Source organism: Pezoporus flaviventris, unplaced genomic scaffold (assembly GCF_033815535.1).
Source record: "Pezoporus flaviventris isolate CSIRO_AGI_PZ_B2104156 unplaced genomic scaffold, CSIRO_AGI_Pfla_v1 ptg000007l, whole genome shotgun sequence".
Taxonomy (NCBI): domain Eukaryota; kingdom Metazoa; phylum Chordata; class Aves; order Psittaciformes; family Psittacidae; genus Pezoporus; species Pezoporus flaviventris.
Window position 1 is genome coordinate 13,723,466 of NW_026892555.1, and position 62,091 is coordinate 13,785,556.

Consider the following 62,091-nt stretch of genomic DNA (forward strand, 5'->3'; position numbering starts at 1 on the left):
TAATTAAAACATAAAAAGCACTTGGAGGTGGAATAGACCTACCAGGTCTTGCTTCTGATCTTTACCTGTGGACTAACACAGGGTGTTTCTCATGCATCTCTTGAGTCTTGTCCTCTCAAACTTTAACTATAGCTTGATTGGCAGCTGAGTGTTGTCACTTGTCATATTTTGGGGAGTTGTTAGGGGCAACAGCAACTACAGGGGGGAACTGCATTTTAGAAACCTGATGGAAATGCTTCTATTTTGGGCTCCAGTAGACGCACTCCCCTAAAGGAGGTAAGGGTTGGCAGTGTTGAAGAACAGTTGTAAAGCTGGAATAAGGTGTTGGAAGATACAGACTTGTACTTATAAAACCTGTCAGTTCAAGAGATTGATGTTCTCTTTCAAAACAAGCTCTAAAAAGGTATGAGTAGTGTCTCTCTTTTATAGCATGCCCATGTGCTCTGAGGAGGAAATCTAAGAACCACAGAATATAGTTAAAGACTTACATACACTCTGACACCATAGCATAGTTTAGCTTTATACAGTCCATTCCTTTTCTTAAAGGGAAGAACTCAAAAAACAAGTCAATCAATCTAAAAGAGCAGACTTTGTACATAGTACTTTAAGAGCTAAATAGTGCAATAGTTTTTCTCCGTGAAGACACTTTTATGGACATGAATGGCACATTCTTAAATCTTAGGATGATCTATTTTGAAGTGACTTATTTTTTGAAATATGAGCACACAATCACACGTCTATTTGCAGCGCATTGCCTTCTCAGATCTAAAGGCACAAGCAGGACCACATAGCAGTGACTCTGCAAGGAACCCAGACCCAGGGCTATGCATGGGCATTTTACAAAATGAGTCCTTGAATTCTCTTGCATATTGTGAGCTGTGGGGCTAAGTAGCTCGTGCATTTTATAGCCAGTCCATGTGCCTCCCTCTGTAACCTCATGCCTGTCTAACAGACTTACTGGTTCTAACACACAGATTTTGTGACAGCAACATGATTAGCACTCAGTGCAGCGCCCGGGTTTACTTCCTGATGTGTGCTGGGTTTCTCATCTGCTAATCAATCAGAAAACACCTCCTGGGGTGCATGAGATGGGAGGAAGGATGTGGCTGGCTTTTTCCCAGAGCATCAAGACCTCACTAAAGCATGCCTGGACATGGAAAGAAAGCTTCATTGCAGTAACATAGCTGTAGCATCAGTCACTAGTTCCTCTGGGCTCTCCAAGTATGTGCTCAGTTTTAGGAATTAAAGTAGAACTACTCTTGTCTCAGATTAAGGATGTGCTGAAAGAGTGCTGTTGGTGCAGAGTATTCAGTTCTCCTTAGTACCGAGAGCGAAAACAAGATACTTTAGCATATAAGTCCAAGGGACCCATTCATATGATTAAAGGTAGGTATATACTGAAGTGTTTTGCTGAATGAGGGCATTTTGAAATACATTTTTGTATTTCTTGCACATCAAAAATTGTAAGCATGGCTGAGAAGATCAAGAAATAAAAAGGAGAAAAAAACAGAGAAAGAAATATGCAGGGATATTTGGGATTCTAGACATAAAGTATCTGCAGCACCTATTTTATGCAGCCGTGCCAATTTGTGTGTCTATAAAATAGGTTTTTTTCACTGTATTTTGTGAAAAGACTATGTAATACAAGCAGAACATAAAATAATAATAAAAAGAACAAGACACAACTGAATAAGTCTTCTAAAAGTTTTCTATGCACTTTGCCAGGAGAAAAACACGCCCATCCCTTACTTTCTAACTGCCATTGCCCTTACATAAAGATGAAACATTAGAGAAATATCTGTTCAGAAAATGCTTTCACTCCATCCCCACAACAAAAGCATTAGAATCACTGACAAATTGAATATGATGGTGCTGGTTACAAGCAACTGCCTGGTCATTTTGATAACTAAAATGGGAAGCTGAAAGGGTAAAAGACTAATTCTTTTCAGTGTCAGATATAAATTCCTGCACCTTGTTAGTATTTTACTGCTCTTTTACTTGGATAATCCTGTAATGATGTGGAAATAAATGATAGGATATGCTGGCTGATGAACATACAGAGCTAATGTTCTGCGAAGTGTACAGCTTGGGGAGAGTTTTGCTCTAAAGCCAATTACCTTATGTGGCATTTGTGTATAAGTCTGGTAGGAAGAAACCCCATCTTCACCAAAAAGCCATTTTAGCTTTTCCAGACACAGGAGCAGTTGAATTATCTGTATGATATAGTCAGAGTACTCTATGATAAAAATGAGGTATTGATTCAAGGAGATTTTAATTTAGATTAGTTCACTTAAAATGAGCAATAAATTGAAACGAGCTCTGCAGAGCTCACGTTCAGGATGAATTAACTTGCCACATCATTGAAACCTTAGACAAGGAATAATTCTAGTTATGGCCCTAACCCAAATCACCAATTTTAAATAAGTACAAAAAAACTGGACAAGAGAATGACAGATGTGATATCTGATTTGTAAATTAATCCTAGGGAAAAGAAAGAAAGAGAAGAAAATATTTTCCTAAAATAAATCAGAAGGAAAAAAGTAATTTCAGTGCTATGCTTTAATATTAACAGCTCCTTATGTGTCAAGTGCTGCATTAATATTTGATAAAATCTTGCATATTGCTACTGGTATTTCTTTCCAAGAATACTTTTTTATTCCTCTTTCCCCCCACCATTTTTATGGATAGGATTTTTAATGATTTATTCCTATACTGAAGCCTTTTACAATAGCTGACAGTTCTGTTTGCTAAGATGTCTTCTGCTGATTTAACCTATTTTGCTTTACATTCTGTTTATCCATGCATGTTTACAATAGGCATACTCACCACCCACACTCAGACTCTTGATATATATAAGCATATATTCGCACACTTCAATCTATGATTTTCTCTTGACTTATTTGTAAAGCTTCCAGTTCTTTTCCCATTCTTTTTGCTATAGTTCTGACTAAGATTTATTTTTTTCATTCATTTTCTTGTATATTACTGAATTTATTTTCTACATGTGTTAAATTGGGAATACAAGCCCTAAAATAAATAACGAAATTGAACAAAAAAATGGATATATTTCACTTCTACTTTTTCTGTAATAGCAGCTTGCTGTTTAATCTCCACCTTATTTAATTTATGAGATATTGGCCTTTCTTTGTTGTCATTTTTAATAAGTTTCTATCTTAGAACTGATGGCTTGTTCAAGGCTTATCTTGCTAGACATTCTGGGGATCCTTTTAGGCATCCAAACTCAATGCTCTTATCCTTTTTGCAGGAGAATATGAGGTGTCAAGAGAAGATGTCTTGCTTACGATGAGTAGGTTTTCTGGATTTATCACACAATAAAGTGGCCATTGAATGGCAGCATTCATGCTCAATATTACAAACAGAGGCATGCAAAGGTTTGTCTCTTAAGTACTACCTAATACAGAAGCACAGAATCATAGAATCATAGAATATTTCACATAACAGGTAGCATCTTTGATAGCCAAGATATCATCTACATCTAGACATAGCATTCTTATTTCAATATGCACAGCTAAGACCAATATACGTATTCCACTGCCCACAGCATGGCTACTAGGGTCTTGCTGCCTGTGCATGGTCACCTTCAGTTCCTGGCTCATCTTCCCTTGTGGAACTGTCCTGCTGTTACTGCTCCCTGAAAATGGGTCTGGAAGGTGATTTACTTTAAAATAATAGTGATTTCAGACATGTGGTCTCACACTCCCACAGACAAGCACCAGGATCTACACACACAGGCAGCATGCCCAACATCAAAGATGCCTGAATTCAGGTGATCTGTCCACAGTTCCTGTTAGAGGACACGACACCATCTATTGAGTCCTCGTCTTGTCTCCTTGTTTGGTACCCATGTGCTGAGTTCTGCATGTGCCTTTCCGTAACCTTTTCAGCCTGATGATAATTATTATCTCCACTCATCCCACCACTGTGAGTTGTCAAGCTTTACTCACTGTCCTTTGTCTCTGACTGGGCTCTCCTGAGAAGCTGCCCTTCACTGCATGCCAGGATTGTAATGAGCTGCCAGTCTCTAGGTGTCTTCAAAACATGGTCAAACATTTCCGCTCATTTCCATTCACACCAGTCACAACATTCCTATTGCTTTTCTCTACACATTGTACACCTGTATCCCTCTCTTTCCAAAGGAATAAATCAAAAGGTACTAGCAAATTTTAGACACTTTAAGAAGAGATACATTTCCAGAAACAGAGATAAAGGGAAAATCAGTAAATTTTCTCAATGTCATAAAATAAATCCAGAAAGTCTAAAACTTAGAATTGATTGTATTTGGCAACAGGAAAAAACCTGTCTTTACTATCAGGTTCAAAGGCTGTTGGGCAGGAAAAAGCAAGGATTCTAGATGGGGAAAAAAACCACTAGCTCTTTGTTAGCAGTTTCTGTGCTGCAAATGTAATTAGCTGTGTAAAACAGCAGTGTTACAAAGAAAGGCACTTGGAAAAATTACATTCACTTTCAACACGATCTAAAATTGGGATCCAGTACAATTCAGTCCTTTCTGTCACCCTAATGTGTCTGTTTGTAGCTTCTGCAATGGGTGAGGAGATCCTGAAATTGCTAACTGCTATCAATAGAAATTACAGTTTGTATTATTTCTAAAGAAACCCAAGGTTCCCTGAGGAGTTTGTGACCATACAGGCAAATTAAATATGACCAGGACTGTTTTCTCCAGCACTGAAGCCAACTGATATGATATAGCCTGCATTCTGCAGTCCCAAAACAGATTAACCAAGTGCAGACCACCTATAAGAATGACTGCTTGGCCATTCCATGTTTTGACCCTTTCCTGGGAAATATTTAAGAGAGCACTAACGGGCTTAGGGCAAAATCATGGCAGAGTTTGTTCTAAGAGTTTAGCACTACAAATGAATGAGTTCTCATTCCCAGGACCTTCAGCACGGTTTAATTTAGCAATAAAGACACAGCCAGTGCAGACTTTATTTTTTGAAAAATACAAAATATCTCAGCAGTTGGAGTCAGAGAAGAGGAAAGATACGCACTGCACTGTGTCCAGATGTATTGTGCCTAGATGTGTTTTCTCTTTTTTTCTCCTCCATTTCTGCTTCAGTTACATTATCTCCAGAGTGGCTATAACAGTGCTTAATCTTTCTTCTAACTTTCTTCCAGGAGATTATGTAGATGTTATTTAGATAATAATTAGATTTCCTCTAATATTAGATCAGATCCAATGATGGTAGATATAACTTTGATTTTAACAAGAAAATATTTCTGCTTCATGGATAGAACCAACAAATTAGTAGAGGGGATCATAAAGTCAATACATCTGGGGCCCTTCCTCAGATTTGATTAAATGCTAATTGCAAGACTGCCATTCGCTCATGACAGCTAATAGGATACTTAACCTTGTATGTTCCCTAGAATATTAAGCTCTTCCTCTATTATTTTTTTTTCTGCTTTTTTTCCTTCCAGCCTCATTCTTGGCTACAGGCAATTTATCTCCATTCCATTGCCTTCACCATTTAAAAGAGAAACGAGTGGATCTGAAATTTTTCTGATCTTTATTTGACAAATAGTTCTTTCTCCCAGTGATAGCCTGAAAAGTGTTTTGGGAGTGATTTGGAGAGAGAGGCAATGCTTTGCTTGGAACTGAGGAAAGAACACCTGTTTTCTTTCTTTTTTCTTTCTTTTGTCAAACAACACATTTTAAACTTCCACCTAAATCACAAACCGGAGACATTTGCTGGCCTTACTCATCCTTCTGTCTCTCAGTGCCTCAAGCAGTTCGTGGATGTGCTTCTTAACAGGACAAATGCTGTTTCGTGTCGTTTTCCTAAATTCACAACTTCAGCAGCAAGGAGTGAATAAAGTTCTTGCCACTGCCAGGTTCCCTTCAGTGATGGGAGCAATAGTCTCCACTTGTGTGGCAATTAGAACAACACTAGAAAATGAGATTGGTTTTAGAAAAGAAAATCTGTTCAATCTCTTCAAGCAGTGTGAGCTGCCAGATATAAAATAACTAATGCAGTTGCCAGGTTACCAGGATCAGGTCACTATTCATACAGCAGACAGCCATATTAGGAAATACCTTAAAAATAAATATAATTTGAAGGAAGCCTATTTTTATTTATACTTTAATAACCAAAAACCTGGGCTGCTTGTTATTTACCCGGAATGATTTGCTAAAAGACTTCATCTTTCCATCAGGATAAAGCAGAATTAATTATAAAGTTATATAGAGAGTCAGTTCACAACAGACGTTTTTGAGTGAAAGTCTGACATCCCACAAGTAGACCCAGGTGTCTGGGTAAATCTAGCAGAATCTAGCACCATCCTATTAATCACCCTGCATCTGGTAAGATTTTTTGCATGCATATGGCCATACAACATCATAGATATTGTTTCTGCAGACTGACATTCATTTGTGCAAGAGGTACAAGAGAAAACTAACAAGCCAGTCTGATCATCCTACAATAAAAGATACATATTGTTGCTCAAGGATTCATAAATAATATGCCAATTCAGTGATCATGTGCTGGGGAGCAGATCCACAGCTGCAGTAAAGATCTTGCAGGAACTTCTTGTGCATTAAAGAACCCATGCTGTGCTGAGTTCAGGCATTAATGGTCTTTTGGGATGGCTTTTTGTGTTGGTTTGCTGCAGGATGGATGGTGGGTATGGTGACTACCCTGCAGGCAATGCAGTGGAAGGGTTTGTGGTACAGTTGCACTTTGAATTAGCTGAATTAATAATCATTGTGACTTTGTAAAAGCAGCTCCTTGGCTGTGTGGATGCTGCCTGGTGGGAAGCTGCTGGGCATGGACAAATATAATCACAATTGACTGACTTTTTAGGCAGCTGTGCTCTTCCCACGGTCAGTGGCAGGAGAGAAGCACTGGAGGAGGCTAAGCTGCTATGCCCTGTCTCTTGGATCTCTGCTGGCTGCAGCATTTGGGTAGTATTGTGGGGAAGTCTGACCACTTCCTAGAGCAGTTCTGGTACTTTCCACTTGGCACCTATGCTGATCACTTTTGGAGACACAGTGCAGAACTAGGTGGTCTTTTTCCTCTTCCTCTTCTTAGATTTTCATTTACTTATGAATTACTGCTGGGATTTTTATCAGTTCCAGTTGATTTTATAAGATGCCGAAGTGACTAGTTTGGGCTCGATGCCTTTATTTTAGATAAAGTCAAATTACATAACTTCTTTCTTAAAGTATTCACATTTCTACTTCAGGAAAAGCAAACATACAAAAGGTTTTCACTTTTTATCCTGTGAGTAAATCCATAACATCACTGGGACTTGGCAGGCGTTCAAAGGTTCATTAGTGCCTTAATAACTAAAATGATACTCAACCATTTGGGCAATTATAACAACTGTGTATGAATAGAACATTTTTCACTGCACTGTGGTTTAAGCTGCAATATGCTTGCAAAGTAAACCTGTAAAATACTTGCTGGTTAGCTTTGCTTGCCTCTGAAACTTGTACATAATTCAATCAGGGACTTTTCTGTTTACTTGAACTGTCTTTGATTTGAACACTAGTAAGATAACATTATGCAAATTCATGACAGATGTGAAGAAAACTATTTTTCAGTTGTTAATAATTTTTTCCAGTCCCTCTCCTCCTAGACAATGATTATACAAAACACCTATTTCCTTTTAAATATTACCTTTCCTTTCCCAGCCCCCTAGATACATATGAAAAGAGTGAGAGGATTTGCTTTTAGGTGTTTCCTCTTCCCTACCCTTCAAAACACCTGAAGTACTGTTCCCCCAGCTCCCTTTAAGAGTTTGCTGAGATGGAGCCCTGCGCCTCAAAATTTTACACAGAAAAGAAGAAACTCCTGCAATCTTGTTGTCAAGAGACTTGTGCTGCTCCTGCGCTTACCACAGGGATGTTGCAGCATGACAAGAAATGACATTTTCTATTTAGAAGTAGAACAAAAAGTCTAAATCCTGAGCTAGTAATCAAAAAGAGTAGGTTAGCAACTTCTCCGTGTGATTAGTGTAGGCAGATAGTCATTATGGATTTATATGCAGTTCATACTTACGTGACTTAGTAAAAAATTTCAGTCACTGGGAATTAATGCTCAACTATTACTATTAATTGGGTACTTTGATTCTTTAGCTATTTTTTACCTCGATTCCCATATGTCTAGGAAATGAAATGTCACACTGCCAACCAAAGCAGTTGTTATACTGCAATGCAGGGGAGGAAAAATATAATGTGCTGGTGTAAGTAAAATTTGTCTGGCTTCACCTTTCCTTTCACTCAAAGTTTTGGAAAGCCTTCACAACAGTTCTAATAAAACTCCAGGGCTATAATCAAACACAACCCCTGCAGAGGTGTTCTTATTCTGGTGTCACAGGTGAAATACATGTGAAATAATTGGAAATCATGGGAAGAGAAAAAACATTGAACATGGATGTGAACTTATTTTGCTTCTGTTGCATCTCTTTTCTATGCAAATATGTATGTGCTCGTCAAGCTGCTTCCTCTTACACTACAAAAACTGTATTTGTGGGATAATCTTTTTCCCTGGCCTATTTTTTCATGAGGATCCTGAAAAAGTTCTTTCAGACATTTCTCCTTTTTTAACAAAAATATCTTACAACGGAAACATTTGTGGAAAACATCTGCTTTCCCTCAAAGCCTGTTTTTTTGTCAGGAAATGAAATCCATACTTAAAACCCTTTAATCCAGAAATCCAAAGTTCATCTGATTTATGCTGGCATATATTTACACGAAGTTCACATACATAGGCTTAAGACATTACATAAACACTCAATATTAACATGTCCCATAGAATTACTAGCCTCATTGCTGTTGATTCATGACACATGGGAATGAGACATCTTCACTTCTGCAGCTTCTGTCATCATAAACCTCGATTGCTGCTTTCTGCCATATCTTCTTGTTATTTTCTTGCTGTCATCTGTAGTCAACAATCCATCCATCACTGTTGCTTTGATGACTGCCAGAGCCCCTGCATCAAGACCACACTGTCAGCCTGACATCCTGTATGTGGAATAACCTTCCCACTGCAGTAGGGATTTTCAGCAGTTTAAGTGCCAAGGGGACATGTTGTTCTCTGGAGCTGATGAGAATACAGACAACAAAACCTGCTATCTTTCCTGTTTTTACCTTTGTTTTTTTTATTGCCTGTTTTGATTTGTCTTTTCCACCATTCTGATTTTTCTCCCATGTTCATGATGCTACTTTGACACAATCTTTAATCAAGGAATACCTTTTGAAAGAACTGAACGTGATTTTTACTCTGGTTGACTGCAGTTAGCAGGAATACACTGTGCCATTTGTATTTAGGTCTGATTTCTCAGTAAATACCAGCAAAATGGTGCTGTGAATGCTAGCTCTGTGTTTGTTTTAGTTCGCATAAAAGCAGTTTTGAACAGTATGTTTTAAACTGGGAAACAGTATGTTTGTTTTCGTCATTCCCATATGTGTAACCCCCACATACCTCACCCACCTGTATGTGTAAAACTATCAAGTTATATACATAAAGCAGGATAAAGCAAATCAGATTCAAGGCACGAATGGACCTGACACAGGCATAATCATGCTATATCCCATGGCATGGTTTAGCTTTTGAAGTGGCCGTGTGTCTTTGCATAGCTGGGAATTCCTCAGTGAAGGAATGCCATGAACACTATCTTTCTACTACATCTATACAGCAAGGGACATGCAAGCAGGCTCAGAGGGTTTCCATTTTAATCAGTCATAGTCAATTAGTACACTTAAGTCTTTCATTACATTCATGATGGGGAAAGAAAACCTACCAAACAAACACTGAGGATTATTTAGTTGTATTTTTGTATGAAATGTGTCCTTTTCTTCTCCCAGTGCACACTTCTGCTCTTGAAAGCTTTATGTTGAGCAGTACTTGAGAGCCTCGTACTATTAAATTGCCTAATTGGTCAGTACCACAGCATGGGAATAAAACTTCCCAGAGCAGAGGATCTTGCAAAAGATCTGTTTTAAGAGCATCTTTCCTTGTTGCGTATTTGTTGTATTTCTTATTGATGTAGTCCAGAACTGCTAAGGCAACAAATTGTTCTTGTTTTGATCTTTGGGGAATGATGTTGCCACAAAGGATTTGTGTATTTCCAGCTGTAGTGAAGGGTTTCCTGATTGCAGTCAGCATGATGTATACACAATAAAGAGGAGACTTACCATAATTTTACTGTAGAGGAATCAGCTAACACATGTAAAAAGCAAGGAAGCTTGAACATCCATGAATCATAGAATGGTTTGAGTTGGAATGGACCTTAAAGATCATCCAGTTCCAACCCCCTGCCATGAGCAGCAACACCTTCCACTAGAGCAGGTTGCTCTGAGCCCCTCCAACCTGGCCTTGAACACTGCCAGGGATGAGGCATCCACAGCTTCTCTCCAATGTCTGACCACCCTATCAGAGCCTAACCAGAACCCTGTTTGCTTGGACAATTTGCGTTCCTCCCAGGCTACACATCCTTGCTTCCATCCTTTGTGTGCATCCTTTGTGTGCTGGAGTTTGTCCAGAAGCTCCTTGCTCACCCATTAAGGTGTCCCGGCATTTTTGCCTGACCCCGTTTTTGCTGGGATGCATTGTTCCTGAGTTTGGAGAAGGCAATCTTTTAATATTATCCAGCTTCCTTGAGCCCTCTTCCCTCCAGGGCTTTATTTCATGATAGTCCCAAGCTCCTGGCAGGTCTCAGCACTCCCCTGGGGTTTCCCTGGCTTAGGGAGCCCCTGTCTTCCCTGCTCTGCTGCAGAACACACCTGAGTCAAAGCTGTTCACTTCAGCAGGAGAACATCTGCTCAGAGATGATGAAAAAAAAAGTTATATTGGGATATGGCTTTGCTTTGTACTTTCTATTACCAAAAATCATTACATTTTTCATAAGAAATCAGGAGCAGTCACTTTCCACAGTTACAACAGTTAATGGGCATCCTCAAACTAGGAGTAGAAATACTTGCTCAGTTGATAGTTTTCCAGGTACAGCTGCAAATGGAAAGGCAAAGTCCTCCAAGTAACGAAGAGTATTAAAGAAACTGATAAGGAGCTTCTATACAATCTTGAAAACAGCATTTGACACAGCGTAAAGATGAAAATGTCTCCAGAACTGGAGAAAAAGTATTTTGGGTAAGGGCTTCAATACAAATGTTGAAAGACACTTAATTATACAAAGTGCTAATGGTTACAATTTGAAGCAACTATCAGAAAAAAAAATTACATTTAATATCTCCGTAGGAGAAATTGCACCAGAAAATAAAGAAAATGCACTTCATTACTGGAATAATGAGCAAGCATCATTTCCTGAAGGCAATCAATTCCTGAAGGCGATCTATTCCTGAACTGCCAGTAAGGGGTCTGCCAGTGTTCATGGTGTTCACGCTTGTCAGGAATTCATCAGTTCCTCTTGGAAAGTTTATGAGTAACTCTGCCATTACTTGGTCAGATAAATTCCCATTCTGGTAAATATGTGTCATTAAACATATGAAATTGACAAAAAATATAAGCAGAAATAAATTTAAACATGAATATCCAGAATCATAGCTGTCAGTTTTCAGTAAAGATAAATGTCAGTCTCTCCCAATGCTAATTTTAAGCTGGCGCACCTGATATTGGTTAAATATCCATTGTTTTCTGAGGAAGATTGCCAAAATAGTTTACACCTTTTTTAGAGGTATGCAAAACACATCCAAAAGGAAAGCAGTACAGCACCCTGGAGCAGGGTGGAGCACATCTATACAGAACCAAAAGGTGGGAGCAAGAATAGAAGTAATGAAATGAGGACAGCCCTCCCCCCACCCCCCACCATAGCAGAACCTGCCACTTACCCTGGTCTAGCTTTGTGTGCAAGCAGACCTGCATGACTACCAGAATAAGAAAACTTCAATAAGAGAGAAGAAACTAAATCGGAAGGAAAATGGGTATCTCCCATGCAATTGCCTGGACATTCCTGATGTTTTTTAATGCAGTTGTTCCATTAAATGCCTCATGGGCCAAGGATAAGCTGCCAGCTTGGAAGAGAAATTGTCCTCAGAAGAACCAAAAGGACAAAAGGGCACCACCTTTTGTCAAAGCAGACAAGAGGACTGTATTATTGCCCATCCCCAAGCACTCAAAGGTCATGCTGAAGCCTCAAATAATATGAGACTGGCTTGAAACTCTCAAGATTGAATTAAAGGTTAGATTTATTGTATTTACTACCTGACTCCTGAGCTTGGTGGCAAGGAGGCTTTTGTGTTACATTGCCAAATTAGGGTTGGACCTTGTGGCTGCCTTTATTTTTTACTTTAGAAAAAGGAGCTGAGATTGGTGCTGAGAAACTTATTTCCAGAGGTAAATTTCCAGAGATAAACCATCAACCATTGCAAGAATCAATGACATACAGACACTTGTCAACGCAGGCTATACTGGAAAGCAGCAGTAATCTGACATTGGCTTTGCAGATATAAATAACACAAAATGCGATTGCAAAGCAAGCAGGACCGGGGGCAAGAAGGGCTTTTCTCAGATTCATGTTCTCATTTCGCCATGACTCCCTCCCACTTCCCAGATGGCTGCATTTCCAAATGCCTGTCTTAGACTGTTCTACTGGTTATGGGATTTTTAGGGTAGTTGGAAGAAGAATATTCTCCTTTATCAGCAAGTTTTTCTTGCCAGATGTCTTTTGCTGAGGAATTTTGCAATCTAAAAGTTTCTCTGTGTCCACGGAAGTTATCTCATGGAGGAAGATGTTTTGTTTAATATAAATGCTACCTCAGACTTCTCAGTTTAGACTTACTTAGATATCTAGTGATGCAATAATGCCATTTCACAGCCTTTAGGACAGAAGGCTGCACTGATAGAGTAACACCTTTTTCCATTCCCATTATTTGCCAGATGTGGGCCAAGATCTGTTTTCAGTGATGGTGGTCTGAGCCCAAAACAGTGTTACTGAAGTGGAATGCAGTGATGCAGTGGTGTAAAGAAAGGTATTTAATGTCACTTCCTATTCATCTACAAATACCTTATTTTAATTTTCTTTGTTTTATTCTTTATTTATCCTTTCAGCATGACTGCAGCCCTCAGAGTCCTGCTCATGTGCCGCAGCAGGAGTTTTACCTGAGCAGAAGCCCTGCATGGCAAACCCCCATGAGATGCCAAAGTTCACTTGCATTAAGCAGCAACACTGGCTGCGCTCCCCTCTGTCTGTGGATGCTGTTGGTCGAAAGGCAGGGCTGAGACAAAAGGTTTATTAACATTTAAATGACCAGGTTACTGTGAAGATATCTTTCATTAGTTCTGACATCTCCACTGCCAGCAGGAATAACAAAGTGTTCATCACTCACCTGCTTCCCCTAGGGCTGAGGGAAATGGAAACCTGGAAGGGTTTACCTGGGGCTTCCAGTCAAGAAGAGCCACAGGGTTGATGGTGTTATGGCATATGTTAATGAACAGGCAGGGCAAGGCTGCTGCAAGGAAGCTTAAAGGACACCAAGACATCTTCATTACTGATGTCCCCAGAGTACCTTTGTTAGGGGAACTTTGCGGGATGTGGTGAGAGCCTCCAAACAAGAATCCATTTTGGACCTGCCAGGAGAGAACAAGCTCTCCAAAAGGCAAGCAGATCCCTAATTCTCACTGAAACACATGGCTCTGAGAATCAAGACCTGAATTCTCAGTGCTAGGAGAACTTGTAAAAGACTGAGTGCAACTGCGACAGTATAAAACAACATCATTTTATTCACATCCTTTTTATGCTTCCCAAATTCTTTGTTATCCTACTATTACCTCATTCTCATCCAGTTCTTCACCAGAAGTTTTCTTGTGGTGGTCAAACACATCCCTCGAGCTTTCAGAGGTAGAAATATAAAACTGAGTGTCATCAGGGTGACGTTTAGGCCATGTATCCCCTGAACTAAATTGAGCGTTTAGAATAGAGAACTTAACCTGCCCTTCTGTTAAGGTTCAGGGCCTGAAGAAGAGTTGTCCTGCCTTACACCCAGACTTTCTTCAAGAGTTTTCAAGTCAGTAAGTACTGCATCACTTCTAGTTCCAAAGTTTTTGTTAGATCGAAGAAAGGACATCTAAGGACTAATAGGAGTTTCCTTGTCTTTAGCAAGAGATACTTCTTGCTCTCAGTCACATAAAGCAGCTGACAAAAACATGTAGCTTCAGTAGATGGCCATCCAAATGCAGACATCAGAATGGGATTTGTAAGGAAGATATCTTCATTATGGGCTGCTTTTCTCTTGTTTCTCACTAAGTACCAGGAGTGAAACTGCAGCTTTAAATTGATCGATATTTTGCCATCACCTTGAGGAAAGTAAAGATTTCACCTGCAGAGTTTGAGACTTCTCTTGTCTGCTAATGTGTGCAGAGAGCGCAAGGGCAGGCTTCCTGGGGAACCAAAGTGAAGAAAGGCTTTCCATTTAAAAAAAAACCTTCATTTTATAAAGCTAATTTAATCTGCTATTTGATACCCTCTGAAGAAAAGGGCACAGCAGTGACTACTGCCTGTTTGATGTTGCTAGTTTAGAATGAAATAACTTTTTTATAGAAGTGACTTCAGGCAAGGATTTTTATAGTGATAACAGACCATGTACTACTTACTTGGGATGTCTTACAAGTAGATCAGATAAAGTTGGGGTAGTCTGGGATCTTGACCTTAGTTATTTGGTATCGTAAGAGTTAAAACTTTAATACTTTTCAAATTCTGTTTCAATAAATGACTAATGTTTTGTACTGCATCGCAGTTACTGTGTGAGCATTATAGATGACCTTTTATTTTTCTTCATTAAGACACTGATCATATTTAACTGTAACTTATTGAGATCAATAGATGCTTAATGTGTTAACTTCCCAGTCTAATTTTATGTGACACCTAGCTGAGTCAGCAAAAGGAATGAAAGATTGGGATACGCAGTGGTATCTGAGAGGTATTGATATACAACAACTATGGATTTGTGGCAGTTTTGCAGGGATTACTAAACTATTTTCGCATTGGTAGATCCTCTAACTACCTGTCCATAAAATGAAGAAAGGGTCATCTTGCAGTTCAGATGCAGAGCTTGGTTTTAATAGATCAGGTTTTAGTTCCTACCCATGCCATAGATTTTGATTGTGACCTTGAGCAAATTGTTTATTCTCCCTGTCTCTCACTTGTCTGTAATCCGAAACAAGGATAATAACTCCTTAAAGGTAAGAATGAATATGTTGGAGTTCATGTGGCACTCACACATGTTATTCAGCTCAGAGTCCTACCACTGCCTCGAGCTAAGATGGAGTTGATAACTTGTATTTCACCAACAGTTTTGTTCCAAAGTAAATTTCTTAGTCTTTCAATGTTTAGACACAGTCATAGAGGATGACTGGGCTGAGACTCTTCCAATGATGGTCAGTCTGTACCCTGGTTGATTTGAAGACTTTTGTTCACCCTGTCTTTGGTGTGGAATCCCTTCTCCTTTCTGAAACATTCAGCCAGATTCTGACTTGATCTAACTCATTTCAGAATCTGAAGGCTTTCTAGGTACCCAGCATTGACATATAGCCAGTAGCAGGACTTCATTTCATCAGTGTAGAAAGGCACAGTTGAAAGGGAAAGAAGATTCTGGATAAAGAATTTGTTGATTTTTCTGTGAAGTAAATTATACATTGATAAAGATTTACACAATTCAGTCTGGTCTGGTCTACAGCATGCAAGAGGGCCTGAGTATCTACTTATCCACACTGCGGTTAGCCAAGTGTCCTGGGTTCAGCAGTAGCAGTCATGTTTCTCCTTCTTGGTAGCTGGTGCGGTGCAGTTCAGTGTTTTGACTTTCAGCTGGGGAACAGAGCTGATAACAAGGATGTTTTGGTTTGGCCAAGGACTTTGTGAGCCTCATGCTCTGCCAGGGAGGAGGGGAAGCCGGGAGGAAGCAGAGACAGGACACCTGACCCAAACTGACCAAAGAGGTATTCCATACCACAGCACGTCATGCCCAGGATGTAACTGGGAGTTAGCCGGAAGGGCTGGGAGACTGCAGGGTTGGAGGAGGTATCAGTCGGAGCTTGGTCGGGCTGAGGGGGGCAAGTTATCGGTTGGCTGGTGCTGAGGTGTTGTATTCTCTTCCCTTGTTATTTCCTTTATCATTATTATCACTGGTGGTAGCAGTAGTGATCTGTGTTATACCTTAGTTACTAAACTGTTCTTATCTCAACCTGTGGGAGTTGCATTCTTTTTGATTCTCCTCTCTGTCCCTCCTGGAGCAGGGGGAGGGCAAGAAGGGGGGGAGTGAGTGAACGAATTACCTGACTGGGTTTAAACCACGACAGTTCTTTTTGGCACCCAACGTGGGGCACGAAGGGTTGAGATAACGACAGATCTGACCGGATTAATAGTCACTCGTCACAATGCTGATTTATTGGCTCTCAGAGTTGTTCTTGTTGATCTCACAGCTTCAGAATGTTGTAACTTACTTAGAGCCGGTATTTGCTGTGTTAGTGTTTATCAAGTGCGGGGCCTGGGCTAAGGTTCTTGTCTCACTGTGCTTTATGGCAATGGCTTGTAATACGGGCGGGCTCCAGCAGCAGGGCGGGACGGACGTGGCCGTGGACTTGTACCTGGCCGTCCGGCTGCTCTTCACCGTCCTGGCCCTCACCCTACTCTCCATCTTCGTGAGGCTGCGGGGAGCCGAGGGGGAGCGGCCCCGGGAGCCGGCGGCTGATGAAGCGGCTCAGGAGAGCGGCCCCGGGGACCAAGCGGCGGCGGGAGCGGGGCCGGAGGCCGCGAGGGGACGGCTGCCGGTGGAGGAGGTCGGGGCGGTCGAGGAGAGGAAGGAGGCGGCTGCCGAGCAGCGGGAGAAGGCGGCGGAGGAGCCGAGCCCCGCGGAGGAGCCGAGCCCCGCGGCCGAGCCCCGCGACGGCCGAGAGCATCCCCCGGAAGCCGCCCGCCGAGCCCCAGGAGGATGCAGGAGACCACGCAGCATTTCCCAGCAAGGCAGAGGAGGAAGAGCTGGACTCCGGAAAAGAGAAGCTGGTGGTGGGAGAGCCGGCAAGCACAGCAGCTACATCAGCCCCAGTGACAAGTACAGCAGCATCGTGTGAGAGTTCTGAAGGTTTTGAATGGCCTTTGGGTATCCTTGGGACCTGCCTGCTGATCGTGATGGGGATCAGCATGTTGGCACACACACAGACTGTGTTCTACCCACAACCATTTTGTCTGATCTCAGAAGTTAAGCAGAGTCAGGTTTGGGTCTTTTCTGGGGTTAGATGACGATGCAGGGGGACCAAGAGATTTTCCCCAAGGCTGGACAGTCATGAGTGGCAGGGTGTGTGGGACAGTATGGGCAAGTATCTAGTCCACTGGGCCCCTCCAGTGCTTTGGAAGCACTGGAGATGAAAGGCAGCTGCGTGGAGTCCCCAGCAACAAGCCACAGAAACTGCTGAAGGGGACAGTGAATTATTTTGAGCCTGGTGGGCCCATGGCACTTCAGGCCATCAGAGCAGAGATGCAACATAGAGATGGACTCATGATCGAGGGGTGGACTTAACAATGGACACTATTGCCCAGGTTATTCACGAGTGTGAACACTGCACACAGTCTCTCCTGCTCTGACTGTTACAAGAGATGGAGCCTACCATCATGGACCAGATGGACTCAGCAGCTTTATAGGGACTGGTCCATGCACTAAGATAAGAGTACATTGAAAATGTGGGATCTGAGCATGACGTGAATGGTATGGAATAAGGGGTGGATAATGTCCTGGGTTCAGCAGTAGCAGTCATTTTTCTCCTTCTTGGTAGCTGGTGCAGTTCAATGTTTTGACTTTCAGCGTGGGAACAGAGCTGATAACAATGATGGTTTGGTTTGGCCAAGGACTTTGTGAGCCTCATGTTCTGCCAGGGAGGAGGGGAAGCCAGGAGGAAGCAGAGACAGGACACCTGACCCAAACTGACCAAAGAGGTATTCCATACCACAGCACGTCATGCCCAGGATGTAACTGGGAGTTAGCCGGAAGGGCTGGGAGACTGCAGGGTTGGAGGAGGTATCAGTCGGAGCTTGGTCGGGCTGAGGGGGGCAAGTTATCGGTCGGCTGGTGTTGAGGTGTTGTATTCTCTTCCCTTGTTATTTCCTTTATCATTATTATCACTGGTGGTAGCAGTAGTGATCTGTGTTATACCTTAGTTACTAAACTGTTCTTATCTCAACCTGTGGGAGTTGCATTCTTTTTGATTCTCCTCTCTGTCCCTCCTGGAGCAGGGGGAGGGCAAGAAGGGGGGGAGTGAGTGAACGAATTACCTGACTGGGTTTAAACCACGACACCAAGGTATCCAGCAAACACATAACTCAATTATGTGTTGTCAACAATGAAGATTTAATCATCTTCCAGAACATTCTAGAGGCCTAAGTTTGCTGTTGAAAAGATTATCTGAAGGCCTCTGTATAACTGTGGTGTGCCATACGTAATCACTAGGATGCATTCAGTGCTGTGGTGCGGTTTCTTTCCATTTACAGCTGTTGCAGGCTCATCTGACAAAGTCATCTTCCTGACCTTATGAAACTGGCACAGGACTTGTTTAGTGTCATTACACTATAGGGCACGGAAGAGACCTAGGAAGGTCATAGCAGTCCCCTTGCCTCCTTCTTTCTGCCTGTACTTGACAAATGGCTCATATGGATTGCTACTTTTTTCCTTCCCTAATGGACATGTTCCAAGAGACTTTTGGGTAAATAAGTGCCAGGGTTCTAAGTCCCCATCACATGATGGCTACATGGGAGAAGCCACAGCAAAACCCTGGGTTTGCCGTGTGCAGTAGCCCATCAGTGATGGTTAGATGCAGTGATAAAACAAATAATATTAAGTGTTCTGCATTTAGAATCCCAGAAAGGATCCAGGACAGCAGGAAACACCCTGCTCTGATCCTGTGGACAAAGTAATTGCCTTCTGGTCTCCATCACAAATGCCAAACCACTCTGGTTACCCATTGGGTCAGCCCTCATGCTACCTGAGGTGCTAACAATTAAAATCACCACACTCTGAAGTGTGTTGCAATCTGAAGTTGCCTTTCTCTTAATGTCAGTGAAAGAAGAAGAAAGGGAAAAAACACAGAAGTCATACTGACTCTGCAAGCCTTTGAATACAAGTACACAGAAAATTCCCTGTAGACAAGGGATCAGTGCAGAGAGCAGCACTGGAATTACTGAATATAGCTGACAAACTACAAAAAAGAGAAAAAGGAATCAGTTCTGTCTGTGTTATCTCAGATGAAGCCATCTTTTCTATTGGAGAAACAAACAATCTTAAAATGAAAATAAACATCAAAAAAGATATATTGAGCAAGAAATGGGCATCATTCTATTAACTTGTGTCAAGCATACTTCCTCCTGAAATGCAAACTATGTTAGATAATTGTCACTGGCAGTTTAAGTTTTAAAATTAGAATCAAAACCCCATTTTGTTGGATTCATAATTTATTTTTTTGGAACTAGATGATCTTAAGGTCCTTTCCAACCCTAACTATTCTATTCTATGGTAAAGGGAAACTTTATCCGAGAGAGTTTAGAGATGTCCTGAAGAGCTGCTGTGGTTTGGAGTGCCTCATGGGAAGTCATGAAAAGTGCCCTTATAATTAAAGAGCAAAATATTTCTGTGGAGAGGTTTTTTGCAGCAAAGAGGACAAAGAGCATGTTGAAAGTGTTCAGGTTTACAGAATGCAATGTAAAAGAAAAGGTAATGAAAAAAAAATATGAGCTATCAAGCACAGTTTACTGAGAGTGAACTAGACATTTTGTCGGCTCCAACCTGACCAAACCTCAGGACCCTCAGAGAGGCAATCCCTACATCCTTTTCTGTTTAGAAAGCAACAAAAGAAGGGCTAAAGAGAAGGGCAACTTTATTTGTTGCAGGAGGAAGCGCAGTGGCAAAGGATGAGGAAAAGACTGAGGTACTATATGCCTTCTTTGACTTAATCTTTAATAGTAAACCCAGTTGTTCTCCAGATACCCGGTCCCCTGAGCTGGAAGACAGGGACAGAGAGCAGAATGAACCCCCCATAAGCCAAGGGGAAATGATCAGTGACCTGCTACACCACTTAGATACACACAAGCCTATGGGGCTGGACAGGATCTATCCAAGGTTACTGAAGGAGCTGGTAGAAGTACTGGCAGTGATTATTCCCCTGTACTGGGCACTGGTGAGGCTGCACCTCAAATCCTGTGTTCAGTTCTGGGCCCCTCACTACAAAAGAGACATTGAGGTGCTGCAGCAGACTGAGAGAAGGGCAACGGAGCTGATGAAGAGTATGGAGAACAAGTGATGAAGAACAGCTGAGGGACCTGGAGGGGCTTAGTCTGGAGAAGAGAAGGCTCAGGCAGGACCTTATTGCTCTCTGTAACTGCCTGAAAGGAGGATGTAGTGAGGTGGGGTCTGTCTTTTCTCCTAAGTAGCAAGTGATAGGATGAAACAGCCTCAAGCTGCACCAGGGGAGGTTTAGATTGCATATTAGGAAAAATTTCTTCCCTGTTCAAGCATTGGAACAGGCTGCCCAGGGCAGTGATGAAGTCACCATCCTGCAGGTATTTAAATGATATAGCTGACATGGCTTAGTGGTGGACTTGGCAGTGCTGGGTTAACGTTTGGATTCGAAGATCTTAAAGCTCTTTTCCAACCTAAATGATTCTTTGATTCTTAAGATGTAACACACAACACTGACCTTGCTGCTTGCATGTAAGATGTACATTGATGAAATTGATAATGATATTAGTGAAAAAATCAAATCAGCATCATCCGAACAAGTACCTGTCAAAATCAACCTCTGCCTTACAAAAGCAGGCACAGCATGCATGCTGCATTAGGCCCCCTCTAGTCCTTTCAGCAAATTTGCACCTGGAAAAGACTCTGCCCTCATCTGTGAATAGGTTACTTCATTTAAGCTTGGAAGAATAGAGATAATGAAGCATGGAGTGCATGTTGTGTCCCCTAAGGGAGAAGGGCTGATGAACATAAGAGGATTAAAGAGACAACTTCAGTGAACTGATGTGGGTTACATTCATCTTTATATTAAATTTATAGTAAGTCCCTAATTTCAGCTTTCAATGAGAATTCATGTTTCTTGAAAGCCTGTGCTCCACAATGACAAATACTCTTTTTAACCTGTTAAGATCTTTGTTCTAGGGTAGGTATGTCCTGATTTAAGACTAAAGAAAATATTGATACAGGTCCCAAAGTTCCTTTTGAGATTTCATTATTCTTTAATGGTTGATTCCTTTGGTCAAGGTCTTGTTTGCAATTATGGCTTCAGACTCTGCAGTACAAGAAAGGTATTTATGGACTGGAGTGAGTTAATGGACAGGCCATCATGATGGTCAGGGATTTGAACACAAAGCATAGGAAAAGAGGCAGATGGCTGGGTTTACTCAGCCTGGAGAAGAGGTGGCTCAGGGAGATCTTACTGCTATCTGCAACTGCCTAATGGGAGGGTATAGAGAAGACAGAGACAGGCTTTCCTTAGAAGTGTGCAGGCTATATACCCTATATGAAATTTGGGAAATTCCTCTTTGATATAGGGAAAACTTTTGTTGTAACTGTGATCAAACTGGAATAAGTTGCCTGGAGAGGCTGTGGAATATCCATCCTTGGAGAGATCTAAAACTGAGCCAGAGCTGAGCAGCCTACTCTAATTAGTCCTGCACTGGGCAGTAGGTTGGACCAGGTGACATCCACAAGTTCCATCCAAACTAAATTATTCTGTGAGCTTATGAGTCATGTCAATAAGATGTTTTCATTGGTTGATTCCATGACTTGTGGTTTCCACAATTTGAGATGCTATCTTTCTGAAGTGTCAGCAGAGGGGAAACCAGAGGGGGACAAGGAATCCTTGCTCCCACATTCTGCTACAGTGGGTACCACCATCCCCTGCTTGGATCTTCATAGTCCTAATCAATACCCAGACCACATTAAGGCACAAGAAATGGACTGAATGACAGCACCATTGGTGGTAGCTGAATTCAGCATTTGGAGCATAAAAGCTTAGCTTCTGTGCTGTGTTCCTTGAAGTGTTTTTTCAAGTGAAGGGATAAGGTCTTTGGTGGTCCTGTAAAATGCTGTGTTTCAGCTGCAGCTGCTTGTTCAGTCCCTTAGGAGGAGCAGAGAAACTGATTAAGGCCACTTGGCACAACCATAATAAAATACAAAATTATAAAAGTCTGCTGTGACCAAGCCTACTTCTGAAGTCTGAAGAAAATACAGCAAGTGAGGTACATGTGAGTAGATAAAGGCTAAGAGCATTTCACATGGGTTTTCCTTTAAGAACTAAGCTCTACCCTGTTTTTCAGTTAATCTTAGTGCTTCATCTCATTCCACACTGGTATGCTTGCAGCTCAAGGAAATATTTATATAGCAGAATAATTCACAGCACTCTTTTCCCTCCTATATGAATCTTCTTCTTATTTTGTTCCTTTTCTCCACACTCCCCATACAGATTTGCCAGTCCAAATTCTGTTTGTTGCATAAGCTGTCACGTTATCTGTGTAAGTTGTGTTAGGGATTTAGTGAGAGAGACGAATTCCATGGTGTGTGAGTCAGATTAGAACAGCATGTGTATGTGATGGATTTGTGGACTGAAAACTCATTCAATTTTAGTCTGATTATCAAAACAAGGTTAAATGTGAACAATATTAGCAGAATTATAGGCCTGACACTTCAAAAACCATGAACTTTACAATCTCTACAAAACTGGGTTTGGTGCAACATCCCATTAAAATTAGCGTGTCCTTCCTGTCTAATTTCTATTTCTTCCATAAGCAACCAAAATTGCTAAATACTTTGGTAATCAGCGCTCCTAGCCCCATCTATTTTTCTCAAAGCCAGATCTTGTGGATGCCCTTACAAGAAGAGTACTCCCAGGTTCATGTGTACTTCTTGGAAGTCTAGAGAGCAAAACAAAACTCACTGATGCCACAACTTCGTGTTGGTGATATCATTGCCACAGAAACACACTGAAACATCCCCAGGAGGGCCCCATGCTCTGCTGTCTAGTCTGAACATGGCAAAAACATAGACTGATGGAAGAGGCTATGCAGTAGCAGGGAGTCTGAAGCTCACTGAATATATCCTTGAGCCCCTGGGTCCTCTTTTTGTCTTTGGGGTAGTGAGGAACCACAAGTCACGGTAGTGATAGGACAAGGGGTAAAGGGTTAAAACTTAAATACAGAAGGTTTAGATTGGATATAAGGAGGAAGTTCTTTACTGTGAGGGTGGTGAGGCACTGGAAAGGCTTGCCCAAGGAAGCTGTGAATGCTCCATCCCTGGCAATGTTCAAGACCAGGTTGGACAGAGTCTTGGGTGACATGGTTTAGTGTGAGGTGTCCCTGCCCATGGCAGGGGGGTTCGAACTAGATGATCTTAAGGTCCTTTCCAACCCTAACTATTCTATCATTCTATGATTCTAAGTCAGACAAGAAAGGCCTCATGTCCTATTTCTGATGTAAGATTTGTTACCCACAGGCATCCCCAAACTAAGGGCATCCAAAGCATTGAAAGGCTACTTAGACCAGCTGTGAATGAGGTATGTGCAACTGGGTGAAACATGCTTCCCATACAAATGTCATGTCTATAAAGTACATCAGTGTAATCACTGAGGGTCCCACTCTGCATTTCATTGTATTTTCAGACTTAGAAACAAGTCAACAGGGGTGGTCTCCTAAGCCTAAATTTCCCATGAGTCAGGTGATGAACTGACTAAACTTAGAGGAAAGTCTGGATTTGATTTCACTGTAGAAAGAAGTGGCTATGGATAAGTCACTTTAAAGAGACTCTTTCATATAACCAGCATCAATGAATGCAGTCTGATGGCTGTTGCTACTTAAATTATGTTCTGTTAGGTGTTTACCTCTAGATAGCAGTATGCATTTCTCTGTTAGAAAACAATATGACCGCTGAAATGGTCTTCAAGCAAATGTCTTTCACATATTCTGCTACAAGAAAAGTAAGTGAATAAATCAGTGCTTATGACCTGATGATGGCCCATTGCCTTTTCCTGTGTGTACTCTTTTTAATGGTCTACGGAATGATGGAAAAACAATTAGCAAACAAACTGAGACTTGAAGTCTTCTCCCTGCAGACCTTCTTCCCTAATTTTCTGTGGGAACTAGGCACACAATGCTGCAGCGAGCTCTCTGGCTGTTGGAATAAAAGCCAGCATCATTTGCAGTTATTCTTCCAACCACACCAATCAGAGGAGTCAACAAAGTTGGCAAGATTACAGTGAAAGGATAGATCTGTAGAAGTCTTTCTGTCTCCTGCTGTTGTGGTTCAAGGATTGTTCCAGTGTAAACTGGAATTGGACACTGGCAACTCCAAATGAGTATGAGAATTTAAGAACTCATCAGCAGAGCCTTTCAAGAGCACACCGGGGTTGTTGAATACCCATAGTTTTGAGTAGTATGACAGAATTCAGAGACACAGGTTATTTTTTGTTTAAGAAAAAGGAACAAAGTTAGTTTGTGCTTTCTCTTCTTATCAGAGGCTTTCTAACCCCGGAGAATTAAAGGCAGGAGTGGTGCTGGAGTGGAGCAGACTTTTCCCCTTATCCTTTAATATTACAAAGCAAATCCACAATTTAAGTTAAAACTGCAAGTAAAAAATATCTCCCCCTTATTTAACCAAAGGTAGCTCTTCTGGTACTTGTAACGTTATAATCCTGTTTATCCTCCATTGAGTTTAGTTTGCAGATTCTTTCAGGGAAAAAGACTTTCTTAAAACCAGAGGGAAAAATCCACCTTTTTATTCCCTAAACAAAAAAGATAAAACCACAGGTTTCTCCCCATTGGCAAATCCTCTTTTAAAAAACTCAAAGAATCCAAATAGTTTAATGGTTCAAACTGAGAACAAACATACAACCAGTCACTCTTTTGAACCAATGTGTAAGACACAGAGCTACAGTGATAAGGTAAGGTTACTGAGGCACTTTGTGCTTAACCAGAGCTCTAGCCCCTATTACTTGATGGAGTCCTAATCAGTTTTGACTTTTCATTGACTTTCCTCACCTTTAATTTAAGACTGCATTGACTTTTCCTGTCACCTTAATCCATTTCTTGCATTAAATTGTGCACAGCTAGCTTTAATGCTACGCAGTATTGATTATATTCTTTCTTTTCAATAATGTTTTGTTACATAAATTGAAAAATAGTCAAAGCAGCTTCCTGGTGTTTTGCTGCTTTTTTACTAGTTAATAAAAATTCCACTGATTTAAAAAAAATATGTTTTCTTCAGTGTTTCATTGCTCACTTAACCCAGGTCAGTGTTTTCGAAAAGGGAAAGCTGTAAATGAGATGTGGTGCAGTGGCTAAGCAGAACATATTTGACCCCTGGGGTTTGCTGTAAATGACAGCTGCTTGAGAAGAAATCCTTACCATGTCCCAGTGGTGGCTTTTCAACAAGCTGTAATCTTGTTCCATGACTGATGCCCAAGTTGTTTCCAAGCAGGGTCACCACAAAAGGAGGAGGTGAAAAGGAGGAATGAAAGCTGTCTCAGTCTTGGGACTTCCTGACTATAAAATACCAACAGCGAAACCCAACACCCCCAGAGATTTGGGGTTCATACTTAAGACAGTCTGAGCACCCTCCACTAATTACCACTTACAGATGAGCTCTTCTGGGATGCAGTGATGCTGGAGAAGGGAGACCTGTCCGTGTGTAAGGTGTGCACAGACAGTGCCTGGAAAGCCAACACTGATTTCCTCCCTTTCCTTGCCCTAAAATGATGGTAAACAGCAGAGATGCAGCTCTCCCTTGCAGAAGTTTTTTATTACAAGGTGTTCAGTAGGAGGTCACCTCCGTTACAATAACCCAGGCCTGATTAAAAGGTATTTCTATGTTACAGAAGAATTGGAATTACAGAAGTGAAAAAATGCAACAAAAAGCACTGTTCTGAGGCAAATACTGTGTGGAATAACACTGTGTTAGCTGAGGCTTAAAATACTCCGGGGAAATTTAAAAGTTGCTTGAAGAATTAAACAAGGAAAGATAAAATATTTTTTTCCAACCTCAGGATTTAAGCTTGAATTTATTGTTCCATGACAGGGTGTCTCCTCTCACCATTTAGTGAATCATAAAAAGAAAAATTCATTTTTCTTATTTCTACTAAAAAAAAGGTGACTTATGCTTGCAGCTCAAGCTCAGTGATGTGCCTGTCTGGGTAGGTCTGCAATACTTCTTTTTGCTAGAGAATGGAAGGGACATATCCATGAAATATATAAATGGTTTTTGTAATTTTTGGATGGCGATAAGTATATTGTTCATTCCTGTCTATCTCCTTGACTAACTGTGCAGGCTCACTCCCTTGCTTGCATGTTATATGGGAGACATAACACAAGGCTCATGGAAAGCAAATCTCTTCTCCTGTAAGACTGCCTTCTCTCCCAAGGCAAAAAGGCACACCTTTTGGTTCTCCTCTAAGTCAACGTGTTCAGCATCAATAAAATATGAACAATAGAGTTTAAAGAAAATTAAGGCAATGTGTTACAATACACACTAGTAGCAGCTGTAAAAGAAACTTTTGGTTTGCTTTTTTCTTCCTTGTGTCTTGTGTTTGGTGGTTTTTACTAAGGATGGGTCCTCTCTGATTTTCCTTTCTTCTTTCCCATAATTAATGTTAAAGCAGCTGCTTAATGCAACCCCGTCCACACTGGTAAGTGCTAACAGGTATGTCTGTATATATATGTCTGTTCCTGGGCAGGGCAATAAAGCATGCAAAAAAAGCTGGTTTGTATAACAGCCTCCACCACAGACCTCAGGAAAATCACACTGATTTTCCCCATTGTGTTCTCTCCCTTGTCCTTAGACTATCCACTCCTGGTAGAGCAGAGCCTTCTGAGCGTCAAGACCATCTCTTTTCACAGGAACCTGAGCTGTGCCTGTCACAAACTCTACAAGTTACAAGAATACAAACTGACATTAAACTGCAGTTGAAAAGCTCTATTGACTCACATCTTTTATACAATACTGAAGTCTATATGGCTCTTAAACCTCTCTGTCACAGTTAATACCAGCTTTCAGTCATATATTTGCAATTGAAACTCAGCAGGGGACTAATGGATGACCAACTATTTTCTATACCCTACAGAAATGAGTGTGCCTGATCAGTTACTAAAAACACTCACAGTGAAGAAAGTACTCAGGGAAAGTCAAGACCCTGTTCTTTTTAAGAGAACCCTTTATTTTTTTTAATGATCCCCAATTCTGCATGTAATTCTGTAAATGTAATATGAAGACAGAGGGAGTTGTTAAAATTCACTTCACATTCACACTCTTCTCGTGTTGGCACTCCTGTGGAATTGTTACTGCTCTTCAGGCATATCGATCGAGGGGGAATGCACCCCTTTGTGCTGGAGCTCATTCCCAGCCATATCCCAGATGCTTGGTACTGTGGTAGCATTGAAGCCCACAGGATTTCCCATTTATCCCTTTGTCATTTATTCTTGGTTCCTACTTTTGCAAAAAACTACTCTGGCAGAGGAGGGATGGACGCGACATCCTCACAAGCTCACCAGCAGTTTCTTCTGCTCCTCCAAAGCACACCACATCCTTCAAAGCACAGAACATCCTTCAAAGCACTGCTAATACTTGCCTGTCAGCAAAGCAGAAAGCAGGGCAGGAGGCAGAATTTTAGGATCTGGGTTGCACACTGCTGCTGGGAAGCACACAGGTTCCAAGCGTTTTGAACTTGGAATTACTGCCTAGACACCAGGATCTAGCACGGAGCGCCTTTTGCCTCTTTGTGGATTAGCAGGTTGGGCCATGATTAATGGATTACTGCTCTTTCTCATTTAGACAGAAGATATATGAACTGTTCCAGTCAGCTTCAGTCTCCAAGAGGAAAATTAGTGCAGAGTATAACTACACAGCAGGTAAAAAGAAGTCAGTGCTTCACCAAAGCCTGAGTAATTCTTCTGTCCATGCAATTCAGGAGGAGTCTGGATAGCTGAGAAGCTCATAGCTGTATCAGGCAAGGAATCATATGACATGTGTCACAGCAGAACACCTTTCATTGCATGCCATGGCAGCTTCTATGGTGTGTGGTAAGGAGACACAGCACATCATGGCAGAGCATGCGGCAGTGCAGTCTGGGAGACAAAGCTACAGAGTCCTGCTGTTAGGGAAGAGTGCAAGCAGTGGGGTAAAATGCCTCTGATGCCACCAGGAATGTTTCACAACATTCTATCTTCTGTTCATTCATTTATCTTCATTGTTTATTTGTTTGTTTGTTTTAACTCCAAAACTGCAGTGAAAAGCAGAAAGTTTCTCATCATCCTATCACCTGGGATAAAAAATTCTGAGTGTGCCCTAGTAACCATGTGAAACAACTCTCTGCTGTGCTTCCATTCCAGCCACTGTTCTCAATGGGCTGCTCCAAAGCTTCCCCTGCAGCAGTGCATTCTTGCTAGAAGACAGAAAGTCCAAGCAGAGAGAAGTCAAAGGAGGCAGCTAAGCAACTGGATGTCTCTAATTCTTTCTTGCTTAAACTGTGTGTACTCAGGTGGGAAAGGATTTTACTTTTCTTAGCTGAAAGAGATTATCAGCAGGCTTGAGAACATGAAAGAGTACCTTAAGCTGGAGCCAGCTCAGATAATTTTTTGGCTGTGAAAGTTCTAAATAACTTTAATACAAAGTAAATATACAGTGGTGTTTGGCATGGGTCAATATGTGATGTTGCTCTTTGACTTTAAGTCCTTGTTATTATTGTGCTCACAATAGGTTCAAATGAAAAAAGATGGTTCATTGTATCATGTTTTCAACAAACACAGAGCAAAACGCAGTTTATTTCTGAGGAGCTTTTATCTAACCACACAGGTTGAAGGGGAATGGGAAGGGCTGTAAGCAGAAAGGATATGTAATAGATTTCATGCTGGCATTGAAATTTGAATAGACAGCCAGTTGAGGCATTGCTGATAAAAGACAAATGGGGAAAAACAGAAGAGCAGAGATAGAAGGGTGCAACAGTCAAAGGGGATGAAAAAGAAAGGGGTACATCTGCTGTAGCTGAGAGGAAGGCACTGAGGAAAACATGTTGGAACATGCTAGCTTTTACAATAGAGCCAAAATTGTTTGATATAAAACCTCTTGACATTGTTAAGAGTGATATTGCAGACCTACACAGTACTCATTGCTTAGGTCACCATTTGCTGCCATTGGCAACACTGGGACATCTTGTTTGGCCTTCCCGTCTAGATGATGAATTACTCCTTTGATGTCTCATATTAAGTGAGCAATATAATCCTTAATTGCGTATCCAGTTCTCGTAAGTTCACATAATATTTCAGACAGGATAATGCAGAACAAAGTCTACAGCTATAGTTACAGTAAAGGACTATTCCATTGATGCTAATGACAGATTTGTGCCTTAACTGTTTCCAGTTTGAATAATTATAAATAATTATAATGAATAATTATAAATACTTCTTTCATTCTTTTCCAGATACCTGGTGATCTCAGGATAATATTGGCACTTCAGCCCTTTGTCAGTCCTGGATAGGAAAGTTTAGCTTTGCATTTGCCCATTTCATGGTTTCTGCTCAAAAAAGTCTTGAGCTTCTACAAAGTCCATATCCTCAGGCTCTCCTCAGCATGTTAGATTTTGGTTGTTCTAAGTGAGAAAGTGCTTTCAGTGGGAAAGAAGAACTATATAATTTACAAGCTTTAAAATGACTACTTCAAAAATCAGAGGAAATATATTATATATATGACCTAAAATTTCAGTGCTAGTCAATAAAGCCATGTACTTGCCCATGTGAACTGAACTTCACCAAAAAAACCCAGTCAGACATGGAAAACAGACCACTTATGTAACAAATACTCTTCTGTTTCACACTAGTTCCAAGAATGATTTAGAGATAGCAAATTTTGCGAATTTTCTTATAGTTATTTTGCAGACAATCAAAAGGGTATAAAGTTAATAAAAACAGAGAAGCCTAGAAATTGTCTCTGAACCTCTCAGCCCTGACCTCTGTGTATGGCAGAAGCATTTCTGCAGATATCCTTCCCAGCCAGTCAGACAGTATTCTGCAACCTTGTACTAAGGTAAAATCCCTGAAGATCAAACTAAATGGGGATGAAAAACAAATCTGCATTTTACATTTATATACACAGTGGGAGCATTAAAGATTCAGATTCTGTAACAGTATTCATAACTACAGGTAAATATTTGCTCTAAATTAATCTTCAGTCTGTCCTAGTATTTAGGTAAAATTCCCTTAGGTTTTCATAAGCCATTGCATTACTTTTGCTACGGTGGTCTGATAGAGCAAATTCCACATCAGAAAGTAAAGGCAATTGCACTGTCTCTAGTTTTTGCTAAAAATACATGGTTGAATTATTTTGCATGAAATACAAGGTTTACTGCTGCTAACAAACACAAACTTCTCCTTTCCCTCCCCGTTTCTGCCCTGCCCTTTACTACTCGTATACACTCAGGCTACCATTCTGAGGGTTCGGTAGACCACTGGGATTACTGAGGATGGCAGCTGCTACCCCACATCCTTCTTAAACCTTCTATTTTACAATGTTCCCCCACCCCCTGTAATTAAGGACCATTAGTTTGGATTAACTCCTTCTTTCCTCATGCCTCTATATTTCAGTGCTCCTTTTTCCAAAACTTAATGAAAGACTTCCACATCCTTTCAATTAATTTGGACAACAGCCTCATCAGTCCTTGTCCTGGCTGATGAATCTTCTTCCAGCCCCCCTTGTGTTGCTTCCACCCAGCTTTTCCTCAGCTCTGCTGCTCAGCACAGCTTTCTTGGTAGACCATGTCATTTGTTTGTTTAATTTTTTTCCAAAATCAAGACTTGCTCTTAAACTCATGGTCTTTATCTCCACCTCAGCCTAAATCTCAGATCCGAATCTGGGTCCTATAAGGATGCTTCTGTCACCTACTCAGTATCTTTTACATTGTCCTTGACCATAAATCTGTTCCCCAGAATTCCCTATTACATCTGATACTGTGCCCTCATCTTATTCAAAACATTTTGAGATACTTTTTTTAATCCATACAAAGGCAACACTTTTAACTTATCCTCCCCAACCAGAGAAAAGAATGCTCAGGTTACTTAACAAGCGCAGCTGATTTGCCTTTGGTAGGAGGCAACTATGCTAAAAAATACCAGCAGAGAAACTGCCCAAAATACAAGTTAATTTCTTCATTTAATGTTTCTTGCTGTGCTTTGATTTATCTGTGTCTTATCATCTGGAGTTTCAGTTGTAAAGGGCAAGAACTGTCTTTATCACTGTACCAATACCACTGCTATGGTCTGAGTTCTTTCAAGACAGTAAATAATGAGATACTCATGAAATTCTTAGTGGGTTTTGTGTTTTAATACCTTTATCTGATTTCAGTGGGAGTTTTATCTGACTACAATCTTCTGGGATGCCTCCACAAAGCAGAATAATTTCTGTTTCCCTACCAGGTAACAAATGCTTGCTTAATACATCAATCTATCATCACGTAGTTACTTATTATCCATAACCAAAAGCCCTAATAATAAACTCTAATCTCCTTAGGATGATAAAGTAGAAAACCAATGTAAACCTATTGCAAATAAAACTGAATTCCCTCAAAAGCAAGGCCTCTTTATACCTTAATAACACAATGCTTTTTCCAGCTGTCAGCCTAGAAACTCAGTACCACTCAGTACCACACTCTTTATTCTGTTCTAACAAACCTGCTAGTTAATATGAGCCCTTCAGCTGTAGGAGTGAGGACTGTGGAGTAGGAAAATATTACCTCTAGTTCTGCATGGAAAGTGAAGCTACACTGTTATGGTGAAGGGCAGAAGTGAAGTTGTTTTGTGAAGAAGCACTTGAGCATGCATTTTGTAGTGCAACCCTTGGTTTTGCTAACAAGTGAGAATTTAATTCAGTTGGTTGGACACAAATAGAAGCGCTGCAGGAAGATCTGAGTCTTTGCTCATAGTTCCCCAGTAACCATTATCAGGTATGCTGAAGAGAAAGACAACACGTCCTGTTAGGAAATGTGGGTATCAGCTGCCTGAAGGAGCATGATACAGTGGATAGCTGTGTGATACACCAAAGGATTTTTTAATTGTCTGATATGACTTCAGGGATGCAGCATTAGTGACGCCCCACAGGCCATGCTTATGGAAGACACTAGACATGATGTTCACAATTGCCCCCAGTCTTTTCTTTTCCTAATTATTTTTTCTTTTTTCTGCTTTATTTTATTGTCATGACCCAGAGGTATCTTGTGACACAAACAACCCAAAATCATAGAATCACAGAATCATAGAAAGGTTTGGGTTAGAAAGCCCCTTAAGATCATCCAGTTCCAACCCTTGTCTTGATAGTAGAGAATGCTGCCCATGTCTGGCTGATGGTAGCTGCAAAATAGATAGGGGTAGCTACAAACTAGAGTTTTTATTTGCCAATAATTTATTTGCCAATAAGAGTAATATTTGCCAAATGAGAATGGAGTTAATTCTTTTGTGATCTGCACTGCAGAGTATGGTGCACAACTGATACTCACCTTAGTATGCAGGAGGAGGGGTGTCTGCCAAAAGGCAGGGAAAGCACATGCCACCATCTTTTTCTTTCCCAGATCTTTTCATCCCTCCTGCTAATTTAAATTTTCTTTTACCCTGAGTAAGTATTGATCTTTGGTGACACCAAGCTTATGTTTCATTACATTTTTGCTAATTGGTCTGCTGGTAATTTGAAGGTTGATTAGTTTTTTGTTACCTGTGATTACAAACAGGCACACTTGATGTTGCTTTAGTGCCAATCTGCTGCTCTAGTCAAGAATAATTTAGATACTTTCTCTTGTAATTGAAAGTAACCCCTGATGGACAGGTAAATTAGCTGATGGATGGACCTATATACATGTTCTCTGCTGCTAGGTGGTGTTAACAAATAAAGGTCCATCCACTGTTTGCAGTAGCAAGGCTTTTTAGTTCAGTTAATTACCATTTGTTGTTAATCAATTATGTACAACCAACACATACATTCTCCATTGACCTGTAAGAGGGATGCATAGCACACTGCTCCCTTTAATCCCTGGGATCTTGGCAGAAGATGCAGTCATGTTTCTGATCCTCTCCCGACTCAATCTGAATGGTAATGGAGTGGAAGCTGTAGTGCTCAAACAGTGCTTGGGTAATATCTCTCAAAATCTCCTGGCTGTCCTCTGTGTCTGCTACAGATAGCAAGAAGAAAATAATCAAAATGCATAGAATATAATACTTTAAAGAAGAGTAAGTGTTTACTGACAGAAACTATCAGCAAACTCCTAATAAGAAGTTTGTTTCTTGTCCTTTTTATCCTCCTTTCAGGAACCCGCACATCAGCAGAAGTTTGTTCTTTCAAATGTGGTCAGAACATGCAATTTTGGCAAGAGCTGAGCTAAGAGTAATCACCAAAAACAATCAGTTTGGCAGAAGGCTGGAGGAAAGCAGGACTACTTAATAAAGATTAGTTCAGCCAGTCAGGGAGTAGCAGCAGTGCCAAGTGATACACACAGATACAAGTGGCTGATAGACCCAGTCTTTTGGGGAAGTGGAAACTCCATAAAGGATTGAATTTCTGACCCCATTGTTGGCCAAACAGAGGTGGAATTTTTTTCTTAAATAAACTTTACCATGTGCAAGCAAACAGATAAATAAGAAAATTGATGCAGATATTGGAGAGTTCGTCAACAGGGATAAGGTCTACATTTTAAAAAATGCATTTAAAGACGAACTGTTTCCCTGGAGTTACAGCTGCACTCCAAGCTATGTTTAAAGGTCATTTTACAGTTAGAGATGAATCAGGAATGCAGATTTGCCCTGTAAATTCTTCTTACAGGGATCAACAGTTTTCAAGTTTGACAAATCCACTCCAAACCCTGTCTGATATCATGAAAAAAAAATCAGCCTGGGTCTAGTTCTTATTTATTTAAAATATCTTGTAGCTTGCTTCCTTGCTCCACAATCTCTGCAGTTTTCAGGTTCTGGGCTAAGTAGCTGCCCCTGGTGTTTTGGCAAGATTTCTGTGAGAAAGATTTGAGAGTTTTTGTTGTTGATGCTGTTGTTATTTTGCCAACAAAATGATGACATTTGTTTTAAAAAGCAACAGTGATAGAGTCAGTTGTATCCCAGTCAGGAGAGACTGACCTTTACTAGGCAGCAGCTGAATACTTACTCCCTGTTCAGAGAAATTTACTGACCTGTGGCGACATGAGCAGATAAAATAGTTTGATTCATTGTCAAAGACCAAAGATGAAGGTTGTGAACAGATTCCACTTTCTCAACTGCTAAAATTCTTGCCTTCACTTCATCATAAGCAAATCCTTTTGATGTTCCTTAAAGGAGAAATTGGTGGGGAAAAAAAGTAAGTGAGAGATAAGAATAATGATCATTAGACTAAAGTGCGTCATGAACCTTTATTCACTTGGATGTATAATTTTAATAAAAATATTCAATGCTTTTTCATTTCAGAGTTCAATGTGAAATTTAATCGTATCTCTTGTTTTATACTTCCCCGTGGAAGAATGAGACTCATGCATATCTTAGGAGATGATACTCTGAGGGCTCAGTTTACATAGGGAAGTAAGATGTTTAGCCCGATACTGTCTTAGTTTTGCACCAACATCTTTTGTGAGTGCAGATTTTATGGCATCACGTTAACATGTCTTGGGGATTCTACCCTCAATACATTTACACAATAGAAAAGCATCTGCTTAGCATAGAGGGAAAGATAAACATAAAGATTAAAATGGTTTGACTGGGGAATCTTAGATGAGATTAGATCCCAGGTCTAGTTATTCAGTAGATCAGTGATTGTTTTCCTAGATCAGCCTTCTTACAAAAGAGGATGACGGTGGTGGCCCTCATTCAGAGTGAGGACAATTGTGATAGGGTGAGTTGCCACATGAGAGTCAGAATTTAATCTAAATCCAAATTTGACCAAGGAATTTAACTACAGATTTTCCTGGAGTACGAGCTGGCAGAGGGGAAATGCACCTCTATACCCTCATGAACAGTTATGCTCATCACTCATCATGTTTCACTTACATCAGCAAAGTGAAAAATATTTTTAATGCCAGCAGTTATGAAATATAATAATGACAAGCACAATATTGCTTAACTTCGTCATGCCATAAATGAAAATGACTTCAGTGTTTTATGCTTTGTCCTATCAATTTATGACAACAATGGTATGCTATGTGGAGTACTGACTTAGAAGAATTTGATGCTGACATGAACATGCTACATGCTTTTTGGAGAAAACCACAGGCAGTCAGCGCCTGCAAGACACAGTCAGTTGCAGGGGCTGTGTGGCTGACACCCCAGGACAGACTGGATGCCTGTGGTAAGGGCCACCTCCAATACCAACTCCAGCATCCAATTTATCTTTAGAAAATTCTGGGCAGAATATGCTCTGTAGGAGGTAGGAGACTGGCTTCAGGGACCTCCTCAGAAGCATAGCGTGCAAGGGCTTGCTGCAGAGGGAAACTGAGCATGGCCAGTCTTGGCACAAAAGCACTTCTGGGAATCAGTGCCCTGAGAAAGAGACCCCTGAGTGTCAGTGGAGCTTTGATTTTTATTTGCAGTAATCAAGGGATCTTCTGATTGTTTTGGCAACCAAGATGCTGGCAGTTGCTGCACTCTGTCTAAGTACACAGCTATATATATACACATATATATATAAATATATCTCTATCTCACAGTCACTGAAAGCAAGCCAACCCTAGAATAAAGACACAATATTGGAAATTTTCTGTCTTAAAACAAAAGACAGAAGTGAAAGAGAGAAATAAAAAAACAGTAAAAAAGAAGTGAGAGAAGTAAAAAAACAGGCAGACAGTCACTGAGTAACTCACATCCATTCTAAACCTACTCTATTACAATTACTTTTCCCTTTGATCCTTATGTCTTCCTAGCTGAGAAAGAGGTTACATTATGTTATTCACTGTAAGGAAGGCAAAAACATGCATCTATGACTGCTCAAGTCATTTAGCCTTGCAAACCAAGTGATCAGGCCCATATCTGATAGAATTAAATACTGCTCAGCATAGTTCTTGCTGTGATGTGCTGAGAATTGTCTATTTCCTTGTACCTGTACATGACTGGAAAGCTCCATTGGCTTGTTTTTCTGGACTGGCATAACTAAAATCTTTTAAACTTCTGCATCTTGCACTCAGCCTATTTCACAGACACAGTTAAAAGCACAGCCTGGGTCAAGGAAATGAACAAAGAGAGTAGATCTCTCATATTCCAAAAAATATGAGAGGTGGTAAAACGCAGTGTCACACAAAAAACAAACAAAACCAGCTCACCTTTAGGAACACATTGGGAGTTCGTTAACAGAACACCAGTACATAGGTTGTTATGAAAACTGTCATATGTATAAATCTTCTAGTGTAATTGTAGAAAACAGTTTTGATTAAAATTGTAATTAGGTTCAAAGTATGATCAGAATTACAAGAATATTGGAAACCAATACAGAAGTGTGCTATTATGCTTTTGTCAGTGAGTATAAACATTATGTAGAAAGAGAGAGGAAAAAAAACCCTCAAAATATAACTGTATTGATTCTGGAATGAGGTCCTACCTTCCATTAACACAATCAAAATATCCCTTAAAATGGTGATGGTCGTTGCCAAAACAAAGATGGAAAACACAAATGTGCAGATTGGATCAGCTATTTTGTATTCTGGCTAGAAAAACACGAACACATCATTTTGTTAATTACATTACTGTTGGTTATTGCCATTTTAAATTAGTTAATCTCAAAGAATAATACATTCCATTCATCTAGTCCAGAATGAGTGTTGACATCCTTTGCCAGTTAGGGAGCCTCAGCACAGAGAATGAAGGCACTACAGATGAAGAAAGGGAGAGACTCCAAAGTATCCTCTGTGCAGTTGAAACACCAAGAAGCAACTGTTATACTCTCGGCAGCCATTTCAATTACCAAGAATAAGTGTAATTGTCTTTGACTAAATTACGATGTATATCATTAAGACAGAGAAAATATTTCCATAGTACCCCGTGTCACAATTCTATGAATACAAATTGTCCTTAATAGCAAAGAAGGCAAGTGAACTAATGAAACTAACCTTAAAGAAGACAATAAGTGCACTAATTAGCACACTAAGACTCTGGAACAGATCTCCGATGGCGTGCACAAAGGCTGCTCGCAGGCTGGCATTGCTCAGAGCTGGCTTTTCCAGAGGGGCTGACACATGTTCCTTGGCTTGTGCCCCATGGCTGTGCCCATGTCCAGTCTGGTGCAGAATCAGGCTTAGTCTGCAAGAGATGTAAAGCTGAAAATATCAATGGGGTTACTGCACCTCTGAAAGCAGCGATGTCACACACATCATCACCCCTCTCACTTCTGATTTCTGAACAGCAAAATCAAACACATTAGGTAAAAATGCAGAGTGGCTAAGCAGAAAATTCCTAGGTGTTTCAGTGCTTTGCATGCAAACCAGAAAGTCTGTGAATGGGGTAATTAATGAGGCCTCATTTTCTATAAATTTCTTGAATGCTCTGGCATCTAATAAAAAGTGAGATGGAGATTAATTTTTTCCTGCATTCATAATCTCCCTTCTAAGTGTCACAGCTAACAGGAAGGAAGAGAGCAACTTCATCCTTCAATGAGAAGCAAGATGTCTCTTCTCTACCCTTTTCCGTATCTTCATGAAGCTCATAAACAATATTTTTGAGATTAATATCTCTCTGTTGTTTTTTATTGAAATGCAGCAGCAGGTTCAAGGTTCAAAAGTTATACTGGAGAGGAAAACTAACTTACAGGATGTTGGCGATCACGGCACAAGCAGAGGTAATGAGCATCACTGTAGCATCAATATTGTAATCAGGGTGTAGCAGCCTCAAGCTAGCCAAATATATCAACACACCAGTCACCATCCAAATGATTATCATAGACAGCAAAGCTCCCAGAATTTCTAGGAATTAAAACAATCTGATATTAGCAGGAATCATGGCAGAAATGCAAAAAATGGTAAAGAGTCTGATGGTAATAGTTCCAAGTTTGTGAGCTTTATAGCCAAGAGAGTTCTTGTATATTTGCAGCCTTGATGCTCACAAGGAATGGGCCAAAACCTCTTCTGATCATAGGAAATCCAGTGACTGCCAAGGGCAGCCCTATCCATGTGATGGCCTAACCCTGTTCTATCTGCTATTACTTTTGTCCTCTTCCCAGTGTTGATTTCATGTGGCATTTGGAGAGGTAGATGAAAAAGGTCGTTTGTGGAGTTTTTGAGCTCCTCTCAAAAGAAGCTGTAATAGGAAGAAAGAATGAAAGAGCAGTTCTTTTACATCTGATGTAGTTGCCTGGCCCTGCTGGTTTGGTGTGAAGACCCCAGGAACCAGCCCTCCTTCTCAAACAAGATTGTCTTGGTCGTGGGGTAGGAGATTGGAGGGAAAGAGAGAGGCTTGGCCCACCCAAACCTGCTGTCAGACATGAGCCCTTTTCAATTGCCTCCCTTGTTTCTGCACACCTCTTGTCTCTTCACACCTCAGAAAGCCAGTGACAGCCCCCAGTGAGGTCCTGCCAGCAAAACCTCTTCTTCCTCTCTCCTGGGACTCATCCTGCCAGCAGCACAAAATCATTCTTGTGCCGCCAGCATGAAAGGACAAAGAATTTATTTTTTTCCCTGGGGCAGTGAAATTTAATTTTGTCTCTATTGGCTCTGAGTTGGGCTCAAATAAATCCAGTCCCCAAGGCCACCTCTTATTGAACTGCCAGAGGAGAGGTCCAAGGATGCTCATACGAATGCGCAGCATGTTTTTAATAGAATGTGGGACTAGTAATTGCCATGTGACTTGAATGGGTAAATGTGTCACGTTATGAGTGCAGCTGAGACAATACGTAGGTAAATGAAAGCTCACAGTAAAGTGAAAGGCAGTAGATGAGCCATAAACAGCAAACCACTTGCACAAACTTGCACTGGCACAGCCCATGGAAGCAGCTGAAACTCACCTTATGGCTTTGAATATATTTTTATGAGGGACACACCTTTTGCAGCAGGCCAGGCTTCAGACGCTTATCAAAATAACTATTTTGTTTAAAATTGACAAATAATAAATGAAAGCACACTCTTAGGGCAATATAGTCTTGCTTAAAGGAAGGCTAACATAAAGCACAGCTGGTATTTATATTTTCTGCAAGTTACAGGTTGAAACCTTGCAGATTTGGCCCAGCTGAAGGTGTTGATGGTTATGCTATCATTGGCATGAAAGGAGTCAACAGCTTTTGGGAACACCCGAGTGAATCTGTGTGCATGTGTGCATATACTCCACAACTGAATGTGTTAGAGGTCGTCTGTATTACATAGGTAAAAAATACTTTTCAATGTAGTGTATTAGCAAATGTTTAGTTAAGCTTACAAACCAGTTCGGTAGTACTAATTGCTTTACTCAAGATGTTCTCTGTTACATTTCTTCATCACTACTGGCACTGACAGAGCAAACAATAGTGCGGGATTGTTTGGGAATCTCTGAATCATGCCAGAAATAAAGAAATTGAGCTTGAAGAGAGCTTTCCTACCTGGAGGTAGGTCTGGCTCACACTATCAGTCTTATTCAATATTGTGCTTCTAGGCATGTTTCTGAAGGATTTCATTGAATTTGAACCACTTGACTGGTTCTGCTGCCTGACTCTGGCTTAGAGCATAGGAGGCATTCAAGTGGTTTCTGCAAACCTGAGCCCTGTCATACACAGTCTTTGCTTGACAAACCCTACCTATCAGCCTGAGAAAAGAAGTGAAAAAACAGCTCCCAGTGTCACGGAGGGCTGCAGCTGCAAAGCCTTGGTAGTCATTGCACAGTGACTTTGCCAGCTCCCTGACTGCCCTCTGCTACTCTATTAAGGTATGCACCTGCATATTAAACTGGAAATATAGGGAGGAAAATAAACAAGAAACAGGATAACTATCATGGAATGCAATTAACTAGCCACTAACATTTGATGCAAGGCTCTCTTTGCTACTGGGATAAAAAGACAGTAAAAGTTTGGGTCTGAAGTTCTGCATTGCAACTACAAAAACCAAAAAAATCTAACACAGACTGAGGGTGAAGCTGCATGGGGTGGCTGAACCTCAGGTAGCCTCATGAACATCATGAACCTCATGAATGTCAGCAAGAGAGAAGTTTTCCTTTCTTCCCAGGCCAAGAGAACATAAACACAAAAAGTAATTTTAGGTCAGCTGATGGCAAGTAGTAGTTTACTAAGGCTGCAAAATTCAGCTCTATGTTGTCTATATAATGCCAGCCGTGCTTCAGTCATATTAAGCCCCTGCTTCACCCAGCAGTTTGTTTCCAGCAAAGTTGGTAAATATACTTATGTAGAAATATAAAGACATGATTCTTATGGCATATGTCTTCCCTTGTACATTCTGCAGCTACAAGCAACCTTGGCCTACAGGCATCTTGCATCAGAAGCTGCTTCTGGACCTTCAGAGTGTATAGCCTTGAAGCATTTATAGTCTGAGTCCTCAGTTCAGGTGCATAGGTATCTAGAGCCATTTGAGAAATGGTAAATATTAAAGGATAGCACTTTTCTACAAGTAGAACATTTTTGTCTAAAGAATAATGTAATAATAATAATAATAATCATTCTATAAATGGAGTAGACCCTCATGTTAATGGGTATTACTACTTTTATAGAAACTTGTGTTTCATAGTAGGCTGAGGACTCAGCCCTCCTCACACTCAAGTCCCTGAGGGAAGTTGCTGTTATCTCAGCCAAAGCTAGCACCACCCCAAAACTACATAAATGAACTGAAAGATATGTTTGTAGGTAAGACATGACTGTGCTCTTCACTTCTTTGAAGCTTACTGGCTTGGTCTGTTTGCCATGTGTCCTGGAGGCTTTAAGAGCAGTAGTGCACTATCTCTATCTGCAGAGCTGTGGGACATCAGCACGTTCTCCAGTCTTTGGCTATGATGACTTCCCTTTCCCATTCCACACGTTCATACTGTGACACATTTTCTACCTGCTCGGTGCCACCCGAAAGTCAGCTGTTTGGTGGGAGGTTTGGAAGCAAGCCACAGTGAGAAGAGGCTGATGAGGAAGCTTGTCAGGTCCACCAGGATGTGTGCCGCATCGGTGATCACGGCCAGGCTCCCAGCAATATGCCCACCTGTGTGAAATACGCATCCGTATCATGGCTCTGGTCAGGCATTTGAGTTGATCAGATCAAACTCAAGACCTGCTTTGCTGTGAATCAAAGGGAGCATTCCATTTTCAACACGACTCAAAACTCTTCAATGGTAGTTTCATTTCGTACCTTGCTCATGTGGTGAAAGGTATGAAGAAATAAGCCAAACTTCTTTGTTTGAGAAGGACTATAAGAATAGTGATACATTAGTGATGTTACTATTGGACAGTTTTAATGTATCTATTTTAATACCAGATTTCTTCAGGAAAGTATTAGTGATCACATTTCCAGTATCCTCCCACTATCTTTTCACAGATCACTGATATTTTTATTTATATACAGAAACTCAGAGACTTAGCTTATGGGATTAATTTCCTATTTGTCATAGGAAAATATGAGTGTTCTTCCCGAGTTTTGGATGGATGGATGCCCAACTGTTTATTTGTCACAGGCAACACTAAAACAGGAATAAAAGCAAAGGTCCCAGTAGAAAGCTGTGATAAACAACCAGCCATTTTGGTGAAGGCGTAGAGAAAAATGTTCTGTTCATAGGACTAATCTATCATTTTGCATCTGTAATGCATGATTTAATTCTCCTGCTAGAGCTCAAAAAATGTGGCTGAATGTCATTTTACTTTGGGGGGTTTTGGTTTCATGTGAATTCTGTGAGAAATACAAAAACCCATAAATATATCAGGCTGAAACCACATTTATTTTACCCAGTAAGCCAAATAGCATTATTTTGCCAAACTTTTCTAACCATGTCTCAGGGCTAAAGGCAAATCCAAAGGAACTAAAAGATTGCTCTAAAGTACTTCAGCTGCTGATGGCTGCAGGACATGACAAGAATCACAGGCAGGAAGCTGTCCTGTGAGCTTGTTATAGCAGGGGAATCTTTTTGTCAGAGTAGCAATGTAGAAAAAGGGGAACGTGAAATATCATAGCCAAAACATCGGGTTTCTGCTTTTGGCAATATATTTCCATACTTCAGTCATTTAATTAATTTCAGCTCACCTGTTCCTCCTGACTACAACCCATATGAGAATCAATGAATCCTGAAAAACATCATAAAATGCCTCATTCAAACCATTAGCAAGATACCTCTGCCAAAGGGACATGTAGACATCTCTCATTTCCTTATATATTGAAAGTCTTCATGCCAGCAGGATGGACTATCTGTTTAATTTCCTCCCATATACAGATTTTAGATTAGAATACCTAACACTACGATTTGTCACCACAGGAGAATGTATATTGCACATACAGGACATATATTATTTTTCTCTGCTGCCTCAATATTCATCCCATTTACAGCTGAAAGTTACTTTCCAAAAGGGGGCAAGCAAGACTGCAGAATTTGGGGGCATCTCATTTCTCGCAGTGAAATTAAAAGTTCATCAGAATAGGGATTTCCCAGAGCAGGCAGCTGTAAATGCACGTGTATTTTTTGCCCACAACACAGCTCTTTGGCTTTCACTGTTTACAGGGTAGCTGTTTCTCAAGTGGGAAGCAATTTTGCATGGCAGAAGGAAGCAGGCTTATCTGACAGCGCACAGATGTTAACAACCAAGGCATCAGCTATCTTTGAGCAAACAAATATATAGAGCACAAGCTGCCTGAAAAACCCTATTGCATTTTTGACACTGTATTTCCGTGTTCTGTGGGGCAGTATTACAAAGGCTTGCTTCCAGCCTGCCATCTTTCAAAAACATTATGCAATCATTGTTTTATGTATTGTTGGCATAATTAATGCTTTGGGTGAGTTTCTGAGATCTTGGTCTGCTTATCTTTGCAACGTGGTCAAGTCTTTATATTCCTTTTAGATATGAGGACACATGTCTCTCTTTCTAGTGCCCAAATGGAAATAAACTACTTTGAAATCCACATTTAGTCCTTAGCCACTAAAAATCCTTCGAAAGCACTTTTATGTCAGGGCTGTACATAGGGTGTAATCAGTTTGAGTAGTATTTCCAGATCTATGGAGACTGTGATGGATCTGCACTAGAAAAACAGAAGATAATAGTCTTTGGGCAACAGTTGGTGTATCAGGCTCAGCCAACTGTGCCCCTTTTGGGAGAACAGTGAGGACAAGCACAGATGGCTTGAGAAGAAAAATCATGGAAAGATCTAGGGTTTCAAGGAAGCACAACTGTTCAACCTCTTTGGGAGTGATGCAGCTTTGTTTCTTCTGTTTAGCATAATAAAGCCCACAGAAGCTGTTTGCCCTTAAGAGGAGCAGAAAGGGGAACATATTCTTCATTTTCAAGAGTAAAGGCTGTCTAACAGTTACAGGCTTTTATTGCTGTGTATCAATGATCCCAACAAGTGGCCTTTATGACTTACTATTGCCTACAGTGGATGTTTATAGCTTTGTATACCACAAAGCAGCAGAAATTGTCAGTCACTCAATGGTCAGTCATCAGGCAGAGCCAGTCTAGCCTAACAATTACAAAAATTAAATGTATGGCTCATAATTACAAAAATCTCTATAGACCGCTGTCTGTAACAGCAGTTAATAACTGGTTTGTCAAAGTTTAATGGTCTGAAGCAAAATGGTCTTCAAGCCTGTTACTTAAACTGTCACTGCAAAAAAGCTGTGTGATTCATTAAGCAAAATGAAACATTTAGTTAACGTATCATCTGTCCTTCCAATTATCCTCTAGCATTGCTGCATTCGCCAAACTTAAGCCTACTGATTATATGGTTTTGTTAATAATGCATCACTTCTAACACTGGAAATGACTGCATGGATATTCATGGTATGCACCAGTTTTCATGGGGGAAATGCAGATGACCTACAAACAGGGCTTCATGCAGAGGAAGCACCTGGGAGAGAAGAGTGGGAGAAGCCCCTGATGTGTTTGAAAGCCAGGGGAGGAGACAGAAATGCATTGGCTCTCTCAGAGTCTCACTTCTTGCCTCTGGGGAAGAGAAAGCCTTCCTATTTTATTTTCATAGGGCTTCCAGAGCTGTTGAAGCTGTGAAAGCATGGGTTTCAGAGGCCTTCCTACCTGATTTTTGCTACATCTCCAGGGGCAGGAGTGGCAAAAGTGTGTGGGATTCCTCATGCCTTACCCTGCCTCACCTCACTGCAAAGAAGGGGAAATTAAAGAGCCAGGAGCTATCAGGTGGGTATAAGTACCACAGAAGCCATGCAGGGAGCACATTGGTGGGAGAAAATGAAAGCTAATGCTCTATGAATAAGCCAAATACTTATATTGGATAGTATAGGATGGGTCCAGAAGTGAAAGCTAATTAGACAGGGGAATAATCTTCAATTGATCCAGAGACACGCCAGCAGGCCAATTCAAAGACAAACATGCCCTGGTATAAACACATTGACTTAACTGAAGAGAAACAGATGGTGAATCTGGCCCTGAATTTCCATGGATTTTGCAAAGACTGTTGCATTTAGCATCAGACCCCGCTGCTAGCAACCTTCATCAGTGCTGAGGTCTCATTGGCCTGGATAAATATGTGAAATCTTTTAATCTCTTCCAAAAAAATATAGCCTAATTTATGAGAAACCTTTTCTGACATGATGCTCAGACATGCAAGCCACTTTTAACTCAGCTTAAAGACCTGGGAGAGCAGTTCAGACCGTTAAGTGATCTTTGTGTTCCTATGCAGATGCAATCATTAGAAAATGCTTTGATAATTTCACATTAAAAAAATCATGCATTTTTTTTTAACTGGGGAGAAAGGAGTTGTTTTAGCCCATATGGGCTGACCTGTGTGCATCAGGGGTCCCTGCAGTCAGAGTGCATATGAAAGGGCATGAATACAGCTGTGCTGGGCACCAAACTGAGCTCTCTTTGGGCAACATACTCCCCTGTAATCTCAGCAATCATGAAGAAGATGCAAATTACTGATGCTACACAGAGCTTCCTCCTGGCTTGATGCTGCTCCCTTTTTCTGTTCTCATAGGCCTGTGAGTAGAAATGACAGTGACACACTGGATTAGCTTCAGTAACTTCTGCTTCTTGCTGCTGCCTCTCTTCATTTAAATTCTTCTGATGCCAGCTCATCCTTTGGGATTGAAAGAAAGAGAAGGTTAAAACAGAAAAACCCTGATGATTTGGGCATCTAGACCTGCAGCCCCAGAAACTATGTAATTAATGCTTTCAAAAGGTAAAAGCAGCGTTGGGAACAGCAGAGCAGAGCATAGAAGAGGCTTGCTTGCACAGGCAGAGCTCTGCAGGAGTGAGCTGCTCATGAAATGACTGCTCTGGCTATAGGTCCCAGATCTTCAGGCTTTCCTACATCCTTTAGCAGTTTATGAAGCATGGGGTGTCTTTCTTAGGCTGTGTATTTTATGCACACTGTGTGATAAAGTCATACCTCATGCAAACAGTAGCAAGATTCAGCATAGCATGAAGACAATTCTACAGAAATTTTCATTCTTTTATTCCCAAGAGATTTGTTGGGAAGACAATTAAAAAAAAAAAAAAGAAATGTCTTATTTTTCTCAAATATAAGTGACTAAAGATATTTCTTTCCTTTCTTTGCTAGTGGAACTATTTTATCTTAAATTTCCCCATATGTACAAAAACTGTCAATCTCCCAGAGGGGCCTGGCATAGATAATATTAGACAAAAAGGTTAAAGAGACTTGAAAAAATCAAATAAATCAGTTCTCCATAGTATGCTGACCCCTTTGTGCCACTGATACCATTGAAAGTCAAGAAGTTCCTGAGAAGTGGCTCTTTGAGCATTACTCCATCACAAGGTGATTTCCCATCCACATGTGCTCTGCAACAAAATCTCAGTGCTGTCCTTCTGAGGGATCATGTGCAGGAAATGTGGGATTGCAATAGAGAAGCCCAGGACGGAGTACATTGCATTGCAACAAAGGGAGCTCTTGGATGATTATGATGTAGTGCTTTCACTACAGCAGCACAGAGGCTCCCCCAGGGTGGTTTGTACAAGGACATTCCCTCCTCCTCATCTCTCAACTGAGGAGACCCCAAATAGGAACAAATAAAACAAAACAAACCCCTGAACCCTGACGCAGGATGCTCAACTGAAAACCATTATGCCTCTCCAGATACAACACTTACTGCCACAGCTGCTCCTAACGTGATAGCTCCATTGGTAAAACATGTACTGCCATGTACTGAGACTTGTGGGATGCACTGTGGCATCAAAAGGTGAATCCTGCCCAGATGCACATGCGTAACATCCATATATCCACCTGCTACAGCTGTGTGTGCAGGGACAGAGCCCACATGCATCACCCAGGAATGAAGCAAACTCTGCTGCTGTTTCCAAGTCTGAAATCAGCATAGAGGCATGATGTGGGGCTGGGTTTAGCTGCCCCAGCAATTATAGCCTCTTTTCCTTATTCTGACTAAGGACTTTCCTATGGGACCAGTAAGAATTGTTTCTTCAGGTGTGTGAAGACCTGTGCTCCAGGAAGTACATGGATACTGGCAACTTTCTGTGGCATTTCTGCATTGTTTATGGAAGTGTCAAGATGCCTGAAATCTCAATGGAAAGAAATCATGCCAGTGGCTGCCAATCTTCATGTCAAGATAAAAACTGCATTGAAATCACAAGATTTTTCCAGCTGCCATTTTGGGCAGCTTGAGGGGGCTGCAGCTGCTCTGTGAGTCCAATGTCCCACCAGAACTTTGAGGCATCTGCAGATGCCTCAGCCCCTCGTGCTCATCAGTACCACAGAGGTATTGGCAAAAGGAGAAGAGCTGACCCACATCAGCAGCCAAGCCCTGTAATTGTAGATAATCAGCGTGGATTTAGCTTTGTAAATATTATTGAGATGTTCCAAGGATACAGCATGTCCCCCTGAGTCAGCCTGTTTCCCAGCTAGGATAGCATGTGGTCTCTGTTTGCTCAGTAGAGGAGACTGGTTCCCTCTGTACATATATGAAGAGCTTACATGAAAGAGCAACTGGTCAGATTTAATGCCTGATGCTTGGAGACTGAGTTTTCTTAGTTCTTTTGTAAGTGTTTTCCTTTATTTTCCCCATAACAACAAACAAATGGAGCTGGGCCGCCTGGGGAATGGACTGCCCATCTGGCAACTGAGGTCCCCAACAGCCAGTCCTTCTCTCGTCCTTTTTTTTACATTCATCAGGCTCCTCAGAAGGTACCACAAATCGATTCCTTTGAGATGGGTGGATAAAATACTGTAGTTCTCCCACTCCCTCCTGAAAATCAGGGCATGCAAGTTTTCCTTTCTTGTGATCCCTCTCTGGAGTTAACTTTCCTATAGTTTGAATGTAAAATTAATTTCCCTTTAACTCAATTTTCATCAGCTGGCATTGAACGTTAAAATCGCCTTAACAACGTGAGTCATGATCAGCTCAACAGCCTGTCAGGGCAGGGATGCCAAAATTACCCCTGCGTATTTCTGAGCCACCAAATCCTTTCCTTGCTGTTATCAAAATAGGTCGCTTTGTGATCCCCCTCCCTGTTTTAATCTTCAAGTCCCTCCATCAACTATCAAAACCTCAGAGTACCATGAGGGGTAGGAAACCACTATCCACAGATCTTGCTGAGCATGTGCAAAAGCAAACAGAGACAGCATAAACCCACAAATGTCACTTTTTTCTGTCTAAAGGGTACCTAAACAGAAGTGGCCCTGCTGTCAGAGGTGGTGAGCATTTGCTGCTCCCTTTGAACTTACAGAGCTGCATCTGGCCTGATGAGTTAGGAAGACTCCTGCCAGCTCCCATGCGTAACCATTACCTTTCTCTTCCAAGAGCAGCCTGCCACTAATTAAAAGAATCTAAGAGGCAGTTTTATAAATGTGTGAATCAAAAGCTCAAGGTGCAGAGATCAGCTCTGTCAAACCATAAACCCCTTCTGAATGTGTTAGAGCAACATGTAGCCTTTGAGCGTCAGATCTCTGCACAAGCACACTGCAAGCAGAGTCCCAGATTAAAAAATAATCTTTCCTCCATTTCAAATTCTCTTTCCTTTGTAACAGAGATAGTCAGGGGAATGTCACAGAAAGGCTCCCACTGAGTTGTGCCTGGAAGGGGGGAAGTAGGAAATATTAATACATATTGCAGATTCCACACAAATCATTAGCAAGAGCTTTTGATTACAACTTCCTTTTGTTTGTTTTCACTTGATCAGTTGGGTGCCTTGATCTGCAGGCTGATGGGAATAATTGCCATCCTCCCAGACCATTATGAGATCCCCAGTCAAAAGAACAAAATGCAAAATCACTGCACTTCCCACAGGAGATCATCTCCTTCACAAGGGGACATAGTAATTTTTTTTGGTGCCTGAAAGGATAATAAAACTGCCTTCAGAGGAAAATTTATCAAATCCATAGTCACCTCCCTTATGCTGGCACCACTCTGATTCCAACTGGTGTACCAGTCTTGAATATTTCCAAGTTTATAGCCTGGCTGTCCAGATTCTCCTTTTCCTTATTGTGGGCACAAAACAAAGGTTAACATTCATATATCTTAACATTTAGATGACTAATAGATGGGAATTTGTCCTATGGTTTTTATTTAGTTGCATTTTGAGACCCTGGCCATCTATGCATAAATGTATTGTCAATAAATATCCTTTTTCATAACAGTAAAACAACTGCATGGAGTTAGACCAAAATGCATGTAGCCAAATATCCGAACTCCATCCTGAGCATGAGGGAATATGCAAGGACAAAGTACCATAAAGGAACACATCCAAAGCAGTACTGCTCCCTGGTTGCCCAAATCTGGAGGCTGGGAGGCGGCTGAACCAGAGCTTGTGTCTAATAGCCTTCTACACTTCTTTCTTCCACAAACCTGGCTGACTTGAAGGTGTTGAGTTCCACAGTTTAATTATGATTTGTGTAAAAATAATGCATCCTTTGTTACTCTTAAGCTGCCTGCCTGCTCTTTTAATTAGTTCTGGTACTATCAGAAATAATGAATAGCTATTCCCTGTTTACCTTCATCACATCATTCATGATGCTGTGCATCATTGTTATACCCCTGTTATTTAATTTCTCTTTCATACGTCTTACTATCTTGGTTCTAATGTTTTTTCTGAGGTGAAGTGGCTATAACTGAAGTGGGCATAATGGAGACGATTCACGGCCAGTACTGGGTAGACACTGTCCTTTCTACAGGGTTCTAATGTCACCTGAGGACAAAAGCAATGGGATGGGCTTTGCTGAGTCCCCTAAGATACTGTATGCTCCTGGGACAGGCTGGCAAGCCAGTACAAAGGAGAATAACCACAGAGCCCACAGCTAAAACCCATCAAAAGTCACAAGAAACGCCTAATGTTTTCCTGAGCACTGACTTCTGCAAAGCACAAGGAGTGGTGGAAAGTCTTTATTTGATGAGGACTCTTGATCTCATAAGAGTTTTCATATTGCCTGCAGGAAGGCAGAAGAAGAAGAAGAAAATATTCCCTAAGTGCTTGTTATAGAAGATCAATCTCCACCTGAAGAAATCATCCCCCAGGCTCACTTCAAACTTTTTGTCTACTGGAATGAACCTTGGAGACAAGAATCAATTACAAGCCTAAGGCGTCACTGATAGATAGGAATAACTACAAGTCACATTAATGTCCTCTATTGAAAATTTTTACATGAAGACAAGCCCTGAGGTTTTACACATCTTTCCTGCTTTCAGCACTGCTCTCCTTTATTAATTTTTTTCTTGTCTCTTGTCTCAGAGACAAAATAAAGATCTTGAAACCAGAAGTCTTGAGCTTCTCTTGTGTGAGGTATTCAAATCACACTATACTGTTATATAAAGAACATAATCAGAGATCCAGAAATCCATGCTGGATCAAGCCAAAATCTAGTTCACAGTGCAGTTGGTACAATCTAATGCAAATCCATTGATCTATGCAGTGGGATATTGAATATTTCTGTCCAATATTACACTGATCTATTGTCAGGAAGAAGTAAAGTCATGTGGCCTGTCTTCATTAATGGAAACGTCAGGAATATGGTCAAGATATTCCCTAGACTTTGATAAGTGGATATCTTGCTCACTAGATATGCTCTCCCACCACCAGCACTGACTGTAAAAAGACCATAGAAAACTGTCTCAGGCACCTTATTCCGACATTTTATTCAAACCTACTTTAAAGAGATATTATACGAATCTTTCCTGACATGACTTACAGGCAACATGTTTTGCATTAAGAAGGAGGTTCTGAGCGCCCGGCTTCAGACCCTGATGCCATTACATGCAAGTTCATACCCTTCCTGGAGGCGGGTGAGAAGTGATGTCCTATCCCGGGACCAGACCCATGTAATACCTTTCTCTGTTACCTGGAGGAGGAGTTGGAGTGCACTCTGATCAAGTTGGCAGATGATGCCAGCTCAGGGCTGCAAGTGATACATTGAAGGGAAATGCTTCCGTAACAAAGCTGGAGAATGGGATCAGCGGGAGCCATCTGAGATTTGGCAGGAACAAATGCAAAGTCCTACACCTGGGACAGATTTTTGAGACACATCCAGAATATTGTGCCCAGTTTTTGAGTGCCCAGTACAGGAAAGATCAATAAACTGGCACAGGTTCAGCAGAGGGTGACCAGGGATGGAGCACTTCTGTGGGAACTGGGCTTGCCCAGCCTAGCAAAAAAAGTGGGTTCTTGAGCACTTGGAAGCATCCTACCAGTATTTTTGATGAGGAAGATGAAGCTTTATTGCTGTGCATGGAGGAAGAATGCTCACAATGGCCATAAATTGAAACAAGAGGGGTTTAGACTGACTATAAGTAAAATAATTGACTGTGAGGATAATTCAGTATTGGAGCAGATTGGCTGGAGATGTGCAGTCTCCATCCTGAGAGCTAGAACTAGATAAAGGCCTGAGCAACCTTGTTCAATCTCTTGGCTGACCCTGCTTTGAGTAGGAAGTTGGACCAGAAATCTCCTGAGGTCCTTTACAACATGAATGAACCTGCAAGCCTACAGCTGACAGGATTCTTCAGAGGGGTTAGTTAAAACTCACACTCTTGCAAGCATTTCAAGTCTGGCACGGCAAACCTCAATGCATCCAAACCCACTAGTGAATACAGGCAGGTCCGGAATGTACAGAGCATTCTCCCCCATACAGCCTTGTGTGCAGGGAAAGGGGTCTGTTTTCAGACTTCCTACTCACATGGTTAAGATAAAAACAGTTTTGTTCCCTGTGTATTGTAATAATAGCATTTATTAAAAAGAAGGAGGCTGGGGGATGGCAAAGAAATTGGCAATTTGCTTGCAAAATAAATTCTGTTGAAAGCATTAGAGCTGTTCATTAAGCCTACATACAGGGAACGGAAAAATGTGGTAATTATACCAAAGGCTAAGATGAGCTTATTTCTACTGATCAGCTTAAGGCACCTGAAGCTGTGCACACAGCCAGTCTGCGCAAGCTGGAGCCCAGCAGGTTGCATCCCCCTTGTCACACTCCGGCCCCAAGGCTGGCATCCTCAGGCACTCGGCTGCAAGGAGCAGCAGGACGAGGGCTTGCCATGAGCTGCCAGCTCTTCAAACAGGAGGGACACCCCAGTTCTCAGCCCCTGTTTCTGGTTATTGCTGGGACAGAGTAATGAGATTGTGTAGTTAACCAAATTCCACCTGGTAAGAAAAGCCAAGAGGAGGTGCAGCACAAAAGCCACATACCTGGACAAGAAGTCCTTCTCCTGGAGAGCTGTGTTACCACTGCAGTAACTCACCCATCTCATGACCTCTGCTATGGAGCCCACCTGGGACTAGCCCTTGAGCTGAGGGGCTGTTGGGTGTATGTGCAGCAACCAGCCCAACAATTGCAATTGCTGCAGCTATTCACCCCAAATAACTTCAATCCTAAATGGAAATATAATTATCAGAAAGAAATTGACTCCTCCGGAAGGTGAGTCAGCTCTCAGATGGGACGATGAGCTGCCAGGGATTCTTGTTCCCAGTGTGCATCATACCCCTCTTCTCACTGGGGATATTCTCCGTTCTTGGTGAAATAGGGAAAATGTGAGCATCCCCACAAGTCAGCCTAGCAACTGTCCCTGTCTCAGGACACCCTACCCCGCACCATGTAAAGGGTTTGTCCAGAGATGTCCTTGCATCTAGAGGTGGAAAAGAGCCAAAGGACCTCAAGCATTGAAGCTATGCCCACAAAACTGCAAACTATCAAAAAAGCTCTGAGAGCTTTCACTAACCAGAACGAATTGCAGAATCATATGGGATCTTTTGAAGATATAAATATTACCACAAAAGTCATTCTGGACAGTGCCATGTATATTTATGGAGCCATGTAATAATATTTAAATAGCAACTCAGACACTCAAATGACTAACATACGATGGCAGTGACCCCAGTATAAGAACATGGAGAGACAGATTTCCATTTGAACTGACAGTGTTTATGCCAAGTTTCTGTCCCATGCATTTTAAGAGAGCCAAGCAATAAATAACCTGAAAACCAATGAGATAATGGAAATGTCAAGAGGTGCTAAGTTGTAACTGAGCAGCTATTTTCTTTTAAATATACTTTCTGGTCTGAGTCAAGAGGAAGAATGAAAAGAAGTTCAACTGCAAAACTAGTTTGTGATTGACATTTATACTCATTTTTTAACCCAAGCTATGTTATATGTTTTCAGAGGGTCCTTCCTCACTCAGGCGAGCATTTACTCACAGGACCTCTCTGGCAAATGAGAAGTACACTAGCTCCAAGTCTGGTAGACCTGTCTACATGAATAAAGTTTTGCAGGATCAAGTCCTTAACACCATCACATTTCTTTCAGACCAAATAGATAATTTAGACGTTCAAGCTTAAAGGAGCCTTGAATCAAATGTGGTGTCAACAGCGCTATTATAATTCAGCCTAAAGTTGCAGCATAATCCATGAGGTTTTGCATCTTACAATAAATCTGCTAAGCTTATAAAATACATAGCAGGAGATGCTTGTCAACAGTAGATTGCTTCAATCCATCACAGATGCAGACACATCAGGCTGCTGTCTAGTAAATGCATCACACATTTAGTAAGAAAGTTTGGGAAGATAAAAATCAAACAAAACATTTTGAAAGTACTGAAAGATGTTCCCAGTATGCACCGTGAAACACCCCATACTTTGACTTCTACAGTCCATCAGCATACTGGTGATCTCATATTGCTCTCAAAGACAAAGCAATGGCAGTGAAGAAAACAGTTGTGTTACCTGTCTAGGGCCAAGGAGTACTTCTTGGTGTCCCTCTCACTCACAAGACAAGTTCTTTCAAGACCCTTTTTGGCAGCCATGAGGAAAGTTGGTGGAGTTTTGCTTGTTTTTTTCCCCCCCTTAAACTCTCTTTTCTCTGTTGGAAACGGATGTGGGCAAAAAATGTCCTCTTGACTCACGCAGAAGCCTCTGCCAATGTTTTTAAATGAAAAGGCTTTAATAATCTTCTCAATAAACCCACTGCGAGAGAAAGCTGCTTTCCTAGCGCTGGTGGCGTCACTAACATTCCAACCAGCAACCTGTTGAGCCTGTCAGATTGGACGTGTCAGGCCTCCCTCCCTGTTTCCCCTTTTTTCTCATCCATGTTTGATGCTGTTATACGCACTCCAGTCATGCGGGGGGTGAGTGCTCTCCCAGCCTCTGGCTTGAGGTCAAGGGAGAGGGAAGGTAAGGTAATTAAAACAGCCCAATTTGCCTGGAAACATTCAAGCCACTGTTTGCCTTTCTGCTTCCTCGGCCTGGGAGGAAAGTACACCTCTCTCATCCGGCTTGGTGCAAGCCTTTTAATCTAAGCCATCTCTCTGAAGATTTATTTCTACCCCTGGCAGGTTTGCTCCTAGGTTTGAAACAGAGGAGCCTGCTTATTATTGCCGTTTGTGACACAGGTTATTGAAATCTCCATTTTGGCAGGAAGGACGGCAGTTGTTATTTCTGCTTTATTCTGTTTGTTAGTTCTGTGGGCAGCCAAGGTCCCTGGAGGGGAGGAGAAGACCTCCAGCCTCACCTCTCTCACAGCCTGCCCCGAGACATGCTCTTCAGCTCTAATAGGAAATTTTGCTCTGGTGCTGTCTGTTTTACTGTACTCATGGCAGAAGCAGACTGTGATTGAGGTCCCTATCCGTGTCCCGTCTTTGCAGGGGAGATTAGAAATAGGCAGAGAGCAAACACTGGGTGCTACATTTAAATACTGCAGTCTTTTTTTACCATGGGTAGCCTAATATGTGTATGATGAGTTCCCCTAACTTGCAGAACATGTGCTCTGAGATTTATGTGGGTAGGGGTGCAGGTTTGTATGTGATATGAATGCAAAAATAATGGGTTTATGCCATTAGAGGTCCACATGCTGCCTCCACATGTCAGCTGTACAAACACTTCCCTGGAAGCTGTGAGCCAAGGAGCGGGTGGTGTCTCGAACACCTTCCTGAACAGCCGCTGACAGGTGGCAGAAATACATGTTTTTTCCACAATGTGCTGACACCTCTGCCTCTCTAATGTCATTTTCTCAAGAGCCTTTTCCCAGGTGCTTATATTCAACTGTGCACCTTTATAAGACCCTTTGGTGGAGAAGATCGGTTTTCTAGCTCATTCCTAAGACTTCCTAACTTTCTCTGGACATCAAATACTTGCTCTTTAATGTTGCAGCCACTTACTGGACCTGACAATGTGGATGACTGTCAGGGCTGGTTTGAGAAGAGACTCAGGTCCAAGGATGAATAGTAAGGGTCAGGGCATTTGCAGAAGTTTCCAAGACAGAAGTACCACATTGTTTACCATCCCAGAAATGCCATGAAGTAGCAATTTTAATCTGCTGCAAGGAGGGATGAAGGAAGGAAGGGGAAGGAAGGTAGTCTTTCCAGGTCTGCACCTTGGAACTTAACACAGGCTTATAATTCATACCCAACAATGGCTTCTGCTGGCTCCCCATCCCATAAATACCACCATTATCACAGTGTTCCTCTGTGCTTCTCAACTCATCTTGTTGATTAGAAAGCGCCAACATCTCTGCCCCTCTACTCTGCTCTTGTGAGACCTCACCTGGAGTACTGTGCGCAGTTCTGGTGTCCTCAACATAAAAAGGACATGGAACTGTTGGAACAAGTCCAGAGGAGGGCCACGAGGATGATCAGGGGACTGGAGCACCTCCCGTATGAAGACAGGCTGAGAAAGTTGGGGCTGTTCAGCCTGGAGAAGAGAAGGCTGCGTGGAGACCTCATAGCAGCCTTCCAGTATCTGAAGGGGACCTATAGGGATGCTGGGGATGGACTCTTCATTAGGGACTGTAGTGATAGGAAGAGGGGTAACGGGTTCAAACTTAAACAGGGGAAGTTTAGATTGGATATAAGGAAGAATTTCTTTCCTGTTAGGGAGGTGAGGCACTGGAATGGGCTGTCAAGGGAGTTTGTGAATGCTCCATCCCTGGCGGTGTTTAAGGCTAGGTTAGATGAGGCCTTGGGTGACATGGTTTAGTGTGAGGTGTCCCTGCCCATTGCAGGGGGCTTGGAACTTGATGATCTTACCATCCTTTCCAACCCTAACTATTCTATGATTCTATGATGCTATCTTAAGGTCCTTTCCAACACCAACTATTCTATGATTCTATGATTGATTCTATGAGCATCCTATCACAGACTAGAGATGCCTGAAAAATAAACCTGGCCTGGGACCTGATTTGCAATAGATCTCAGTCTTCCTAAGGTGATAAGCAAAAGTATCAGGTCTAAGCACCCTCAATTTAAGGAAAATTTAAAACCCATCCCAGAAGATTACGGTTAAAGCCTGCTTCTGTTTCAAATCACTGGAAGCATGTAACTTTTTTTTACAGTTTCCACCATTTTGCAAAAAGGTCATGAGCCTCAGGTGCATACCAGCAGAACAACACCATAGATCATTCAAGCATTCAATCTAGACCTTTGTTTTTTGTTTATTGTTGTCAGCGCTGTTGGTTGTGCTTCTCAGGAGACAGGCTGTGAGGCAGGATAGACAGAAATCTCTTCAGAGCTTTCTGCAAAGACTTGGGTTTCCTCTTTATGCAGACTCTGAAACTCATTAAGAGAGAGACAGCAGCTGTCTGTGGAATTTCTGCTTCAGAGAAATTATTCAGACCATCTCAATAAATTCATCTTCAGCTTTCAATAATAATGAAGCTTGTTTCTGAGCCTACATTAAAAACGTCACATATCCAATCTCACCAGTTCTGATGACCCTCGTCAAGGACAGTTCTCAAGATTTGCGTCCAATGCAGATGTGTGAGGCATCACACTTTGCAAATGAAAGCTCTTCGTCACTATTATCCAAAATCTCCATTAGTGAAAAAAGCATATCCTTGATCCCATTTCAACCTTAATCAGCCACACTTTAAACGCGAAAAGAAACCCAGCCCATCACAAAAACCTTCTCATCTTGTCATTATGGGAGTAGATATTGACAGCTTAAATGTACAGAGTGAAATTTGGTGCATCTATTAATTGAAAATGCCAGTGAAGTCAGTCAATTTTATTAGGCATGACACATCTTAGAGATCATCTGCAAAGTTCTTCACCTTTCTCTGGCATCAACTTGATCAGCTCTGTACTGCATTGTCTTCAACCTAGGGATTCAGGCATTTGTGATTCCTGGTTCTTGAAGACTACAGTTTTTGCATTTAAGTGGGAATGGGCTTTTTCACCCAAAAAAGCTCCAGTGCCTACAACTGGAACCTTTCCAGTGATCTGTCGTTTTGGGATCCAAGTCTGGAGGCAAGACAAATCGAGAGAAAAAGCACTTCCCTCTTCTTGTGAAACTAGCAATGCAGTAACCTTTTATAAGTGACTGTCAGAGGAAAATATCTACCCTGATTTAGAGCAAATTTAAAAATCATTACAAGGATGTTAATGTTCAATATTTTAAAATACTGAATTTTTAAACAACAAATATATTTATCTTGGTTTTGATGCCAATATTTCAGAAGAATGGAGACTTTTGATAGCCACTGATTATGTCTCTACTGAGCGGTAGAATTTCAAACTACACAAAGTAGTTGGGGAGAAAAAGACTTTACTTTTCAGGGCCTTGTCAAAGAACTTGGAGTTTGCACTGGGAGTAGGGATTTAGCAGGAACATAGCATGGTACCATTTTGTGGTGCACAACATTACCTCCAACGGTAAGTCTGTGCTGCTACTGAATCAAGTGAGAATTCTCCTACGGAGGCCAGACCCTTAAGTCAGGAATATCAGTCACCCACTCCCCATGTGGGGAAGTGTCCAAGCTCGTTCACAGTTTCCCTCAGTGAAGTCAATTGTCTGAGGCATCCCTTCCCAGGACAGACATCTCTGGAGGAGCTCAAGTCCTTTCTAAGGATAGTGGGAGAGCACAGGGTGCCCAGGCTGATCAGGGAGCACACTAGTAAGTACACAAGGAGATGTGGGATGAATCTAGACCACAGCATGGGGGTCCTGAAAAATACCAAAGATACGAGCCTTGCACAGCTACAAACTTCATATGGCCCTTACTAGGCCTCTTGAAGGTTTTGTTTCTCCAAGGTGTGGAAGAATGGGATCTAATCAGCATGGTCACAGAAAAAGTGAGGTTTAGCACTTTTTGTCCTTCTTTTATCTTATTTATTCAACTCTTTCTTAATCTCAGTTCCTTAGTGCCCACATTTCAGAAGTACTCTGAATCAGCTTTCCAGTGTCTCGTCTCTCACAGTTGATTTCACATTGTCCAAATAATTCAGCTCTTATTTAGTTCCTTGGAGGGACCAGAGCTTCCGAAGTACGTAATGCCAAAAAATATTGTTTGGATACAGCTGCTTTGCTTTTCTGAGTGTCTGGCAAGCTACTTTGGTGTCTGAGTGTCCCAAAAGTCCTGTCCAGGAGTAGCATGGGGTGTTCTCTTAGAAGAAGTTTTTCATTCTAGGCTGTAGCTTAAAAGAAAAAGACAATACAGTTGAAAAACAAATGCTAATGACTCCTCAGATGTTCTTGTCAAAGAGTGTGTCAGCTGTTGTTGTAAAAATATATTATTATCTTTCTCTGAACACTTTGTGGTTTTCAGTCTCTTTTCCATTGCTGTTGCAAAAGGCTTCAGCTTGGTTTTGTTTTTATGATGTCTGAAGTTGGTTGGGGAATTAAGCCTGTAATTGCATTGCTAACAAGTATTTCTTAGATACATTTATTTTTCCTTCGGGACAGAGACCGTTAGGAAGAGAGTACACATATTTTGGCAGCAGAAGAGGCAGCTATGACATTTGGTTCCTAAGTTACTACCTGGATATAATTTTAATTGTTTTCTTCTACTAATAAAATGTGGTAACTTTACTGCATTAGTTCCTTTATTACATTTCCAGCATACATTTCATTGTCATGTTCTTCCTAAGTATATTTGGGTCATGAAGATGCAATACATATTGAGAGCAGTTTGTTAAAGACACAAGGGGTTCTGCATTATTTCTTACTGGTGCAAAGCTAATTGTTTTTTCTCTGGTGCTGCTGCATATATATGTATTTTCCATTTTATCATCCCTGTAATTGCAGTTTGAGTTAGGAAAAGGACAAAATAACCTGGTAAAAGCATTTGCAGGGACATCCTGCGTAAAGGCTTCCCAGCAACCAGGATTTCTCAAGCCTGTCAAACTGCAGTTGGTGTTTGAATAGTCCTTTTTGCCTGCTCAATGCAGGCACTGGCCATCGCTCAAGCACATTTCCTTTCCTGCAGGACTTCTAAACCTTTCTTTACAATAGTGTGTGATACTACTGGGAGGGAGGGAGGAAACTGGGGCTTACAATTCAAGAATATGAGACTTTGAAAAAGTGAGCTGCTTTTGTTGACTCCCTTTCCAGTTTATGAGTACTTACAACATGCTCAGGCACCAGAGATGGGCACACCCAGGGCTCCCCAGGCACACCAGCACACTTGTGTCACTGCACAGAGACAGCGTGCCTAAAACTTCTTGGTGAAATGCAGCCCATTCTGTCTCCTGCAAATTGCTACGTTGGTAAGATCTTCTCTAGAGCCATGTGTTTTGTCTCCCTTTTCTTCTAAAGAAAAAATGGAAAATCCAGCGTAAGTCCTATGCTGGAAGTTCAAAGACTGCAACTCTTGCACTGTATTATGGCATGCAGCGATGTATCCGTGTAAGGGATCCAAATGGGTCACACTGGCTGTCTTTCAAGGCAGACAATACCAGGGGGTCCTGGATCCAGCCTCTCAGAATGCAGCACATATGTGATCCCCAGGCAGCGCTCACCTGGACTCCTAGCCAGGATGAAGGGACATCAACCTTGCAGCTTTGAAGCTCAGCGTATGGAAATAATTGGAAGGCTTCTAGTTTAGGGAAGCAAAATGCACTAGATAAGCTATAATTTTAATGGCATTTTCCACACATGCATACCTCTCAGCTGCCTACCATAAGCCTGTTTCCTGCCCGGGTTCTCTGGATACCTTTTATATGGTGCATATACAGCATCTGGAAATTAAATGAAGAGTTAAATAATGGCTCTCTTGTGCACGGAGCACAATAAAAATTACACAGTGAGTTTTTTTTATAACTTTTTAAATATAATAAAGTTAAAGAGACTGAATGCTGGTTTTATGATATGAGATTTCCAGATTGCTCCCCAGTCAGCAACAAGCTATTCATAATCTTTTATTATAGCATTGTCGCAATGACTGTAATCAAATCCCTGAGCTACCTGGTTATACCAGGGGTACTCTGAAGCTGGTAAACACTGATAAGTTTGCATTTAATATGACATTTAAAGAGTCTGGCTCTTGTTTTTTCTAATATTAAAAACTTGATGATAAATTTGGATCTAGTTTCCTCTTTTAAAATTATCTGGGTTTTGTCAATATCTTTAGGATACAGCATGTAAGCCAATTGGGTAAAATACTGATTAAGAGTTTCTAGTATGAAAAAAACCTCTTCACCAGTCTCCCTGCACACTTCCCCACTGTCCAGAGTTTTCAAACACCAATTTAAAGTTGATCTGAGCAAAATCTGGCAGGAAGGCATCTAAAAGCATGCTGATTGTTGCAAAGGTTGGTCCAACCCTCCTGCTAGGCTTTTGCTGCATAGAAATGCTAATACACTGCAACATCAGCTGGACCCCAAATCCTGCAGAGCATTTGGGCTAATCTCATACCAAGGGGTGAATCAGAGGGTTGGCTTTGGTGCCCCATCCTATGTGTTCCTAGCATTTAGAGTGCCACCTTGTAAAAATAGGCCTTCTATTGGGGTTTGAACGCATCAGTAAATGAAGTACTTGTTCCAGGTCATCTGTGTGCTAGTGCTGCAGCACAGCATCATAGCCATGAGGTTTGCATTTAGAAAACGTAAATCTTCTCCACTCACTAGCACCAAAATCAGAACAACTCTTCCCCATTTTCAGCCCCATGGCTGGACGACCCATTCCTGCACAGCTTATACACACTCTTCTAGCTTCCTCTTAAAAGCTTCCAATGACGGATACTCCTCATGCAATCTATTTCTGTGCTTAATTACTCTTGCTATTAGAAAGCTTTTCCTAATGCCTAACTTAAACCTCACGGTAATTTAAGCCATTATTTCATAATGGAGAATTAATTCCTTCCCTCTCTACAGCTTATGTCTTTTATGTCTTAGAAGCCACAGTCATGCCTCTCTGTTCTTTTCCTTCAGCAAACAGCTCTGGTTCCTTTGGGCTGTGGTTTTGGACCATTCTCCCTGGACACTCACCAGTGCATCGCTCCTGAGCCGCAGCGGCTGGGCACATGCTCCGGCTGGGGCCATGCCAGGGCTGAAAGAAGAAAGATTTCCACTCTGTGTTACATCGACAAAATCCTGTTTATATATCTCATAGCAATAGATTCTTCTTTGGGAAACAGGATAATGTTACTGACTTTGTTTCACCTTGGTCCTCCCCGCAGGCAAATCTGTTATACTGATGCTTACCCCACCTTGGCTATTGCATATTTGAGGAGACGATTGTCGGTACCTCAGTTGGTCTGATTGAATGGCACCCTTTTTTTCATTTTTTTGTTTTAATCATTTATTCAATCTGTTAAAAGTATTTTGAATCCTATTTTTCAGTCCTCCAGATAACCCTTTCCAGATTGGGGTCATCTGAAAAATTAATAAACATAATCTCAATGCCTCTATCCATAGCAATAATGAAAATACTGAAAAATGTTGGTGAAGGACAGACCACAATGAAACCCTGACTTAATGAATGGAAGTGCATTAAAGAACATGAATTGTAATTGATTTAGCATTGAACTTGCAGACATGGACACCTACCTGCTTTTCCTTTGATTGTTGCAGTGATGCTGCAATATGTTAATACACAGCTGCAAGTCTGGCAGAAGCAATGATAGCTCAGTGAAAAACCCTGGAAGTTATCCTTATTTTCTACTAAGAGTAAAAATGCTTTCTGGAACCATGCTTTGAGCAGGATAATAGATGGTGTCCTAGAAAAAGTCCTCAGGATTCTCTTTAACACCCCAAGAACATGGGGAAATATTGGTCTGTATCTGATATTTTTGTGAAACCTAGCCTTTCACATGGAAAGACTTAGGTCAAGGCCTTGTTTGACTGTGGAGATTGAGAGTCTGCAGCTCTGCACCAGTAACCTGCCCAGTAGCGATGCATGGTCCTGTTCACGTGGCTTTGCAAGGCCCCAATTTACATTAGGCTTCCTACTGCCCTGAAACTCACAGGATCCCTCACCTTTTCTACAGGCCTGCAGTAAGGTTTATTTGTTTCAAAAAAATAAAAGAATAATACCTTAAACTGACATTAAAAATCCATTCTTTATTTTTGCATATAATGAATTAAGAAAAATGAAGGGAAAAAAATCCCTCCTACACTTTTAAGACTTTTTACTGCTGAAAGAAGTGAAAGAGAAAAGAAAAAATAAAAGGAAGCAAATGAGAAATTGTTATAAAAACACTTTGTCATGTTGCAAGGTTTTTCCTTGGAAAAAAAGATATTTCAGAAAAAGATTTCTGGTGGTTGTACGCAATGTCATGTCATCTGTCTCTGAAATCCCTGTAATGACCTTTGCTGTGGCAGTTCTTGATCAGCTGACAGCATATA

At 41.3% G+C, this 62,091-nt stretch overlaps 1 protein-coding gene across 1 annotated transcript; it reads right to left on the reverse strand.

The window, feature by feature from the left end:
- Positions 1-32,391: 32,391 nt before the first annotated feature.
- On the reverse strand, positions 32,392-53,556 carry SLC30A8 (solute carrier family 30 member 8). Its single transcript, XM_061447831.1, has 8 exons — positions 53,261-53,556; positions 44,941-45,164; positions 40,971-41,117; positions 37,766-37,919; positions 37,071-37,260; positions 36,563-36,668; positions 34,176-34,310; positions 32,392-33,167 (listed from the first exon to the last, which is right to left on the reverse strand). The coding sequence occupies exons 1-8, from the start codon at positions 53,338-53,340 to the stop codon at positions 33,022-33,024; spliced, it is 1,182 nt and encodes a 393-aa protein (XP_061303815.1). The 5' UTR covers positions 53,341-53,556; the 3' UTR covers positions 32,392-33,021.
- Between the last annotated feature and the right edge of the window lie 8,535 nt (positions 53,557-62,091).

Excerpts from the sequence above, each read along its gene's own strand:
- SLC30A8 (XM_061447831.1), bottom strand. The coding sequence starts at position 53,340 with ATGGCTGCCAAAAAGGGTCTTGAAAGAACTTGTCTTGTGAGTGAGAGG. Across the intron at positions 37,920-40,970 it reads TTTCGGGTGGCACCGAGCAG|AAATTCTGGGAGCTTTGCTG; the intron begins GTAGAAAATGTG and ends TTTAATTCCTAG. Across the intron at positions 36,669-37,070 it reads CACTTATTGTCTTCTTTAAG|CCAGAATACAAAATAGCTGA; the intron begins GTTAGTTTCATT and ends GTGTTTTTCTAG.